Here is a 71,050-nt window from a genome sequence, read left to right as displayed (position 1 = left end):
ATGGGACAGACAGGATTGATATCAAAACAGGATATCGAAAATAAACAGGAGAAACTAGGGGGGGAACGAAAACTGGAGAAGATAATAAACAGGACAGAAATAGACGGAAACAAAACTGGAATCCGAAATTAAACAGGACAAAATAAACGGGAACAAGACCGGACAGGAAATACCAACAGGAACAGGACTGAGTTGAAACCCACGTCTTGCGGGGCAGAAGTTTGTTGACAGGCTGACAAGTGAAGCGTGAGCGCTCTGAGCTTAAAATGGACAGGAAGCCAATCTGTCAACGAGCGGGCGGGGCCAATTGGGCGCCATGGCAACCGTGACAGGAAAATGTAAAACTCGAAATATTTCGGAATGCTTTGAGGATTCAACTAAAAACGCATTCAAGGCAATCCTAACTTTATCACATGTGTTAGGTGGGGTGCGTAGTTTCAGGTGCACTTACAAATTTTAAAACGATACATTTTCTTGATTAAGTATATGTTAACGATGCCCAGCTGAGTTCAAAGAGTCTTTAGAGATGTTTTTTGCCTGTTTTCTTAAACGGTAAATGGACTGCATTTCTATAGCGATTTTACATGCCACTGAAGTGCTTTACAATGTACTTCACACACACACACACACACATCTATTTGCTTATCAGGGGCAATAAGGGGTTCAGTGTCGTGCTCAAGGACACTTTAAAATTAAACACGGAGGAGCCAGGTATCGAACCTGTCATGTTTGCTGCTGGTTCTGATTGGCTCCCTGTCACTATTTGAACCCAGTCCTGTCTGCCCCCCTTTGTCAGTCCGTCTGCGAACGTCAGCGTATACTAGGCAAGTCTTTTTTTGACCCTGACTCCAACCTGTCCCGTTTTTGCTCCCGTCTGTCTCCGGCTACGACCTGTTTTGATCCTGACCACGTCTGCTCTTATGACCTCTTTTTGTCCCAGACTATGTCTACTCTCCTGTTCTGGCTTACGAGTCGTTTCCGACCCCGACCACACTGTTTTCCCAGTCCCGCCCGGCTACTGACCTGTTTTTTTCCGTCCCTGACACCGCCATCGCTCGCTACGGAAAATCGACTTCTGTGTTCAGATTACAATCCGAGTACGAGAGCGACTTGCTTCCCGTGTCCAGCGAACACCGGATCGTGGGCGCAGCCCTTTCCTCTTTCCTTCAATAAAAATTGTGAGAAACGTCACGCGATTGGGTCCTGTTTCCGTTCTGGTCCTGACAGAACCTACCACCTCATGAGCTGGTATTTCGGCCACAGAGTCAATACGTTGGAGGAAAGGAGGCAGAGGGGACTGGGGGGAAAAGAGTGATTTCATACATATGCTTGCGGTTTTCTTTTCTTCTAGGATGAAAATGGTGAAAGTAAGAAAAGGGACTGTTTCAAAATCAGTCCAAATGCTAAGCAAAACCCCCAAAATGATGAAAAAGGAAGAGTTTTTTTGAGAACATCTAAGAATTTCCCATACAAAAGGAGCTTGACGCAGGCTGCAATGACGATTTTAGCCATTAGATGGCGTCAGTGAGTAGAATATTTTGAAATAACCATCTTTAACTACAAACAACAGTCTAACAATAAAAAGTGTCACTTCAGTCGTGTTTTCCAGGCCAGTAATAATGGCTAACACTGTAATGCTAACATGCTGCTAGACAAAAACAAATACTGTTTCCCGTGATCTACCGGTAGTACTTCTGGGGTCCACTGGTAGATCTCGATGAGCACCCCTGGATTAGATTAACCCTCGTTGTTTTGCTTACCGCTTGCGTTTAATTTCAAGTATTTTAAGAGCTTAAAAAAAACTATGATCGTTTGTTGCCGGGTTTCCATTTTCGGCACGATGCGTTCGGGTGCTTTTGGAGAACGCGGTGTCTTCGCTCAAAGGTCTGGAGTGATGTACGTGGTGTGTTCCCGCTGTCATTGTGTCTTGTTTATTGTGTCGGATTCTTACTAGCGTGCTCATACGATATATTAATAATGTCTTTTTTTTGGGGAAAAATTTTGGTGCAATGGATTATTCATGTAACAAATCTTTATTGACATGCGTTAACCTCGACATGTGCAGTGAAAACCAATAAAATCTGAAGAAAAAAATCAAAGGAAGTTGTCTTTATTCGAAAATCGTCAAATACCGTACTTTCTGGACTATAAGGCGCACCTGTCACGATTTCCGATATGCTTCCCCTGTGCCCGTTCCCTTGGCTGCCTAGGACTCTGATTGGCTCTCTGTCCCTATTTAAATCCACTCCCATCTGCCCCCTTTTGTCAGTCCGTCTGTGAACCTCAGTTAACCCTAGGCAAGCCTTTTTCGACCCTGACTCCCACCTGTTTTTTGCTCCCAGCTTCGACCTGTTTTTTGTCCCCCACCACATCTACTCTCCTTCCCGGGCTTTCGACCCGTTTTCGACCCCGACCACGTTTTTTTGCTCTCCTGTCCCGGCTACTGACCTGTTCTTCCGTTCCCGATACCGCCATCGCTCGCCACGGAAAATCCAATTCTGCGTCCAGCAATCACTGGATCTCTTTCTTCCAATAAAACTTGTGAGAAACACAACGCAAGTGGGTCCTATATTCAAATATTGTAGTTTCTGGACTGTAAGGCGCACCTGTCACGATTACCGATATGCTTCACCTGTGCCCGTTCCTTTGGCTGCCTAGGAGTCTGATTGGCTCTCTGTCCCTATTTAAATCCACTCCCATCTGCCCCCTTTTGTCAGTCCGTCTGTGAACCTCAGTTAACACTAGGCAAGCCTTTTTCGACCCTGACTCCCACCTGTTTTTTGCTCCCGTCTGTCTCCCGGCTTCGACCTGTTTTTTTATCCTGAGCACGTCTATTCTCCCGTCCAGGCTTTCGACCTCTTTTTATCCCTGACCACGTCTAGTCTCCTCCTGGCTTCCGACTCGTTTCCGACCACGTTTTTGCTCTCCTGTCCCGGCTACTGACCCGTTTTTTTCCGTTCCCGACAACGCCATGGCTTACCTCGGACGATCCACTTCCGCGTTCAGAGCGACCTGCTTCCCGCATCCAGCTATCACCGGATCATGGGCGCAACCCTTTCTCTTTCTTCCAATAAAACTTGTGAGAAACGCAACGCAAGTGGGTCCTGTCTCTGTTCTGGTCCTGACAGCACCTGAAAATCCCAAATTTCAGTTATTCCAAAATGCGCCTCATTATGCGGTTATCTTTACGAAAAAAAGATGAAATTGTCAAATACCGTACTTTCTGGACTATAAGGCGCACCTGTCATGATTACCGATATGCTTCACCTGTGCGCCAACTGCCTGGGACTCTGATTGGCTCTCTGTCCCTATTTAAATCCACTCCTATCTGTCCCCTTTTGTCAGTCCGTCTGCGAACCTCAGTTAACCCTAGGCAAGCCTTTTTCGAACCTGACTCCCACCTGTTTATGCTCCCGTTTGTCTCCCGGCTTCAACCTGTTTTTTGTCCCCCACCACCTCTACTCTCCTTCCCGGGCTTTCGACCCGTTTCCGACCCCGACCACGTTTTTGCTCTCCTGTCCCGGCTACTGCCCTGTTTTTCCGATACCGCCATCGCTCGCCACGGAAGATCCAATTCTGCGTCCAGCAATCACTGGATCTCTTTCTTCCAATAAAACTGTTTTTTGATCCTGACCACGTCTATTCTCCCATCCCGGCTGTCGACCTCTTTTTGTCCCCCACCACGTCTACTCTCCTTCCCTGGCTCTTTCTCTCTCTCCCTCTGTCTCTGTCTCCCCATCTTTCTCACCATCTCTCTTTGTGTCTCTCTTTTTCTTCCTCGCCAATTCTCTCTTTGTATCTTTCCCTCCCCTCAACTCTCTCTTCATCTCTTTTTCTCTCTCCCTAACTCACTCTCTCTCCATCTCTCTCTTTCCTCAACTCTCTCCTATTTCTTAATCCCTCACTCTCCCCCCCCCCCTTTCACCTCGTGCTCTCTCTCTCTCCCCAAAACACTCTCTCTCCCTTACCCTCCTCCTCCCTCTCACTCTCTCTGTCTCTCTTCCTGTCTCCTTAACTCTTTCTCCATCTCTCTTTCTTCCTCCCCAATTCTCTCTGCGTATCTGTCCCTCCCCTCAACTCTCTCTCCATCTCTCTTTCTTTCTCTCTTTCATCCTCCCCAATTCTCTCTCTGTATCTCTCCCTCCCCTCAACTCTCTCCTATCTCTTTATCCCTCACTGTTTTCCCACTCCCCCCTTCACCTCTTGCTCTCTCTCTCCCCAAAACACTCTATCTCCCTTACCCCCCTCCTCTCACTTTCCCTCTCCCTCTCTCCCTGTCAGTCTTGCTGTCTCCTTAACTCTCTCTCCATCTCTCTTTCTCTCCATCTCTTTCTTCTTCCCCAATTCTCTCTCTCTATCCCTCCCTCCCCTCAACTCTCTCATCTCTTTTTCTCTCTCCCTATTTCACTCTCTCTCCATATCTCTCTTTACTCAACTCTCTCTTATCTCTTTATCCCTCACTCTCTTCCTACTCCCCCCTTTCACCGCTTGCTCTTTCTCTCCCCATAACACTCTCTCTCCCTTACCTCCCTCCTTCCCATCTCTCTCTCTCTCTCTCTGTCCCTCTCGCTGTCTCCTCAACTCTCTCTCCATCTCTCTTTCTTTCTCTCTTTCGTTCTCCCAAATTCTCTCTCTGTATCTCTCCGTCCCCTCAACTCTCTCTTCATCTCTTTTTTCTTCAACTCTCTCTCTTTATCCCTCACTGTTTTCCCACTCCCCCATTCACATCTTGCTCTCTCTCTCCATAACACTCTCTCTCCCTCACCCCCCTCCTCCCACTTTCTCTCTCTCTCTCTCTCTTTCTCTCTCTCTCTCTCGCTGTCTCCCCAACTCTCTCTCTGTCGCTTTCTTTCTCTCTTTCATCCTCCCCTATTCTCTCTCTGTATCTGTCCCTCCCCTCTACTTTCTCTTCATCTTTCTCTCTCTCCCTAACTCACTCTCTCTCCATCTCTCTTTCGTCAACGCTCTCCTATCTCTTTATCCCTCACTCTCTTCCCACTCCCCCCCCGTTCACCTCTTGCTCTCTCTCTCCCCAAAACACTCTCTCCCTCACCCCCTTCCCCCCCCCCTCTCTCTCTCTCTCTCTCTCTCTCTCTCTCTCTCTTGATGTCTCCCCACCTCTCTCTATCTCTCTTTCTTTCTCTCTTTCATCCTCCCCAATTCTCTCTCCGTATCTCTCCCTCCCCTTAACTCTCTCTCTCTTCTCTTTTTCTCTCTCCCTGACTCGCTCTCTCTCCATCTCTCTTTCCTCAACTCTCTCCTATCTCTTTATCCCTCACTCTCTTCCCCCCCCCCGTTCACCTCTTGCTCTCTCTCCCCAAAACACTCTCTCCCTCACCCCCTTCTCCTCTCTCTCTCTCTCTCTCTCTCTCTCTCTCTCTCTCTCTCTCTCTTTCTCTCTCTCTCTTTCTCTCTCTTGATGTCTCCCCAACTCTCTCTCTCCATCTCTCTTTCTTTCTCTCTTTCATCCTTCCCAATTCTCTCTCTGTATCTCTCCCTCCCCTCAACTCTCTCTCCTATCTCTCTATCTCTCACTGTTTTCACACTCCCCCATTCACATCTTGCTCTCTCTCTCTCCCCAAAACACTCTCTCTCCCTCATCCCCCTCCTCCCACTTTCTCTCTCTCTCTTTCTCTCTCTCTCTTTCTCTCTCTCTCTGCATACCGACGGTTAATCACCATTGTCAACGGTGAAAAGAATTCCTAAGAATTTTGAGATTTTTGACCCGGGAGGTATTTTTTTCGGCGATGAATTATAAAAGCGAAGCCTTGAAATTGGCCAAATTTTCCAGGTCGGGGTGTGTCCCACAACGAGGTCCTTGTTCCTGTCGGGTGGGGCCGCTAATAGCGCCATTAGCGTAGCAACACTTTGTTCTCATGCCTGCGGGTTCAATTACTTTAAGTGGACTCTTGACGAAAGAAAAAAAAAGTGTGGTCGGGGTCAGAAACGAGTCAAGAACGGTAGAGTAGACGTAGTCGGGGACAAAAAGAAGTCGTAAGCCAGAACAGGAGAGTAGACGTAGTTAGGGACGAAAAGAAGTCGTGGGCCAGGATGGGAGAGCAGACGTGGTCAGGATCATAACAGGTCGTAGCTGAAAACAGACGGGAGCAAAAACAGGACAGGTGGAAGTCGGGTTCGAAAAAGGCTTGCCTAGTATACACTGAGGTTTGCAGACGGACTGACAACAGGGGACCGATAGGAGTGAGTTTATATAGTGACAGGGAGCCAATCGGAACCCGCGGCAATTGGTAAGTCATACTAGTAATCCAAGAAAATACTACACAAAATAAGATCTAGAAATAATAAATATCACAAATTGAAAATACATGAATTCGTAATAAATGTACTTACATTAAGGGGGCAGTGTTTGCTATTTGACCACTAGTGCTAAAAAGAAAGAAGACAAACGACAGTGACTTACCTTGACCAAACCACAACATTTGTTTTTTGCTAAGAAATAAATCAAAGGAAAATAGAAAAAGGAAAAAAAACGGGTCAGTAGCCAGGACAGGAGAGCAAAAATCGTGGTCGAGATCAGAAAATGGGTCCCAGACGGGGGCCAGAACGGGAGTGAGTCAGGGTCGAAAAGCTTGCCTAGCGTGAACCGAGGTTCACAGACGGACTGACAACAGGTCCCTATTTAAATCCACTCCTATTTGCCCCCTTTTGTCAGTCCGTCTGCAAACCTCAGTGAACCCTAGGCAAGCCTTTTTCGACCCTGACTCCCACCTGTTTATGCTCCTGTCTGTCTCCCGGCTTCGACCTGTTTTATGTCCCCCACCACGTCTATGAAATGAGCCTCTACCTCCTGAGCCACTGCCGCCGCAAAATTTTATAAGCGGCGTGCAGCCATGTAAGGCGCTAACCTGCTTATTGGGGGTATTAGGGGTTCAGTGTCTTACCCAAGGACACTTCGACATGTAACACAGACGAGCCGGGATTCGAACTGGGATCCCTTGATCCCAAGACGAGCGCTCTACCTCCTGAGCTACTGCCTACTCTCCTTCCCTGGCTTTCGACCCGTTTCCGACCCCGACCACGTTTTTTGCTCTCCTGTCCCGTCTACTGACCTGTTTTCCGTTCCCGATACCGCCGTCGCTCGCCACGGAAGATGGTGGTTTTCGATAGGGACAGTGAGCCAATCAGAGGCCGAGACAGTCGGCGCCAAAGGAGCGGGCGCAGGTGCCTTGCATCAGTAATCATGACGGATTGGAATAAAAGGAGAAGTGGAAAGATCTGATTGGATGTTTTCTTCTTCTCTAAAGGGCCCGGAATGACCTTCTGGTCCAGAAGAGCCAAATGAAGGTCAAACATCTCAAAGCAAAGAACAGCTTGCCCTTTAACGCAACTTCTTAATGAACCACCTCTAAACTCCAAGTATGTCATTTTCGAGCCAAGTACAATATTGCACTCTATTCATGAAGCAACTTCACAAGCGTCAAGCTGCTTCCCTTTAAATCAGAGGGTGGGAAAACTGTGGCCGGTGGGCCACCTGTGGCCCCTCAGTCTTTTTTATCAGGCCCGTCGAACAAAAAATGGTCAAAATAGAATGACACTATATATACCACAGTTGTCTGATTTGAGACTGTGATTCCTGAACAAGTCATCTTACTATCCACGTTGTGAAGGATATATTTTAGGTTCAGTTTCCAATGTCTACTTGACCAGTTGTCCCATGTTGTGAGAGATAGATTCAGAACCAGAACCAATGGTAGACCCAGTCGCGTAACGTTTCCTACTAAAGTTTATTGGGATCTCGAGGAAACAAACGCCAGCGATCTGGTGATCGCTGGACAGGAGGAGCAAGCAGCTCACGGGATCGGAGGATGATCGGGGGCAAAAACGGGTCGATAATCTAGGTAGATAACTATATTCAACATGGTAATATTTGATCATCTGTGAAATCTCCATCATTATTGTGTCTTTCTGAGGGATTTGGATTGTTTAAATAACTTCAGGAAAACAAATACTGTAACGCCTCCTCACTTCACACTGTGTACTACGTGGTCTGCGATCCATTATCCCCGATCCATTATCCCCAAAATGTATATTGCTACCAGCAAGGGCCAGCAGAGCGCATTTTATTTGGACCTGGTGGCTTTTTTCCTGTTCTGTCTGCCAAAAAGTAGACAGGGGGGTCGCAATCTATTATCCCTTATTGCATGCTGCTGCAAGTAGGGACCAGAAGAGCACGATTTTATTGAGCTTGGCGCGTTTTTTTGCCGTTACTGTATGTCAAGAACAGAAGTTGGAGTCAGGGTAAGAAAAAAAGGCTTGCCTAGTGTAAGCTGAGGTTTGCAGATGGACTGACAACAGGGGACAGATAGAGGTGGGTTTAAATAGTTGGGGGTCGGAAGCAAGTCGTGAGCCAGGAAAGGAGAGTAGACGTGGTTGCGGACAAAAAGGTCGAAAGCCGGGACGGGAGAGAAGACGTGGTCAGGATCAAAAACAGGTGACAGACAGGAGCAAAAAACAGGTTGGAGTCAGGGTCGAAAAAAGGCTTGCCTAGTGTAAACTGAGGTTCGCAGACGGACTGACAACAGGGGACAGATAGAGGTGGGTTTAAATAGTTGGGGGTCGGAAGCAAGTCGTGAGCCAGGAAAGGAGAGTAGACGTGGTCTTGGACAAAAAGGTCGAAAGCCGGGACGGGAGAGAAGACGTGGTCAGGTTCGAAAACAGGTCACAGATAGGAGCAAAAAACAGGTTGGAGTCAAGGTAAAAAAAAAAGGCTTGCCTAGTGTAAACTGAGGTTCGCAGACGGACTAACAACAGGGGACAGATAGAGTTGGGTTTAAATAGTTGGGGGTCGGAAGCAAGTCGTGAGCCAGGAAAGGAGAGTAGACGTGGTCTTGGACAAAAAGGTCGAAAGCCGGGACGGGAGAGAAGACGTGGTCAGGATCAAAAACAGGTGAGAAACAGGAGCAAAAAACAGGTTGGAGTCTAGGTAAAAAAAAAGGCTTGCCTAGTGTAAACTGAGGTTCGCAGACGGACTGACAACAGGGGACAGATAGAGGTGGGTTTAAATAGAAGGGGGCGGAAGCAAGTCGTGAGCAAGAAAAGGAGAGTAGACATGGTCGGGGACAAAAAGGTCGAAAGCTGGGACGGGAGAGAAGACGTGGTCAGGTTCAAAAACAGGTGACAGACAGGAGCATAATACAGGTGGAGTCAGGGTCGAAAAAAAGGCTTGCCTAGTGTAAACTGAGGTTCGCAGACGGACTGACAACACGGGACAGATAGAGGTGGGTTTAAATAGACGGGGGCGGAAGCAAGTCGTGAGCCAGGAAAGGAGAGTAGACGTGGTTGCGGACAAAAACGTCGAAAGCCGGGACGGGAGAGAAGACGTGGTCAGGATCAAAAACAGGTGAGAAACAGGAGCAAAAAACAGGTTGGAGTCTAGGTAAAAAAAAAGGCTTGCCTAGTGTAAACTGAGGTTCGCAGACGGACTGACAACAGGGGACAGATAGAGGTGGGTTTAAATAGAAGGGGGCGGAAGCAAGTCGTGAGCAAGAAAAGGAGAGTAGACATGGTCGGGGACAAAAAGGTCGAAAGCCGGGACGGGAGAGAAGACGTGGTCAAGATCAAAAACAGGAGACAGACAGGAGCAAAAAACAAGTTGGAGTCAGGGTCGAAAAAAAGGCTTGCCTAGTGTAAACTGAGGTTTGCAGACGGACTGACAACACGGGACAGATAGAGGTGGGTTTAAATAGTTGGGGGCGGAAGCAAGTCATGAGAAAGGAAAGGAGAGTAGACGTGGTCGGGGATATAAAAAGGTCGAAAGCCGGGACGGGAGAGAAGACGTGGTCAGGATCAACAACAGGAGACAGACAGGAGCAAAAAACAAGTTGAAGTCAGGGTCGAAAAAAAGGCTTGTCTAGTGTAAACTGAGGTTCGCAGACGGACTGACAACAGGGGACAGATAGAGGTGGGTTTAAATAGTTGGGGGCGGAAGCAAGTCATGAGAAAGGAAAGGAGAGTAGACGTGGTCGGGGATATAAAAAGGTCGAAAGCCGGGACGGGAGAGAAGACGTGGTCAGGATCAAAAACAGGTGACAGACAGGAGCAAAAAACAAGTTGGAGTCAGGGTCGAAAAAAAGGCTTGCCTAGTGTAAACTGAGGTTTGCAGACGGACTGACAACAGGTGACAGATAGAGGTGGGTTTAAATAGTCGGGGGTCGGAAGCAAGTCGTGAGCCAGGAAAGGAGAGTAGACGTGGTCGGGGACAAAAAGGTCGAAAGCCGGGACGGGAGAGAAGACGTGGTCAGGATCAAAAACAGGTGACAGACAGGAGCAAAAAACAAGTTGGAGTCAGGGTCGAAAAAAAGGCTTGTCTAGTGTAAACTGAGGTTCGCAGACGGACTGACAACAGGGGACAGATAGAGGTGGGTTTAAATAGTCGGGGGTCGGAAGCAAGTCGTGAGCCAGGAAAGGAGAGTAGACGTGGTCGGGGACATAAAAAGGTCGAAAGCCGGGACGGGAGAGAAGACGTGGTCAGGATCAAAAACAGGTGACAGACAGGAGCAAAAAAAGAGTTGGAGTCAGGGTCGAAAAAAAGGCTTGTCTAATGTAAACTGAGGTTTGCAGACGGACTGACAACACGGGACAGATAGAGGTGGGTTTAAATAGTCGGGGGTCGGAAGCAAGTCGTGAGCAAGAAAAGGAGAGTAGACGTGGTCGGGGAAAAAAAAGGTCGAAAGCCGGGACGGGAGAGAAGACGTGGTCAGGATCAAAAACAGGTGACAGACAGGAGCAAAAAACAAGTTGGAGTCAGGGTCGAAAAAAAGGCTTGTCTAGTGTAAACTGAGGTTCGCAGACGGACTGACAACAGGGGACAGATAGAGGTGGGTTTAAATAGTCGGGGGTCGGAAGCAAGTCGTGAGCCAGGAAAGGAGAGTAGACGTGGTCGGGGACATAAAAAGGTCGAAAGCCGGGACGGGAGAGAAGACGTGGTCAGGATCAAAAACAGGTGACAGACAGGAGCAAAAAAAGAGTTGGAGTCAGGGTCGAAAAAAAGGCTTGTCTAATGTAAACTGAGGTTTGCAGACGGACTGACAACACGGGACAGATAGAGGTGGGTTTAAATAGTCGGGGGTCGGAAGCAAGTCGTGAGCAAGAAAAGGAGAGTAGACGTGGTCGGGGAAAAAAAAGGTCGAAAGCCGGGACGGGAGAGAAGACGTGGTCAGGATCAAAAACAGGAGACAGACAGGAGCAAAAAACAAGTTGGAGTCAGGGTCGAAAAAAAGGCTTGCCTAGTGTAAACTGAGGTTCGCAGACGGACTGACAACAGCGATCACCGGATCGTGTGTGCAACCCTTTCTCTTCTTCCCAATAAAACTGAGAGAAACGTTACGCAAGTGGGTCCTGTCTCCGTTCTGGTCCTGACATTCACGCTGATTCATGAATGTGGTAGGCGTTCTGTTTTGACTGTGTTTTCCACCGTGGCCTCTGATTCATTTTTTTTTTTTCCTGTAGTGACGAAAACCAGTGTTGGCACACTGGTTTTGAGCTTATCTGCATGCTTGCGTCTATCCTTTTGTTTGTCTAGCGCACCTTCGGCCATAAATAACTCCACAATAACGTTTGTTTTGCTGCGAAAAGTGACGTTGATTGTGGCTCAGTCGCGAGGCGTTTGTTTGAATGTTACAGGAAACGTTACGATTTAAAACACAGGTGCGAAACAGGCGGCCCGCGGGCCAGATCAGGCCCGCTAAGGGATTGAATTCGGCTCGCGAGACAACGCTGAGAGAAGGGCAAGAGAAAAACGAGCTGCAGGTTGAAATAGGTCAACTTGATGTTGCCAGGTGCCTCAAACAAAGACACTGTACTTGTATTTATTTTTCTCTATCTCTCTCTCTTTCTTTTCCACCTCTTTTCTCCCACTCTGTCTCTGTCTCTTTTACTTTCGCTTTTTCTCTTCCTTTGTTGCTCTTTGTCTCTTTCTCTCTCTATGTCTTTTTAACTTCTTTTGCTCTAACTTCCTTTTTTTCTTTTCTCTCTTTTCTCTTTCTCTCTTTCTACCCTTTGCACTTTCTTTTCTCTTTTCTCTCCTTCTGTCTTTTCTATTTCTCTTTGGATTTCTTTCGTCCTCTCCCTTTCTTTCCCCCTCCCTCATGACTTATTCTTTTGTTTCTCTCTCTCACTCTCTCTCTTTCTTTTCCACCTCTTTTCTCCCACTCTGTCTCTGTCTCTTTTACTCTCGCTTTTTCTCTTCCTTTGTTGCTCTTTGTCTCTTTCTCTCTCTGTGTCTTTTTAACTTCTTTTGCTCTAACTTCCTTTTTTTCTTTTCTCTCTTTTCTCTTTCTCTCTTTCTACCCTTTGCGCTTTCTTTTCTCTTTTCTCTCCTTCTGTCTTTTCTATTTCTCTTTGGATTTCTTTCGTCCTCTCCCTTTCTTTCCCCCTCTCACACGACTTTTTATTTTTTGTTTCTCACGCTGTCTCCCTCTCTCTCTTTTTCTTTCTTTGTCCCACCCTCTCTCCTTTTCCCTCCCTCTTTCTTTTATTTCTTTATCTCTTTTTCTTTCTCTTTAATCTAGTAGTCCGGCCCCAGACAGAATGTTTGTTCTATGGTGTGGCCCTCGAGTTAAAATGAGTTTAACACCCCTGCTCTAATTCGTCTGCGTCGACTCAGCAAAATGAAAGGAAGCGAGTTTTGGAACCTATCCACATTCCTGAGCATCTTGCACAAAACACAGAAGGGGGGAGGAGAGTGAGCGCATAAGTCAGGAAGCTCAGTCAACAGTGACACATTGCCCCGATTCCGAAGCAGAGCGAGAGAAAGAAGCGTCCGACTGCTCGTCCAGGTAGGTTTTTAATACGCAACTTCCGAGAAATCGGGTCCAAGTGCAGTCTCTTATCTCTGGGCTTTAAAACAAGCGCTCCATAAAACGTAAATTCAATTGTTTTCATTTTCAACCACCCTATTTGTGCAGAGAGCTCCTTTTTTCTTCCAGATTATTAGTGTTTAAAAGGAAAAACAAAGAGGGAGAAAGTGAGAAAAAAAAAGAAAACAAGCAGGAGAAATGAAAGAGAGAGTGAGTCAAAGAGGGACGGAGAGAGAAAAAGAGTGAGTGTAAAAAAGAGAAAGAAAAAGAAAGAGGGAGAAAGTGAGAAAAAGAGAGAATAAACAATTTTAAAAAAATATGGAGAAACAAAAGTGAGGGTAAGAAAGAGAGAAAAAAAGAGGAGAAAAAAAGAGAAAGAACATGAGATAGAGAGTGACAAAAAGCGAGAGACAAAAAAGAAAACAAGCAGGAGGAATGAAAGAGAGAGAGAGAGAGAGAGAGAGTCAAAGAGGGACAGAGAGACAAAAAGAGTGAGTGGTTAAAAAGAGAAAGAAAATAAAGAGCGAGAAAGTGAGAAAAAGAGAGAATAAGAAATTTTAAAAAATATAGAGAAACAACAGTGAGGGTAAGGAAGAGAGAAAAGGGGAGAAGAAGAAAGAAAGAAAGATAAAGAACGTGAGATAGAGAGTAAACAAAAAGTGAGAGACAAAAAAGAAAACAACCAGGAGGAATGAAAGAGAGAGAGAAGAAGAGAGAGAGTCAAAGAGGGACAGAGAGAGAAAAAGAGTGAGTGTTAAAAAGAGAAAGAAAAAGAAAGAGAGAGAAAGTGAGAAAAAGAGAGAATAAAAAATTTAAAAAAATACGGAGAAACAACAGTGAGGGTAAGAAAGAGAGAAAAAAGGTGGAGGAGAAAGAAAGAGAAAGAACGAAAGATAGAGAGTGAAAAAAAGTGAGAGACAAAAAAGAAAACAAGCAGGATGAATCAAAGAGAGAGAAGAAGAGAGCGAGTCAAAGAGGGACAGAGAGATAAAAAGAGTGAGTGTTAAAAAGAAAGAAAGAGAAAAAAGTGAGAAAAAGAGAGAATAAAAAATTTAAAAAATATATGGAGAAACAACATTGAGGGTAAGAAAGAGAGAAAAAAGGTGGAGGAGAAAGAAAGAGAAAGAACGTAAGATAGAGAGTGACAAAAGGTGAGAGACAAAAAAGAAAACAACCAGGAGAAATGAAAGAGAGAGAGAGTCAAAGTGGGACAGAGAGAGAAAAAGAGTGAGTGTTAAAAAGAGAAAGAAAAAAAGAGGGGAAAAGAAAGAATGAGAAATTTAAAGAAATATAGAGAAACAACAGAGAGGGTAAGAAAGAGAGAAAAATGAGAGACAGAAAGAAAAAGATAGACAGAAAGAGACAGTGAAAAGGAGATTGTAAGAAAAAAAGGAGAGTGAGACAGAGAAACAAATTGAGAGAAAGAAGGAAAAAGAAATAGATGAGAGAGAGAGAGAAAGAAAGAGTGAGAGAGAGGTATATATATATATATATATACGTAGAGAGAGAGAGAGAGAGAGAGAGAGAGAGAGAGAGAGAGAGCAGGAAATAGATAATGAGTGAGTGAAAGAGAGTGAGGGAGAGAGAAAGAGCAATTAAGAGAGAGAGAGAAAAATGAACTGAAATACTCCATAGTAAAAGTAACTTCATTTCCAGTACTTTAAACAGAAGTTGTATGTCAAAGAATTGCAAATTTCCTGAGCGGTGTTTGAGTCGGTTGAATATAAACAATAGCCGTAAACGATATCAAGTGAGTTTAATACATTGAATCTATACCTCACAACCTGGGACAACTGGTCAAGTAGACATTGGAAACTGAACTTAAAATATGTCCTTCACAAAACACGTCGATAATAAGATGCCTTGTTTCAGGGTCGATCTTCTAGACCGGGGGTGTCAAACTCATTTTAAAGAGAAAGAAAGAAATTCACAGAGAATTAGAAAGTGAGAAGGAGAGAAAAGAGAAGGAGAGAAAGAGAGAAAGGGAAAGCAAGAGAAAGAGAGAGAAAGAGAGAAAATGAAAGAGAAAGAAAGAGAGCAAAATAAGGTAAAAAAAAAAAAAACACAGAGAAAGAGCCAAAAAGGAACAAATAAAGAGAGACAGAGAGTGGAAGAGAGAGATGGAGAGTGAGAGAAAACAGAGGAAGAGAAAGAGAGAGAGAGAGAGAAAGAAAGAGAGAAGGAAAGAGAAAAAGGAGAGAGAAAAAGAGAGAGAGAGAGAATGTGAGAAACAAAAGATATAAAAAGAGAAGTGAAAGAAGGGGGTTAAAGAGAAAGAAAGAAATCCACAGAGAATTAGAAAGCGAGAAGCAGAGAAAGAGAGAAAGGGAAAGCAAGAGAAAGAGAGAGAAAGAGAGAAGGGAGAGAGAAAAGAAAAGAGAAAGAAAGAGACCAACCAAAATAAGGTAAAAAGACACAGAGAAAGAGACAAAAAGGAACAAATAAAGAGAAAAAGAGAGACAGAGAGTGGAAGCGAGAGATGGAGAGTGAGAGAAAACGGAGGAAGAGAGCGAAAGAGAGAGAGAAAAAGAGAGAGAGAGGGGTAAATCGATCCCTAAACAGGCAGCTGGCTTTGGCAACATCAAGTGGACATATTTCAACCTGCAGCTTGTTTTTCTCTTGTGCTCCCCTCAGCATTGTCTTGCGGGCCGGATTCAATCCCTTACCGGGCCTGATCCGGCCCGCGGGCCGCCTCTTTGACACCCCTAGAATCTAGACAATAAACAGGTGTTATTTGCAGATAAATCACACAAATAAATCGTGCATTGTGATTTCTGGATTTTTCTTTTTAGTTTATCCCTCTCACAGTGGAGAGGATGAAAATTTCGGACCCCTTTGTGATTTCTAAGTGGGATAAATAGCAAAATATACTTATTTTTTTCACTGTATATACATATGTATAGATATATATACTGTATACCGCGGGTGTCAAACAGGCGGCCCGCGGGCCAGATCAGGCCCGCGAGACAACACTCAGAGAAGCACAAGAGAAAAACGAGCTGCAGGTTGAAATATGTCAACTTAAGGTTGCCAAAGCCAGGTGCCTCAAACAAAGACGCTGTACTTGTATTTCTTTCTCTCTCTCTCGCTCTCTCTCTGTCTCTCTGTCTCTCTCTCTCTCTCTCTCTTTCTTTTCCACCCCTTTGCTCCCATTCTCTGTCTCTGTCTCTTTCACTCTCTGTTTCTCTCTTTTTCTCTTCCTTTGTTCCTCTTTGTCTCTTTCTCTCTGTCTTTTTAACTTATCTTGCTCTCACTTCCTTTTTTCATTTTCTCTCTTTTCTCTTTCTCTCTTCCTACCCTTGGTACTTTCTTTTCTCTTTTCTCTCCTGTTTTTCTATTTCTCTTTGGATTTCTTTCTTCGTCTCCCTTTTTTTTCACGTTTTTTTTTAATCTCTTTTGTTTCTCACGCTCTCTCCCTCTCTCTCTTTCTCTTTCTTTGTCCTGCCCTCTCTCCTTTTCCCTCCCTCTTTCTCTTATTTCTCTATCTCTCTTTTTCTTTCTCTTCGATCTACTAGTCCGGCCCCCGACAGAATTTTTGTTCTATCGTGTGGCCCCCGAGTTAAAATGAGTTGGACCCCCCTGCTGTATACTGTTGCAAAATATATTCTTGACTACAATTTTGGATCTATTGCGTTTTTAAAGTGCGAACAATTGAACACCGAAAAGGAATGCGGAGAGAACGAGTAATAATGGTTCGATATTTTGTTGACATCAATTGATAATAATCTATTGTGTTAATGAATGAAATGAAATGTCAGTGTTCTGTACTCCGAGGTTTCTTAGCTAGATTGCTTAATCCTGAGTTAAGGAGCGCAGGAAAGGCCGTGACCGGTTGAGCCCGTCTCGGTTTATTTTTTTGCATGACGAGGTAAAATTTGGGTTGAGCAACTCGGGTTCACGGCCCCCAGCCTGAAAAAAAAACTCTAGGCGAAACGAGTCAGCCCTGGGGTTTCTGTGTCTTGTTTTTAAAATAGACAGACGGGGGCCAGAACAGGAGTGAGTCAGGGTCGAAAAGCTTGCCTAGCGTGAACCGAGGTTCACAGACGGACTGACAACAGGTCCCTATTTAAATCCACTCCTATTTGCCCCCTTTTGTCAGTCCGTCTGCAAACCTCAGTGAACCCTAGGCAAGCCTTTTTCGACCCTGACTCCCACCTGTTTATGCTCCTGTCTGTCTCCCGGCTTCGACCTGTTTTTTGTCCCCCACCACGTCTATGAAATGAAATGAAATGATCTGCATTTCTATAGCGCTTTTCAAGTCAATGACTTCCCAAAGCGCTTTACAATGTGCTCCACATTTCCCAATAGCGGCCGTGCAGCCATGTAAGGCGCTTACCTGCTTATTGGGGGTATTAGGGGTTCAGTGTCTTACCCAAGGACACTTCCACATGTCACACGGACGAGCCGGGATTCGAACTGGGATCCCTTGATCCCAAGACGAGCGCTCTACCTCCTGAGCTACTGCCGCCCAGCGTATAATTATTTTATATACATCTACTATAGGGCAGCACGGCGGTGCAGTGGTTAGCGCGAGTGCGGCACAGTTCTGAGGTCATGGGTTCTAATACAGAGACCAACCTTCCTGTGCGGAGTTTGCATGGTCTCCCCGTGCTTGCGTGGGTTTCCTCCGGATCCTCCGGTTTCATCCCACATTCCAAAAACATGCATGTCAGGTTGATTGGCCGGTCCAAATTGTCCCTAGAGCAAATTATTTTTAATTTTCTTTTGTCTTTTCTTAGCATATTTGGTATTGAAGTCATCCAAAAGTCATTGAAAGTAATCCAGTTAAAGTAACCCTACCCATCCCTGCATTTGATGTTAGTTTTGCAGGAGATCAAAGAGATCAAAGCCAGGAGAGAAAGCTTACCACGTGTTGTGAGTCATCGTTTTATTCATATTTATTTTCTTTTGTCTTTTATTAGCATATTTGGTATTGGAGTCATCCAAAAGTCATTGAAAGTAATCCAGTTAAAGTAACCCTACCCAACCCTGCATTTTATGTTAATTTTGCCAGAGATCAAAGCCAGGAGAGAAAGCTTACCACGTGTTGTGAGTCATCGTTTTATTCCTATTTAGTTTCTTTTGTCTTTTATTAGCATAATTGGTATTGGAGTCATCCAAAAGTCATTGAAAGTAATCCAGTTCAAGTAACCCTACCCAAATATAAAGTAAAAACATCGGAATACGGTGAAACTACAGAAAGAGTTAAAGAAAAATATAAAAATCCAGCAGATGTTTTTCATCGACAAAATCCCCCAAAATCCGAAAAGTACAAATCAAATTTCTATTTTCCATTTTTTTTTTTCATATTTTAACTTGTATAGTTTTGACAGAAGACATTTCTATGGAGTGCAAAATATTTAACGTTTATTTATTTGTTGAATCTGGAATAAAATTCCTGTCTTTATTTCATTCAAAAAATTTTTTTTTTTTTTTTAAGTTTCAGTTTCTTTTACATCCTAGTCAGCCAAAGGTGTGACAGAAGACTTTTCTATGGAGTGCAAAGTATTTAACGTTTATTTATTTGTTGAATCTGAAATAATATTCCTGTCTTTATTTCATTCCCCCCAATTTTTTTTTTAAAGTTTCAGTTTCTTTTACATCCTAGTCGGCCAAAAGTGTGATTTGAGTTTTGGCATACTTTGCAATCGAGTTTGACACCCAAATTTTAAACACAGTGTTGCAATTTTTTGAGAGATGGTGCTAAAGATATGAGCTAGCCAAAAAAAGCAACGGGAGAATTTTTTTGCGAACTCGTGCTGCTTTTGATGCTGAGTCACAGTTTCTTGCGCAAGACCAGCAAAACCTTGCATCGGTGGTCTCCGGTGTCGTGGACGTCAAAGACTAAGCTGTTAGAGTTACCACTTCTTCCCAAAAAGTAACCGAGTTAGTAACTGAATTACTACAAGTACCGTAAATTCTGGACTATAGAGCGCACCTGATTATAAGCCGCACCCACCACATTTTAAGAGGATAGTCGCTTTTGTACTTACACAAGCCGCACCTATATATAAGCCGCATGCGCCCAAATCAAAATATGCAACATCGTCATAAAATTAACCCAAACCCTACTTACAGTCCCGCGATTTTAACTGAACATAAAGTACACAGTTTATAAACCACAACCGGCAAAATGAACAGAAAATGATACCGGTAGTTAAGATTTGATGCAGACCTGCACAGTCCGGGTCCCGTTAAAAGTAATCCAAGGAAAAAAAGTGTATATTTCCAAAGGTAAGGGTGGGAAAAATATACATCCACTATTGTCTGCCGTGTCCACAAACACTCACCTTTACTGGTCCCCAGTTCCCATCATCCCCCGCGTCTGTTACGCCCCTGTGTGGGAGGCACCTGGCTTCGGCATCATCAAGTGGATATATTTCAACCTGCAGCTCGTTCTTCTCTTGCGCTTCTCTGAGCGTCGTCTCGCGGGCCCGATTTAACCCCTTAGCGCTTTGATCCGGCCCGCGGCCTGCCTGTTTCACACCTCTGTCCTAATTGTTTTCAAAAATTTGACAAAAAAATCTGCTAAAATAATACCCCAAAATGAAGTGAACACTCTAAACCAGGGGTGCCAAACTCATTTGAACTTGGGGGCCATACGATAGAACAAACATTAGTAGATTCATGAGAAAGAAAAAGAGATAAAGAAATAAGAGAAAGAGGGAGGGAAAAGGAAAGAGGGCGGGACAAAGAAAGAAAAGAGAGAGAGGGAGAGAGCGTGAGAAACAAAAGATAAAAAGTCGTGAGAGAGGGGGAAAAGAAAGGGAGAGGACGAAAGAAATCCAAAGAGAAATAGAAAGACAGAAGGAGAGAAAAGAGAAAAGAAAGCGCAAAGGGTAGGAAGAGAGAAAATAAAAAAAGGAAGTTAGAGCAAAAGAAGTTAAAAAGACATAAAGAGAGAAAGAGACAAAGAGCAACAAAGGAAGAGAAAAAGAGAGAGTAAAATAGACAAAGACAGAGTGGGAGAAAAGGGGTGGAAAAGAAAGAAAGAGAGAGAGAGAGAGAGAGAGAGAGAGAGAGAGAGAGAGAGAGAGAGAGAGAGAGAGAGAGAGAGAGAGAGAGAGAGAGAGAGAGAGAGAGAGACAAAAGATAAAACGTCATGAGAGAGGGGGAAAGAAAGGGAGAGGACAAAAGAAATCCAAAGAGAAATAGAAAAGACAGAAGGAGAGAAAAGAGAAAAGAAAGTGCAAAGGGTAGAAAGAGAGAAAGAGAAAAGAGAGAAAAGAAAAAAAAGAAGTTAGAGCAAAAGAAGTTAAAAAGACATAGAGAGAGAAAGAGACAAAGAGCAACAAAGGAAGAGAAAAAGAGAGAGTAACAGAGACAGAGTGGGAGAAAAGGGGTGGAAAAGAGAGAGAGAGAGAGAGAGAGAGAGAGAGAGAGAGAGAGAGAGAGAGAGAGAGAGAGAGAGAGAGAGAGAGAGAGAGAGAGAGAGAATCTAGATTTTAAACACACTTTTATTCTAGCGAATATGAATGACCTAGATTTCACGTTGGAAGCCTGTTTTCGACCCTGACTCACTCCTGTTTTGGATCTTCACTGCACTTCTGTCTCTTCCTTTTTGTCCATTTTTTCTCAGTCTCTCCCTTTCTTTTTATCTCACTCTTTTTTTTTATTTCTTTGTTTTTCTCTCCCCTTCTCTCTCTCTCTTTCTCTTTTTCCCTATATATATTTTTCCTCATTTTTCTGTCTTCATTTCTTTTTAGTTTTCTTTCTCTTTCTCTTTTTCTCAGTCTATTTCTTTTCACTGAATGTCTGTCTCTCTTTTTGTCTATTTTTTCTCAGTCCCTCCCTTTCTTTTTATCTTGCCATCTCACTCTTTTTCTTGATTTCTTTGTTTTTCTCTCCCCTTCTCTCTCTCTTTCTCTTTTTCTCTAGATTTATTTTCCTCATTTTTCTGTCTTGAGTTCTTTCTAGTTCTCTTTCTCTTTCACTTTTTCTCAGTCTCTTTCTCTTCACTGAATGTCTGTCTCTCTCTTTTTGTCTATTTTTTCTCAGTCTCTCCCTTTCTTTTTATCCTGCCATCTCACTCTTTTTCTTGATGTCTTTGTTTTTCTCTCCCCTTCTCTCTCTCTTTCTCTATTTTTCCCTCTTTATTTTTTCTCATTTTTTTGTCTTTCTTTCTTTCTAGTTTTCTCTTCTCCTTTTTCGTTTTCCCCGGCTTCGACCCATTTTCTGATCTCGACCAGGTTTTTTTGCTCTTTTTTTGAGACTCTTTGTGATTAAGGGTGTCACAAACAGGATTTGACCTGAGGTTTTTGAGTTTTTCCTTGCCCTCATGTAGGTTTTAGATCAGGGTATGGTGTCATAATAGTCTGTGGTTTGCAATAATCGGTGGTCTTTGCAGCCCTTTCAGACTCTTTGTGATTAAGGGCCAAACAAATAAACAGGACTTGACTTGAATTGAGGTTTTTGAGTTTTTCTTTGCCCTCATGTAGGATTTAGATCAGGGGATGGTGTCACAATAGTCTGTAGTTTGCAATAATCTGTGGTTTGTGCAGCCCTTTGAGACTCTTTGTGATTAAGGGCATCACAAATAAACATGACTTGACTTGAATTGAGGTTTTTGAGTTTTTCCTTGCCCTTATTTGGGTTTTAGATCAGGGGATGGTGTCATAATAGTCTGTTGTTTGCAATAATCTGTGGTCTGGTGCAGCCCTTTGAGACTCTTTGCGATTAAGGGCGTCACAAATAAACATGACTTGAGGTTTTTGAGTTTTTCCTTGCCCTCATGTAGGTTTGAGATCAGGGGATGGTGTCATAATAGTCTGTGGTTTGCAATAATTTATGGTCTCTGCAGCCCTTTGAGACTCCTTGATAACGAGGGCCAAAGAAATAAACATGACTTGACTTAATTTACACCAAGAAACCTGGATGAGTACAACGGAGGCCATCTTGAAACAGACAAGAGGCTAACTGACCTTTTTCCCGGAGTTGAAGATTTGGATGTGAATGGGCTTCCCCTAAAAAAAGGAGAGTGACGAGAAGAATCAGGTGTCATAGTAATCCGTGCAGCCTTTGAGACATTTTGGGATTAAAGGTTAGAGGAATAACTACTTCCTCCTTCCGATAATCCACAAAGGAAAGCTGGCTATTTCCTTTATGTTTGCCCGATACCAGTTAATAAAAAACCAGACCTTCTCTTGCGAAGCAACTGGAGCTGTATTTTTTCTCTCTCTCTCTCTCTCTATCTCTCTCTCTCTTTCATGCTCTCTCTCTCTCTATTACGTGCTCTTTCTCTCTTCCCCTATCTCTTTCACTCAGTAATTTTCTTTTTCTTTTTCCTGCTCTTTCTCTCTCTCTCTCTTTTTCTCTATCCCTCTCTCTCTTTCATGCTCTCTCTCTCTATTACCTGCTCATTCTCTCTTCCTCTCTCTCTTTCACTCACTAATTTTCTATTTCTTTTTCCTGCTCTTTCTTTCTTTCTCTCTCTCTTTTTCTCTATCTCTCTCTCTCTTTCATGCTCTCTCTCTCTATTACCTGCTCATTCTCTCTTCCTCTCTCTCTTTCACTCACTAATTTTCTATTTCTTTTTCCTGCTCTTTCTCTCTCTCTATCTCTATAACTCTTTCTCTCTCTCTCTATGTATATATATATATATATATATATATATATATATATATATATATATATATATATATATATATATATACCTCTCTTTCATTCTTTCTCTCTCGCTCTTTCATGCTCTCTCTCTATTACGTGCTCTTTCTCTCTCCCTCTCTCCCTTTCACTCACTCATTATATATTTTTGTTCCCTGCTCTTTCTCTCTCTCTCTCTTTCTCTCTCACTGTTTCTCTCTCCCTCTCTCTCTCTTTCAATCACTCATTATCTATTTCTCTTTCCTGCTCTCTCTCTCTCTCTCTCTCACTCTCTCACTCTCTCTCTCTCTCTCTCTCTCTCTCAATCTCTCTCTCTCTCTCTATGTATATATATATATATATATATATATATATATATACTTCTCTCTCACTCTTTCTTTCTCTCTTTTAAAGTACTGGAAATAGTTACTTTCCCTGGTAACTAGTTACTTTTACTATATAGTAATTCAGTTACTTTTTCTCTCTTGCTCTTTCATGCTCTCTCTCTCTCTCTCTCTCTCTTTCTCTCTGTTTTACCTGCTCTTTCTCTCTCCCTCTCTCTCTTTCACTCACTCATTATCTATTTCTCTTTCCTGCTCCTTCTGTCTCTCTCTATGTATGTATATATACCTCTCTCTCACTCTTTCTCTCTCTCTTTTAAATTACTGGCAATAGTGGCTTTCCCTGGTAACTAGTTACTTTTATTATAGAGTAATTCAGTTACTTTTTCTCTCTCGCTCTTTCATGTTGTCTCTCTCTCTCTCTCTTACCTGCTCTTTCTCTCTGCCTCTCTCTCTTTCACTCATTCATTATCTAATTCTCTTTCCTGCTCTCTCTCTCTCTCTCACTCTTTTTCTCTCCCCTCTCCCTTTCACTTACTCATTATCTATTTCTCTTTTCTGCTCTCTCTCTCTCTCTCTCTCTCGCATCTATTTCTTTTTCTTTCTTTCTCTCAATCTGTTTCTCTTTCTCACTCTCCTTTTTTTTCTTACAATCTCTTTCTCACTGTCTCTTTCTGTCTTTTTCTTTCTGTCTCTCCCTTTTCTCTCTTTCTTACCCTCACTGTATTTTTTCTCTCTTTTTCTCACTTTCTTCCTCTTTCTTTTTCTTTCTCTTTTTACCTCTCTCTCTCTCTCTCTCATCTATTTCTTTTTTCTCTCTCTCTCAATCTGTTTATCTTTCTCACTCTCCTTTTTTTCCCTACAATATCATTCTCACTGCCTCTTTCTTTCCATCTTCTTTCTGTTTCTCCTTTTTCTCTCTTTCTTAACCTCACTGTCGTTTTTCTATATTTTTTAAATGTCTTATTCTCTCTTTTTCTCACTTTCTTCCTCTTTCTTTTTCTTTCTCTTTTTACCACTCACTCCTTTTCTCTTTCTGTCACTCTTTGACTCTCTCACTCCCTCTCTCTCTCTCTTTCATTCTTCTTGTTTGTTTTCTTTCTTTGTCTCTCACTTGTCGCTCTCTATCTCACGTTCTTTCTCTTTCTTTCTCCTCCTCTCTCCTTGTTTGCCCCTTTTGTGCTTTCTCTTTCTCTCTTTCACCCTTTCCTCTCGCTATTGTCCTGTGTCTCCGTTTCTATTTTTATTTTTCTCCCTCTCTCTCTTTCCCGTCTCTCTCTCCCTCATTATCTTTTTCTCTCCTTCTCCTTTTTTCTCCTACTCTCCCTTACTTTCTCTCTTTCTCTTAAATCCATAATAATCATATTATATAAAAGCAGTTTACCAATTTGAATTTCAGTCCCTTGAAATACAAAACACCGAAAGAAGTCGAGTGAAAAAAGCTCAAATACAGCCCAGGGCCTTGTGCAAAGCATGCAGGTTACCATGGCAACTTCAGATGCTTCAAATCAACTGAAGAAAAAAAAAAAACAATAAAACTTTAATGAAACCGACAGAGAGTAGTTCAAATTTCACGATCCAATTATTTTCATTTTCCAGACCGGGATAACCAACCTTTTTGAAACTGAGAGCTCATTTTTTTTGTTACTGATTAGCGCAAATGCTACTAACTCGATGTATTTCTAATATGACGAGTGATCATGTTATTAGTATGTTATTATAGTATATTATTGAAATTACTCTAATCCATTGTTTATCGCAGATATTGTGGACCAGAATCCCGCGTGAAATGCGAAAAGTAGCCCCCTCTGACCCCTTTTGGCAAAACCCGAACAGACAATGGACCCAGACGCGTGACGTTTTCACACAAGCTTTATTTTACGGGAACGGGGCAGTCATGTGCGGGTACACAAACGCCAGCGATTCGGCGAAACCGGACAGGACAGACGGGATCGTTACCAGAAACGAGAACAGAATACCAGACAGGACGGGATAGATACTAGATACACGAGCAAGATAACACACAGGACGGGACCGACCGGATCGATACCGTATACTGGATGCAACAGCAAGATACCGGACCGACGGGACAGACAGGATTGATAGCCGATACTGGTTACACGAGCAGGATACTGGACAGGACAGGACGGACGGCATTGATACTGGATAATGGTTACACGAGCAGGATACCGGACAGGACGGGATAGATACTAGATACACGAGTAAGATAACACAAAGGACGGGACAGACCGGATCGATACCGTATACTGGATGCAACAGCAAGATACCGGACCGACGGGACAGACGGGATTTATACCCGAAACTGGTTACACGAGCAGGATACTGGACAGGACAGGACGGACGGAATGGATACCGGATAATGGTTACACGAGCAGGATACCGGACAGGACAGGATGGATACTAGATACACGAGCAAGATAACACACAGGACGGGACCGACCGGATCGATACTGTATACTGGATGCAACAGCAAGATACCGGACCGACGGGACAGACGGGATTGATAGCTGATACTGGTTATATGAGCAGGATACTGGACAGGACAGGACGGCATTGGTACCGGATAATGGTTACACGAGCAGGATATTGGACAGGACAAGACAGACGGGATCGACACCGAATACACGAGCAAGATATTGGACAGGACGGGACAGACTGGATCGATACCGGATACTGGGGCAAGACGGCATTGATACCGGGTACTGGAGACTGGAGCAAGATAGCGGACAGGACGAGACAGATGGGATCGATACTAGATACTGGAGACTGAAGCAAGATACCGAACAGGACCAGACAGACGGGTTCGATATTAGATACTGGAGACTGGAGCAAGATACCAGACAGGACGAGACAGGCGGGATCGATACTAGATACTGGAGACTGAAGCAAGATACCGAACAGGACGAGACAGACGAGATCGATACCAGATACTGGAGACTGGAGGAAGATACCAGACAGGACGAGACAGGCGGGATCGATACCAGATACTGGAGACTGGAGCAAGATACCGGACAGGACGAGACAGGCGGGATTGATCCTAGATACTGGAGACTGAAGCAAGATACCAGACAGGACCAGACAGATGGGATCGATATTAGATACTGGAGACTGAAGCAAGATACCGAACAGGACGAGACAGACGAGATCGATACCAGATACTGGAGACTGGAGGAAGATACCAGACAGGACGAGACAGGCGGGATTGATCCTAGATACTGGAGACTGAAGCAAGATACCAGACAGGACCAGACAGACGGGATCGATATTAGATACTGGAGACTGAAGCAAGATACCGAACAGGACGAGACAGACGAGATCGATACCAGATACTGGAGACTGGAGAAAGATTACGGACAGGACGAGACAGGCGGGATCGGTACTGGATACTGGAGACTGGAGCAAGATACCAGACAAGACGAAACAGGCGGGATCGATACCAAATACTGTAGACTGGAGAAAGATACCGGACAGGACGAGACAGGCGGGATCGATACCTGATACTGGATACACAAGCAGGATACTGGACAAAGTCAGAATACAAGTCTTGCAAGTGCAAAGGTTCGTTGACGGACTGACACGGAATGAATGAGAGAACTGAGTTTAAATAGGAGGGAAGCCAATCAGGCAACGAGTAGCAGCTGGGGAGTATCCAATGCATGCGTGCAGTTTGCCAGCCGCTCTCTAAATCGCTTTCTTACGCCTGAAAGGAAATAACCCTCCATAACAGTGGAGACCGCTCGTTCAACTGCGATTCTGTGTTTATTTTTTAGTTATGTTGTTGCAGTCGTATACTCTCAGCCTGTGGTTTTGATCCCGATATATACTGGACTATAGAGCGCACCTGATTATAAGCCGCACCCACCACATTTTAAGAGGTACACCGATTTTGTACATACACAAGCCGCGCCTGTATATAAGCCGCATGCGCCCACATTTAAACATGTAACACAAAATGAACCCAAACCCGACTTCAAGTCCCGCGATTGAAACTAAATGTCCTTCATTAAAGTCCACACTCCAAAAATCACAGCCGGCAAAATGAACGGAAAATGATACCAATACTTTGATGCAAACCTGCAGAGTCCGGGTCCCGTTGAAAATAATCCAAGGAAAAAAGTGTATATTCCCAAAGGTAAGGGTGGGAAAAATATATCGGATGAACACATTTACTCACGCACCTCTTTTTTCTTTAACCAACTTTTTACCCCCTCTTCTTTCCTTGTCCGTCCCTCACCTTTAGCGGTCCCCACTTAAACTCGGCACCCCGCGTTTGTTCCGCCCCTCCTTTTTCATTCACCCGTGCAAAACATATCAGAATAAGTTTCTAAAATAAATACATTACAAAAATATACAGTTGCAAATACATATTATACATGGATTACACATATTTACAAAGACGGTACACCGAGAGAGTTTTCAAAGCTTTAATAATAATAATATAGCTTTGACAGGTCAGTTAATGGTAGCAGCACTCGAGCGCCGCTAGCGGCCGTTAGAAAAATGACATCAATTGGCCGCATCACTATATAAGCCGCAGGGTTGAAATTTAGGGGAAAAAGTAGCGGCTTATAGTCCGGAATTTACGGTAACCGGGATAACCGATAACCGAGGGTGCCTCGAACAAAGACACTGGACTTGTATTTGTTTCTCTTTCTCTTTTCCTCGCTTTTTTTCCTCACTCTCTTTCTCTTTCACTCTTTTTCTTTCTTTCTCTCTCTCTCTCTCTTTCTCTCTCTCTCTCTGTCTTTTTACCTTATTTTTCTCTCTTTTCCTTGTTTCCTTTTCTCTCCTCTCTCTCTCTTTTGCTTTCCCCTTCTATCCTTTTCTCTTTCTAATTCCCGTTGGATTTCTATCTGTCCCTTTCTTTCCCCCTCTCTCGCTATTTCTCCCTTTCTCTCTCTCCCCTTCTCTTTTCCACCCCTTTTCTCCCACTCTGTCTCTGTCACTTTCACTCTCTGTGTATTTATTTTTCTCTTCCTCTGTTGCTCTTTGTCTCTTTCTCTCTCTGTGTCTTTTAACCTCTTTTGCTCTAACTTCCTTTTTTTCTTTTCTCTTTCTCTCTTCCTACCCTTCCTTCGCGCTTTCTTTTCTTTACCTCTTTTGTTTCTCTCTCTCTCTCTCTCTCTCTTCCACCCCTTTTCTCCCACTCTCTGTCTCTGCCTCTTTCACTCTCTGTGTCTTTCTTTTTCTCTTCCTTTGTTGCTCTTTGTCTCTTTCTCTCTCTGTGTCTTTTTAATCTCTTTTGCTCTAACTTCCCTTTTTCCTTTTCTCTCTTTTCCCTTTCTCTCTTCCTACCCTTTGCGCTTTCTTTTCTCTTTTCTCTCCTTCTATCTTTCTGTTTCTCTTTGGATTTCTTTCTTCCTCTCCCTTTCTTTTCCCCTCTCTCATGACTTAATATCTTTTGTTTCTCTCTCTCTCTCTCTCTCTCTCTCTCTCTCTCTCTCTCTCTCTCTCTCTCTCTCTCTCTCTCTCTCTCTCTCTCTCTTTCTTTTCCACACCTTTTCTCCCACTCTGTCTCTGTCTCTTTTACTCTCTCTTTTTCTCTTCCTTTGTTGCTCTTTGTCTCTTTCGCTCTCTGTGTCTTTTTAATCTCTTTTGCTCTAACTTCCCTTTTTCCTTTTCTCTCTTTTCTCTTTCTCTCTTCCTACCCTTTGCGCTTTCTTTTCTCTTTTCTCTCCTTCTGTCTTTTCTATTTCTCTTTGGATTTATTTTGTCCTCACCCTTTCTTTCCCCCTCTCTCATGACTTTTTATCTTTTGTTTCTCTCTCTCTCTCTCTCTCTCTCTCTCTCTCTCTCTCTCTTTCTTTTCCACCCCTTTTCTCCCACTCTGTCTCTGTCTCTTTTACTCTCTCTTTTTCTCTTCCTTTGTTGCTCTTTGTCTCTTTCTCTCTCTGTGTCTTTTTAACTTCTTTTGCTCTAACTTCCTTTTTTTCTTTTCTCTCTTTTCTCTTTATCTCTTCTTACCCTTTGTGCTTTCTTTTCTCTTTTCTCTCCTGTCTTTCTATTTCTCTTTGGATTTCTTTTCCCCCTCTCTCACGACTTTTTACCTCTTTTGTTTCTCGCGCTCTCTCCCTCTCACTCTTTTTCTTTCTTTGTCCCTCCCTCTTTCTCTTATTTCTTTATCCCTCTTTTTCTTTCTCTTGAATCTACTCGTCCGGCCCCCGACAGAATGTTTCTTCTATCGTGTGGCCCCCCAGTTCAAATGAGTTGGAGACCCCTGTTCTACATCAGGATCTTAGCAACCGAGCTGTACCGGGAAATAAAATCGATGGCATTTTTAGCGAAGTGAGCAATTTTCCCCACCACGCGGCAAACACAGACACGCATAAAGTCGTAAAAAGCTCTCGCACGTGCATTCCGCCCACAGGCAGACGGGAACGGAACAGGGTATAAAACCAAAGTATGAGGAAAGGCTTTTTAGAATATAGCTGGACGCTGTGGAAGAAGGAACAAGAGGTATGTGTGGATGCTATTTTCAATGGAAAGCTCTTTGAGGGGCACTGTGTTTTTTTACTAAAACATGAAATTACCGTAAATTCCGGACTATAAGCCGCTACTTTTTTCCCAAATGCGGCTTATTCAGTGATGCGGCTAATTTGTGTCATTTTTCTAACGGCCGCCAGCGGCGCCCGAGTACAAAAGGTAAGATTGAGACCGGTGGAATATATGCGCAGAGGAAGACTGCAACTTCTTGGCTTGTGCATGAATTTAATTAGCGTAGACATATCCTCATCATGCAAAATGCAAAAAGAAAGGCACACGACGTAGCTTTCAAGCTAAAAGCAATCGAGCCGTCCGATAAAGAAGGAGCGAGCGTGTTGCTAGCGTGTTTTGGAATATGGGAGCGTGGGACGACGTCTATATGTGTCTTTCCGATACTGAGGAAGACGACCTTGATGGCGTCAGTTGTAAGAAGGAAGATGAGGACGGTTTACCGTGATTTTTACAAGTACGGTATATTTTTTTAACAGACCCGTTTACTGTTTTGCCAGCGTGTTGCTAGATAGATAGATAGATAGATGTCTAGATAGATAGATGTCTAGATAGATAGATAGATAGATAGATAGATAGATGTCTAGATAGATGTCTAGACGGATATATGTCTAGATAGAAGTCTAGCTAGATAGAAGTCTAGATAAATGTTTATATAGATAGATGTCTGTCTAGATAGATAGATGTCTAGACGTCTAGATAGATAGATAGATAGATAGATAGATAGATAGATAGATAGATGTCTAGATAGATAGATAGATGTCTAGATAGATGGATGTCTAGATAGATGTCTAGACGGATATATGTCTAGATAGATGTCTAGATAGATAGATGTCTAGATAGATGTCTAGACGGATATATGTCTAGATAGATGTCTAGATAGATAGATGTCTAGATAGATGTTTATATAGATAGATGTTTGATAGATGTCTGTCTAGATAGATAGATGTCTAGATTGATGTCTAGATAGATGTCTAGATGTCTAGATAGATAGATAGATAGATGTCTAGATAGATAGATGTCTAGATGTCTAGATAGATAGATAGATGTCTAGATAGATTTCTAGATAGATAGATAGATAGATAGATAGATAGATAGATAGATAGATAGATAGATAGATAGATAGATAGATGTCTAGACAGATGTCTAGCTATATAGATGTTTGATAGATGTCTAGATAGATGGATAGATGTCTAGATAGATAGATGTCTAGATAGATGTCTAGACAGATGTCTAGCTATATAGATGTTTGATAGATGTCTAGATAGATGGATAGATGTCTAGATAGGTAGATGTCTAGATAGATGGATGTCTAGATGGATGTCTAGATAGATGTCTAGATAGATGTCTAGCTATATAGATGTTTGATAGATGTCTAGATAGATGGATAGATGTCTAGATAGGTAGATGTCTAGATAGATGGATGTCTAGATGGATGTCTAGATAGATGTCTAGATAGTTAGATGTCTAGATAGATAGATGTCTAGATAGATAGATGTCTAGATAGATAGATGTCTAGATAGATGGATGTCTAGATAGATGTCTAGACGGATATATGTCTAGATAGATGTCTAGATAGATGGATGTCTAGATAGATGTCTAGATAGATAGATGTTGGATAGATATCTAGATAGATAGTTAGATGTCTAGATAGATGTCAAGATAGATGTCTAGATAGATGTCTAGATAGATAGATGTTTGATAGATGTTTAGATAGATGTCTAGATAGATAGATAGATAGACAGATGTCTGGACAGATGTCTAGACAGATGTCTAGACAGATGTCTAGATAGATGTCTAGATAGATAGATGGATAAATGTTACTGCTGAGATTGTAAATATGTATCAGATGGTTTACTATTTAAAGGGCGCCTTATTATATTTTATGCGGTGAGATGGTTTTTGTGAGCTTTTTAATCGATGGCGGGTGAGAAGAGTGATATTGACAAAGCCTGGAGAGAAAAATAAATTGAAGGAAAAGTTGAGGGGCAAAAGCAATCCAAAACAAATGAAAAACAACAAATAATGAAATGACGCAAAGCCCAAAGGCCATACGGCACACTCATTCATTATTCGAGCGAGTTGAAGAAAAACAAATAACACATATCAAAAGTAGACTTCTTAAACATCACACAAAGTCGGATGTTTTGAGGACAGACAGGGAAAAAGAGTTCTTGTGTCAGGACCAGAACAGAGACAGGACCCACTTGCGTATGTTTCTCTCAGTTTTATTGGGAAGCAGGGAAAGGATTGCACACATGATCCGGTGATCGCTGGTCGCAGGGAGCAGGTCGCTCTGATACTCGGAAGTGGGAAGTGTCAGGAAACAAAAAAAAAAGGTCAGTAGCCGGGACAGGAGAGCAAAAACGTGGTCGTGGTCGTAAGCGAGTCGTAAGCCAGGGATGGCGGTGTCGGGAAAAACAGGTCAGTAGCCGGGACAGGAGAGCAAAAACGTGGTCGTGGTCGTAAGCGAGTCGTAAGCCGGGGATGGCGGTGTCGGGAAAAACAGGTCAGTAGCCGGGACAGGAGAACAAAAACTTGGTCGTGGTCGTAAGCGAGTCGTAAGCCAGGGATGGCCGTGTCGGGAAAAACAGGTCAGTAGCCGGGACAGGAGAGCAAAAACGTGGTCGTGGTCGTAAGCGAGTCGTAAGCCAGGGATGGCGGTGTCGGGAAAAACAGGTCAGTAGCTGGGACAGGAGAGCAAAAACGTGGTCGTGGTCGTAAGCGAGTCGTAAGCCAGGGATAGCGGTGTCGGGAAAAACAGGTCAGTAGCCGGGACAGGAGAGCAAAAACGTGGTCCGGGTCGTAAGCGAGTCATAAGCCAGGGATGGCGATGTCGGGAAAAACAGGTCAGTAGCCGGGACAGGAGAGCAAAAACGTGGTCCGGGTCGTAAGCGAGTCGTAAGCCGGGGATGGCGGTGTCGGGAAAAACAGGTCAGTAGCCGGGACAGGAGAGCAAAAACGTGGTCAAGATCAAAAAACGGGTCTAAGCCAGGAAAAAGACAGGAGCCAAAACAGGAGTGAGTCAGGGTCGATAAGCTTGCCTAGAGTAAACTGAGGTTTGCAGACGGACTGACAACCGGTGACAGATAGACGTGGGTCCAAATAGTGACAGGGAGCCAATCAGAGTCCGGGGCAGTCTGGAAATTCAAGAGTCCAACCTGCCCCAGTTTCCATTTAATGGTCTTAACAAAATCTTTCTTAGTAATGAAGTTGTGTCAAAAGTCGTCAAGAATCAATGGTTACCGGGGAACGGCAAGAATCGAGACTAGGTATCAGTTGCATAGTCGATAAAACCCATTTTACGGTATGGGTTACGGTACCAGACACTAGTTTCAGCCAGGAAGCTAAAATTCAAAGTATTGTCTATGAACATAAAATACATACCTGTCGCACTCCAGGGCTCCATGCTCTTAGAAATTGTCATATTTCCCCTTGCAAAATACAAAATAATCTTACACCATTTTTTTTTCAAATGTGTTCATTTATGTAGTTTAACATATTATATTGTACATGTGTTTCGTTATATCATATATATTGTTAATGAACATTTTGTTGTGAGATCCTGAGTTGCTCGACATGAATGAGGTTTATTTTTTTAAAAGTTCAAAAATGAAGTAGCTTGGACGTTCACTGTAGAAGGAAAAAATACATGCAAATAGAATTAAGTAGGATTTTCTTATTCAAATGATGAATTCATTTTCTGCATTCAATTATTCTTGGTAATATACTGATTAAAAGGATCACTTTTTTTCATTTTCTCCTTTTATACTTATAAGAAGTAAGAGAGGAAGAAATAAAGAAGTAATAAGATGTAAAAAAAAAAAAGAAGGGAGGAAAAAAGAGACGAAAAGAGCAAGAGATGAAGACAGGACAAAAGGAAGAGAGAAAGACAGGACCATAGAAAGAGAGAATGAAAGAAAGGACAAAAGGGGAGAGAAAGAAAGAAGGAAGAAAGAGAGAAGAAAAAAGGTAGCAAGAAAAATCAAAAGAAGAGAGAAAAACAGAAAGAAGTAAGAGAGAAAGAAACAAAGAAGGAATAAGAGAAAAAAGAAGAGAGGGAAAAAGAGACAAAAAGAGCAAGAAATGAAGACAGGACAAAAGGAAGAGAGAAAGACAGGACCATAGTAAGAGAGAATGAAAGAAAGGACAAAAGGGGGAGAGAAAGAAAGAAAGAAAGAAAGAAGGAAGGAAGAAAGAAGAAAAAAGGTAACAAGAAAAATTAAAAGAAGAGAGAAAAACAGAAAGAACTAAGAGAGGTAGAAATAAAGAAGGAATAAGATGAAAAAGAAGAGAGGAAAAAGAGCAAGAGATGAAGACAGAACAAAAGGAAGAGAGAAAGACAGGACCATAGGAAGAGAGAAAGGACAAAAGGGGGAGAAAAAGAAAAAAGGAAGGAAGAAAGAAGGAATAGGAGGAAAAAAATGAGAGAGGAAAAAGATCAAGAGATGAAGACAGGACAAAAGGAAGAGAGAAAGACAGGGCCATAGGAAGAGAGAATGAAAGAAAGGACAAAAGGGGGAGAAAAAGGGATAACCACAAACTGTCCTTTTTTCATTTTCTCCTTTTATACTTCCTTTTTTTCTCAACTTCTTTTTACAACATCATCATTCGTAATATAATGCATCAAAGCAAGTGAGCCGTTGGAGAGCCGGCTCTCTTGAATGAGTTGAGCCGAAAAAGCCGGTTCTCTAAAAAGAAACGGACTTCCTTTCACTACATAACTACCACATGTAATCCGAGGAGGCGGACGAATGCGCACAGTAGCATCAAACGCTCACTTCGTTTGCAACGAAAAAAAAACGATACAGAGATAGAGGCTACCGCGGCAAACTCGTTTGACCTGATTGATTTGCCGTTTCGTGATAGTCGGTGTATACCGGATGGTACCCATCATTGACAAATTTGGGTTTTTCTATACAGATTTTCCTGTACGTCGTACACGTCTTAAAATGCATCATAAACGTACTTTGTACGGCAAAAACTTACAGCTTGACAGGTATGAAAATAAATCTTAAATTTAATGTACGGATGGTATCATTATTGATGATAATTTAAGATTTGGATATCAGCATCAGTCTGGTATCGAGTATCTCTTGTGGGTATTTTTTTTCAGAAGGAAAGAACGGTCTTTTGGTAGCCTGACTGACGAATGATTGTATGCATGTAGATGTTTCTAAAATGTTATATATTTCAGTTGTTCTTTACAGCTTTCCAGATTTCGACGATTGTACTGAAACACAAATCCCGAGTGACCCATGTACTAAAAGAGTATTGCATCCAGAAGATTAAATGGGTGGCATTAGCTCAGGAGGGAGAGTGCTCGTCTTGGGACCAAGAGATCGCAGTTCGAATCCCGGCTCATCCGTGTTACATGTTGAAGTGTCCTTGGGTAAGACACTGAACCCCTAATACCACCAATAAACAGGTTAGCGCCTTACATGGCTGCAAGGCCGCTATTGGGAAATGTGAAGCACACTGTAAAGCGCTTTGGGAAGTCATTGACTTGAAAAGCGCTATAGAAATGCAGATCAAATGATCTGCATCTTTGATGGGTGAATGACAGAAGACCTAAACCTTACAGAGAGTCATCAACACGGCCCAGAAAATCATCGGTTGCTCTCTGTCGAGTCTTGCCTGCCCTCTCTGCCAATGCAATTTCCCTACTTTGAATTGAATTGAATTGAATTGAATGCCTTTAGGCAGCATGGTGGGACAGTGGTTAGTGCGTCTGCAGCACAGTTCTGAAGTTATGAGATTGAATCTCCTGTGTGGAGTTTGCATGTTCTCCCCATGCTTGCGTTGGTTTCCTTTGGTTTCTTCCCACATTCCAAAAACAGGCATGTCAGGTGAACTGGCCGGTTCAAATTGTCCCTAGGTGTGAATGAGCGAGAATGGCTGGCAAGCAGTTCAGGATGTCCCCTGCCCACTGCCCGAAGATAACTGGGATGGCTCCAGCACCCCTGCGGCCCTACTGAGGATAAGCGGTGCAGATAAGGGATGGATGGATGAATACCTTTATTGTCATGATACTCGTATAACTAAATTTGAGCTCCATCGCAAGTGCACGCATCAATAGGAAGTGAAAAATATGTGCAATAAAAAAAGAAGGTAATAATATTTGTTACGAAGCACTTACAACTTCAAGTTACAACTACAATGAAGTCCTTGTAAAAATTGCACATTTATCCTAACTTTCTTTTTTATCATTTTTTATTTTATTTTAAGTCCTTTATTACATGTTTATCCCGGAGTGCCACTCGTAATCTTGTTGTAAACTGTCAGAACCAGAACAGGATCAGGACCCAATCGCGTGACGTTCTCACACAAGCCATTTATTTTACGGGAAATGGGGAGTCATGCACGTTAGGAAGCCGGTCTGGCGTGGAAGGACAGGGAGGCCAGAGACCGACGAGACCGATTCCGATTGCCCGAGTTGATATCAGACAGATGGGGTCGATACCGGACAGGACGGGACAGACAGGATTGACAACGAATCGGATATCTATAATCAACAGGAGAAACTAAACGAGAGTGAAAACTGGAGAAAATAATAAAATATATAAAAACAAAACTGGAACCCGAAATTAAACAGGACAAAAAAAAAAACGGGAACAATACCGGGCCGGAGATATCAACAGGAAAACAGGACCGAGTCAGTCAGTCACCGTGGCAACCATGATAGTAAACAACGCACGATAAGATTAAAGACAATTGTCTTCTATTCCAGGTGAGTCGCAATGTTGTGGACACTCCTCGCTCTCAGCGCGGTCTTCAGCAGAGTCCAAGCGCTGCCGACCCAAAGTCCAGCAACCCCAAACAGCACGTTGCCAGTGGTACCCTGTCAGTTCTCCAACGGGGGCCGCACAGCAAACTGCCTCGGTGGACTGCTAGAGAGCGTCCCATGGAGACACTTCCCGTCCACGCTGGAGGACATCGACCTGTCCTACAACAAACTCCAAGAGATCGGTCCGGAGGACTTCCTCCGTCTCCCTCGTCTCCGCGTACTCAAGCTGCAGTACAACAACATCTCGCGCATCCACCGTGACGCCTTCCGGAGGAACGATCTTCTGGAACATCTCAACATTTTCAACAACTCGCTGCCAGAGATCCCTGCCTCGATTCTGACGTCTCTATCGAATTTAAAGTACCTTTACATGTCCAACAATCTCTACAGACGTGCTACGTTATCCAAAGGGTTCTCAAGGCTCAGCAAGTTACAGGTTCTGTCTGTGGGTGGTCCTCTGGTGGAAGGTCTGAAAAGAGAAGACTTCCAACCGCTGAAGAACATCAAGTTACAAGCTTTCGCTATCAAATGCTCCTCCAATTTGACCTACTACGAACCCGGAAGTCTACGGATTATCCAGACCCATCAGATGGGCTTCGACATGGCCGTGGACCAGCGACCGGGAGCCCTCCTGGACATGCTGCGAGACCTCGCCAACAAGACCTTCACTGCCATCCAGTTCCGCAACGTTTTCGAGTTTATGTACTACGTGGGAGACGTGGACATCTTCCAGGGTTTAGCTGACATTTCCGCCTACCAATTAGTTTTCCACAGAGGAAAGTTCAATGAAAACCTTCTAAGAATGGCCCTGACCAACCTCCAGACCGCCCACGTGAAGAGGGTCAGGTTCCAATACATCGATTTCGCGCGTTCCCCGACATTCATCGATAGCGGTGCCAGATCCAGTATCACGGACCTCAAGCTGGAAAAACTGGATCTCTGGTAAGGCTTCTTGGGCGCTTTAGAAGTACCGTGCAAAAAAGTAACCATCATGCTCTCGATTCTTCTCAGGTACATCAGCAATCCCGACATATTACGTTTCGACTGGCGCTTCACCTGGTTTAACAAAGTGAGGCAGCTTTCCATCGGATACGTCTACTTCAATTCTGTCCCTTGCGACGCCTGGGTGGAGATGAACGGCGTGGAGATCCTGGACGTCTCCAACAACCGTCTGCAGAATGACTACATCTTCAACCAGATATGTGACTATCGTGGCTCGGTGTCCAACCTTCACACGTTCAACGTAAGCAACAATGAGCTGACGAGCCTGAGGGACCTGTCGGCGCTGACCAGGCAGTTCAGCCGGCTGCAGGTGTTGGACCTGAGCCACAATCAGCTAGGTTCTGCTGAAAGCAGTCGAGGCTGCATCTGGCAGAAGAACATCACCAGGATTATCGCTCACCACAATCAGTTCACCACAGAAGCCCTGGCTTGCCTTCCCATCACCGTGAGGTACTTGGACCTGTCTTCGTGCAACTTGGACCAGCTTAACATTACCTATTTCGAGAACGCCGTGAACCTGGAGGTGCTGCTTCTAAGTGACAACAAAATCAAATTCATCCCGTCCAAGTGGATAAGTCCATCGCTGGTTCGACTGACTTTGGACGGGAACTCTTTCGGTCTCATCAGCAAGGAATCCTTCCAGCACATGCCCGGACTCTCTTACCTGAGAGCCGGGAACAACCCCTACCACTGTACCTGCGACCTTCACGCCTTTATCGAGGACACCACCAACAAAGGCCGGATCAACCTCACGGATTGGCCCGCCAACTACAGATGCTACCACCCCGAGCCCTTCCTCAACACCGTTATCTCCAAGTACTTCCCGAGCAAGGTCGCCTGCGACGTCCGGTTGGTCGTCGTCATCAGCGTGGCCACCACCACGGCAGTCATCCTGATCCTGATGCTCCTCTGCTACCTTTTTGACCTTCCCTGGTACACCAAGGCCACTTACCAGATCCTCAGGGCCAAATACAGAGCACACAAGGAGCGAGCTGCCGGAGAAGCCGGACCTTTCGCCTATCACGCCTTCATCTCTTACAGCCACTGGGATGCCGACTGGGTGAGGGATCAACTCCTGCCCTGCCTGGAGGACAACCGCAATCCTTACAGACTGTGCATACACGAGAGGGATTTCATGCCGGGGCGCTGGATCATCGACAACATCATCGAGAACATCGAGAGCAGTCACAAGGTAAGGCGGAGAAGTTGCGCAAGCTAACTTGTGATGCCCTGCCAGTGTGGAAAATGTGTAATATCGAAACTATTTTAGAGGAAGTGGCTTATTTTGGCTTTACCAGCTTTGAGGTCTGAGATGACGAAAGAGGCACGTTTCAGTAAATGTGGAATTTTAGCTAGCATTAGATTAGCCTATCGTACTTTTGGGAATTAGCAATTGCTTGCACATTCTCAGCGCACAAGAAAATCTAGCTAGCTCACAAAAATCAGGGCTCAAAGTTGCTAATTAAGAAGCGACTTAAGTCAAAGTTACAGTGCGTGGAGGTAAAAATACACGGGTTCCCCTGACGTTGTGTCCTAAATGCGGTATTTTGAAGTCGAAGTAGAACAAAGTTGAGTAAAGTTAGTAGAGTTTGTCGAGAACCGGCTTCTTCGGCTCGGCTCACTGAAAGGAACCGGCTCTTTTGGGTCCTAAACGGCTCTTCAGGTTGTTTTTGCTTCTTTCATCCCAACATGACCAAATACTATGTCAAATGATGCACAAAATGACTTAAAGGAAGGGGGGAAAAGAACAAAAAAGAAAAAAATACCAAAATGAAAAAGTTGTATAAGGCTGAGGAAAAAAAGAAACAAGAGGAAGAGAAAAAAAGAAGGAAAAATGTAGAAAAAAAGCCAGAAAAAAAGAAAAGAAAGAAATGTAGGGAAAAGGTAAATAGAGAAAAAAAAAGAAAAAAGTAACAGCTCCGAAAAAATAAACACAATGAAATTTTTTTTAAAGGAATTTAAAATAAAGTAGAAAAAAACACAGAAAAAGAAGAAAAAGTTTGTGTTGCATTCAAATAATTTCCAATGATATCAAGCGTTAGGGTTAGGGTTAGGGTTAGGGTTAGGGTTAGGGTTAGGGTTAGGGTTAGGGTTAGGGTTAGTCAATCTAGTTGATGTCAAGTTTTGGACATGTTTGATAATTAATTATCTTGCCACACTTGGGATTATGGTTGCTCACTGTTGTTTCAAGCATTGCTCACCGACTAAGGAAAATGACAGGGAACATTGCCGTTTACCAAATTGTTCGAACGAGTTATCTGACTCCATTAACCAAACACGACCTACGTTCACCCAACAATGTATGCGCGCTCGTTTCTCGACGGAAAAGATGAACAGGAAGCCGACATTTTCCCACGGGGCAGATTTAATTTCACTCACAAATCAACAAAGTGTACTCCATCGAAAACGGCCGAATTAGTGTCGTTGGAGTCTCTGGGAAGCCCTCTTCTGAAGTCCTTTAGCTCTCTCCTATTCACCATCTTCTCCCCGCATGATGGCGTTCCGATTCCTCCCATGGGCGTGCCAAGGAAGCCCCCCCTGGGCTTGCTTCACCACCTCAGAGGAGAGCGTTGCGATGTCTGGAATGTTCAAAACAACACCGAGCGTTTTTATGTCATCGGGGCCTTTCTGCGGCAACAGCATCCGGATGTGCTGATTATCTTATCCGCCGTACGTCCCGTTCCCGCCGTTCCTTTAAAGAACATTTTCTACTAGGGTGCCCTGACCACAGCCCAGCCAGTGAATATCTTGCATTAAACTCAATAAATGTAACTTGTATTCAATCGTATAAAATCCTTTATAGTCAAATGTATAAAACCCTTCAGGACCCAAAAAGGTCCAAGGGGAAAATGAATGAATGAACAATCAAGTATTATAGTCAAAGCCAAAAAACATTGTAGTTCTGGCTGAAAAATGTGGAAAATATAAGAACCTACTGCAAAACAATGTAACTTAAAGTAAAAATACTAGGAGGGGGTGTACCAATTGTGTTGATTCAAGTACTGTTGTTCTTACTGTACTATAATCAAACTTAGTTCTGAGTTTAAAAAACAGACAAACCTAAAACCATAATAATAATAATAATAATAATAATAATAATAATAATAATCCATACCTAAGGTCGTCGCCATGTTTGTTCCATGTCTTGTGTCATGGTTGCCATGGCGCCCAATTGGCCCCACACGTGTGTCACGGTTGCCGTGGCGCCCAATTGGCTCTGCTCGTGTGGCGCCAGCTGCAGCTTGTTGACATTTTGGCTCCCTGTCAGTATCTAAACTCTGTCCTGTCAGTCCCCTTTTGTCAGTCCGTCTGCAAATCTCTGTTTTTACACAGCAAGTCCTTTTTCGCCTGTTTTTACTTCTACTTTGTCTCCCTTTACGACCTGTTTTGTTCTCGACCTGGCCTTCGACTTTGATTTGATTGGCTCTCTGTCCCTATTTAAACCCTCTCCTATCTGTCCCCTTTTGTCAGTCCGTCTGCGAACCTCAGTTAACCCTAGGCAAGCCTGTTTTTTGCTCCTGTCTGTCGACCCATTTTTTTATCCTGACCACATCTATTCTTCCGTCCTGGCTTTCGACCTCTTTTTGTCACCTAATACGTCTACTCTCCTTCCCTGGCGTTTTTGCTCTCCTGTCCCGGCTACTGACCTGTTTTTTTACGTTCCCGACACCGCCATCGCTCGCCACGGAAGTCCCACTTCCACGTCCGAGCAACCTACTCCCCGCAATCTCCGGATCGTGTGTGCAATCCTTTCCCTTCTTCCCAATAAAACTGTGAGAAACGTTACGCGAATGGGTCCTGTCCCCGTTCTGGTTCGGACATCTTGCCTTTTACGTTGGCACCGGTTTTCGTTCGCATTAGGCAACAGTGCCATCTAGTGGTCAAATATTAAACACATATTTTAACAACATTTGTTGCCACATTCGATAGCTCAGGGGTTATCAAAATCAATTTACTTTTCAAAATAAAACATCTAATAAAAGATTTCACTGTTCGAATATCTTTTTGAAAATATTCTACACAAATAAGATCTCAGAATAAAAACAATAATAGTATTTGTGTGAATAAATGAATCCGTAGTAAATGAATTACATCAAACTTTCATTTTAAGACAAAGTGATTTTTAATAATTTACGTTGTTGTTGTTTTTTCCTTAAATGATATTATTGATTATTTTAAACGTTATTTACTTATTTAAGTACTTAAAACGTATCTAAATATTTAAATAAGACAAATGACGCTCTTATTTTAAAGAAAGAATACATGTAACAGTTTTTCTTTTTTAGGATTTATTTGAATAATTGCGTTAAAATTAACTCTTGAAAATAAAATAAAAATTACTTAAAATATACGCCAGCGGATTAAAAAAATTACTTTACATTTTACTATATTTTTAATTTATTTTACTATATTCTGTGTTAACGTCAGAGATGTGTGTGCTACTGTGGTCAGTTTCTTCTTCACTTCAAACAAATGGCTGCAGCAATGCTGCCACCTAGTGGAGAGTTTTATTGCATGTTTTGTGAGAAGATTGTTTTTTAGGATTGGAAGGCGATTTCTTAAAGTGAAAGTGTGAATTATTTAGCGAATCCTAGTAGTAAAATGAAATAGTATTAAATAGTAGTACTGTAGTTTTATTTTTGTAGTATGTTTGTCGTGTTTCCACAGAACTGTAGCATTTTTAAAGTATTTTTGTAATATTTATGGAGTATTTTTGAAGGATTACTGTAGTTCTATTTTCTAGTAATTATGTATTTGGATTTTTTGTAGTATTCCCGTTTATCGTTTTTCTGTACTTTTTTATTAGCATTTTTTTCTGCAGTAGTGATTTTGTAGTATTTCTGTAGTTTTTTTGTACTGTGGCTGTCTTACTCTAGTATTTCTGTCGTAATATTTTTGTAAGAGGTTTTTGTAGTACTTATGTAATAATATTTATGGAGAAGTATTTTCATATAATAGAATGACTGAAGTGGTATGTTTGTGATATTTGTGTTGAAGTACCGTCATTTTGTAGTATTTGTATAGAAGTATATTTTTAGGATTTCTTTAGTATTTTTAATATTAGGCACTTGTAGTATTTTTTGAGTAATACTTAGGAGTATTTCTATATTACTTATTCTTTTCGGAATTAAGGCAAAATAATAAATTAGGACCCTGTTTATAAGCACTAAATATGATATTTTGTTTTGTAGTAATTTTATAATTGTCAAGACCAGAACGGAGACAGGACCCACTTGAGTGACGTTTCTCTCAGGTTTTATTGGGAAGAAAGGAAAGGGATCCGGTGCTCGCTGGGCGCAGGAAGCAGGTCGCTCTGAACGCGGAAGTGGGAAGTGTCAGGAACCGAAAAAAACGGGTCAGTAGCCGGGACAGGAGAGCAAAAACGTGGTCGTAAGCATGTCGTAAGCCGGGAAAGGAGAGTAGACGTGGTCGGGGACAAAAAGGGTCAGAAGCCGGGACGGGAGAGTAGACGTGGTCAGGATCAATAACGGGTCGAAGCCGGGGGACGGACAGGAGCAAAAACAGGTTGGAGTCAGGGTCGAAAAAAGGGCTTTCCTAGTCTAAACTGAGGTTCGCAGACGGACTGACAACCAGGGACGGATAATAGTGGGTTTAAATAGGGACAGAGAGCCAATCAGAGTCAGTTGGCGCCAAAGGAGTGGGCACAGGTGAAGCATATCGGTAATCATGACGATAATATTGTTCTTGTATTTGTATTGTGGACACAGAAAAGGACAATGGGGACACTTTTTGAATAGTAGTACTTTATTTACTATTATTGTCATAACCTGTGCCAGCTCATTTGGCGTCCACTGCTGTGGGTTCTGATTGGCTCCCTGTCACTATTTGAACCCAGTCCTGTCTGTCCCCTATGGTCAGTCCATCTGCAAACCTCAGTGTATACTAGGCAAGCCTTTCTCAACCCTGACTTCAACCTGTCCCGTTTTTGCTCCCGTCTGTCTCCGGCTACGACCTGTCTTGCTCCCGACCACGTCCGTTTTCCTTTCCCGGCATAAGCACCTCCATCAAAGCTGCCCAGCTGTTAAATTTACCTCGACATGACGTGAACACAGACTGAGAGTATACGACTGCGACAAAATAACAATTATAGATCTCGAAATAATAACACACAACACATCATTGAAATTGAATAAATGGTTTCATTGCCATTATAGAAAAGTCAAATAAAATTAGACAGCTTCCCCCTTCAGTGTAAGAAAGCAATTTAGAGAGTGGCCGGCTAGCTGCCAGCTAGCATTAGGTGTTCTCGAATTGAGGCAGATTAAAAGACAGAAGGGGTTTCCCCACTTCGACGCTGAACCTCACCGTATACTAGGCAAGCCTTTCTCGACCCTGTCCGGTTTTTGCTACCGTCTGTCTCCGGCTACAACCTGTTTTGCTCCTGACCACGTCTATTATTCCGTCCCGGCTTACGACCTCTTTCTGTCCCCGACTATGTCTACTCTCCCGTTCTGGCTTACGACTCGTTTCCGACCCCGACCACGCTGCGGGCTACCTGATTGGTTCCCTGTCCTTTTTTAAGCCAAGTCCTGTCACTCTCCCGTTGTCAGTCCGACAGTGAACCTCTGTTGTTACAAGGCAAACATTTTGACCCTGACTCCCGCCTCTCCCATTTTTGCACCCGTCTTTCCACCCGTCCATTCCTGATTTCCCTGTTTGTCTCCGGCTCCGACCTGTTTTTGATTCCAACCACGTTTGCTCTCTCGTCCCGGCTTGCGACCCGTTTTTGATCCCGACAACGTTTTTGCTCTTCCAGTCTCGGCTACCGACCGTTTTTTTTTTCATCCCTGACACCGCTACGACCTGTTTTGCTCCTGACCACGTCTATTCTCCTGTCCCGGCTTACGACCTCTTTCTGTCCCCGACAACGTCTACTCTCCCGTTCTGGCTTACGACTCGTTTCCGACCCCGACCACGCTGCGGGCTACCTGATTGGTTACCTGTCCTTTTTTAAGCCCAGTCCTGTCACTCTCCCGTTTTCAGTCTGTCAGTGAAACTTTGTTGTTACAAGGCAAACATTTTGACCCTGACTCTCGCCTTTCCGTTTTTGCACCCGTTTTTCCACTCATCTGTATCTGATCTCCCTGTTTGTCTCCAACTCCGACCTGTTTTTGATTCCAACCACGTTTGCTCTCCTGTCCCGGCCTGCGACCCGTTTTTGATCCCGACCAAGGTTTTGCTCTCCCAGTCTCGGCTACCGACCCGTTTTTTTCCATCCCTGACACCGCCATCGCTCGCTACGGTAGATCCACTTCCGTGTTCCGATCACAATCCAAGGACGAGAGTGACTTGCTTCCCGCGTCCAGCGAACACCCTAGGTGCAGCCCCTTATCTTTCCTTCAATAAAACTTGTGGTAAACGTTACGTGAGTGGGTCCTGTTTCCGTTCTGGTCCTATATTCCCATAATATTTTGAGCATTTTCCTTTTGTGGGCCGGATGAAAAAGCCTGACTCCGCCTACCCCTGGTAGAGACACAAAATGAACAGAACTTAAAGCAACTCCATAACATATTTTAGGCTTCATAAGAAATGTCACGAAGCGGGTCGGGAAGCAGGGAGTTGGAACTCATTTGCGTCACACAAACGGACCAAAAACAAAACAAAGCAGGCTCAAATGCAGGCAAAACTACAGACTAGGCCTTTAACGGGATTAAACAGGTATCAAACAGGCATGAACAGGTTTCCAACAAGGGTAAACAACGATCTGGCCAAGGGCAGTTCCAAAAAGAGTAATCAGGAAATGCAGGTCAGCCGGTGTTAAAGGGCGGGGCCAGTTGGGCGCCATGACAACCGTGCAGGACATGACAGGAAATCCTTTTTGTTCACCGAAGATCTGAAGATCTTTTGTTTTCTTGCAGGTGATATTCGTCCTATCGCGGCATTTCGTCAACAGCGATTGGTGCAACTACGAACTCTACTTCGCCCAGCAACGCGCCATGGGCAAAAACTTCAGCGACGTCATCCTGGTGGTCAAGGAACCCATCGACCCGGGTTCCTTGCCCAGCAAGTACTGCAAGCTGAAGAAGATGCTGAGCACCAAGACCTACCTGGAGTGGCCTCAGCAGCCCAACCAGCAGGCCTTCTTCTGGGCCCAGCTGAGGAGCGTCTTGGGCAGACCCACCAGGGACAGCGTCGGGAGCAGGAACTCCTCGGCGGGGGACCGCCGACCCGCGGAGACCGGAGGAGCCGTCCGACCCCGTGGAGATGCGGAGAAGGTCTCCAAAGGGAGAAAAATACCTGAGGTGGCTTAAGGTAAAACGAAACTTCTGGACACAAAAGGAGAACCGGGGAACGCGATACCCGGACGGTGACAGAATCGGACCCCTGCCGGGTGTGGAAGCCGGCAGCGTGAATAGCCCGAAGGTGGCCCTTCAGGTTCTTTTACTCGAGACAATGCTGAGAGAAGCACAAGAGAAAAATGAGCCATTATGTCCACTGGATGTCGCCAGAAGCAGGCGCCACTCTCAAAGCACCCACTGCAGCTGTATTTGCTGACTACCATTGAGCAACCAGAGAACATTGAGGAAACCCATTCCAAGGTTATTTCACATAAAAAAATTCTCAGTTGCGCGGATTTTTGAGACGAAAATACAACATGGACGAAGTTTTAAGAAGCTACAGCTATTTTTTAATAGATCCAAAAAGTAGAGTCAAGATTTTGCCTTTCCAGCCTAAGCCTGACCTACGAACCTGATTTTGCAGGACCGAGCCCGAAAAACCCCAAATGTCCTATTTTATTTGTGAGGACTCGGGAGGAGGAAATGTGATATATGATTACAAATGTTGTAACAAAATCCAACAAAACTGTAGAAACATTTACATGTTTTAGATTTCTGTGTCTTTACATGAAACGGGTGTTTTTCATTAATTTTTGTACTTTATGTATCTATGTATTGTTAGGAATGAATATCTTGAAAAATGTATCGTTTACCAAATTGTTCGAATGAGTAATCTGACTCCATTAACCAAACACAACCGACGTTCTCCGGCATTTCCACACGGGGGCAGATTTAATTTCTTAAAGTATTTAACTAAGTGAACTCCATTGAATTAGCCGAATTAGCCAAATTAGTGTCGCTCTTCGTCGAGCCTCCTTTCTCATTTGTCCCTCTCGTTCTCCGATCTTCTCCCTTATTCGATCTTCTGAAGTTTTTGCTCTGCCCACGTCTCTCTCCCAAGCTGGTGCGTCGGCTTCTCCCATGGGCAGAGAAAAAAAACCCCACGTGGGCTCCACGGCTCCTTAATGTCTAAAGGAACTCAAAACAACACATATCGTAGAAAAAATAAAATCCTTCAGTATGTATGTTTATGCCGGAGCCATATCTCCCAAGTTGACTAGAGTCAAGAACACACTACACATTATTATTATTGACTCTTTCTGGGAGATTGATACAAAGGATTCCCCTTGGCACGCCCATGGGAGGAGATTCCCAGCCCCCTCGCTTAACCCAACCAATGCAACGTCGGGAGTCATTAAGTGACTGTCACGACCAGGACAGAATCAGGGCCCAAATGTGTAGCGTTAACCACAAGTTTATTGATAAAAAGAGGAAGGGCAGAGACCGCGATCCGGTCTCGCTGGAAGCGGGAAGCAAGCCGCTCACGTAATCAGATCGTGATCCGAATACGGAAGTGGATCTTCCGGAGCGGGCGATGGCGGTGTCAGGGACGGGAACAACAGGTCGTGTTGTGGATTATTGAAGTCGAGCTTGACATAAGCAGAACGCATTAGTTTGAAACGGGAAATTCCAGGCTTGTTTCTCCCGGGTGTAAATGTCAGCGAACGTTATTATTAATCACCTCGGGCTGCCAAGGAATAACATTCTTCTTGGAGTGGAACATGCGGTCAAGCCGACCCCAACGAGTTCTTGGAAATTGTGTAACTGTGGAAAATCGAAAGAGGACGAAAACATTCTGTCTGGTAGCGTGCATTTCGTGTCAGGGACGGAAAAAAAACGGGTCAGTAGCTGAGACTGGGAGAGCAAAAACGTGGTCGGGATCAAAAACGGGTCGCAAGCCGGGACGGGGGAGCAAACGTGGTCAGAATCAAAAACAGGTCGGAGTCGGAGACAAACAGGGAGATCGGGAACGAACGGATGGAAAAACGGGTGCAAAAACGGGACAGACGGAAGTCAGGGTTAAAATGTTTGCCTTGTAACAACAGAGGTTCGTTGACGGACTGACAACGGGAGAGTGACAGTGACGAACTGTGTTGTGGGGAATGATCTGATTTATGTAGCCTAGCGAAAGCTAGCTTTCCAATGATTCTACCGGAAATGTAACGCACCATGACGGGTGGATAATTTATTTTTAAAAAAGGCAGCGAGAGAGAAACCGGGACATAATAATTGAAGTTTTGACCCTGACCCGGCCCGAAATTCACGACAGGCACGTTCCTTTAATCCTGTAAATATTTTAATGATAAAATAAAAACCAGAAAGACGTTTAAATCATTGAATAAATCATTTAAATTAAGTTGTTCTGCTATATGGAAATGAATCCAATAAGATATTTATGAAGAAATTTAAATGGGAAAAGATTGGACCGAGGCACTCATTAAATGTTTGTGATTGAGTCCATAATATTACTTTTTATATCGGGAAACTATTGTCCTGCTTGCCATGGCGCCCAATTGGCCCCGCCCGTGTGGCAACAGCGGAGCTTGATGTCATTAACAGATTGGCTTTCTGTCTATTTAAACTCAGTGCTCTCATTCTTCCTTTGTCAGTCCGTCAACGAACTTCTGCCCCGCAAGATGTGGGTTTCGACTCGGTCCTGTTCCTGTTGGTATTTCCTGTCCGGTATTGTTCCTGTTTATTTTGTCCTGTTTAATTTCAGTTTCCATTTTCGTTTCTGTCTATTTTTGTCCTGTTTATTGTTTACTCCAGTTTACGTTCCTGTCTAGTTTGTCCTGTTTATTTTCGATATCCTGTTACATTATCTATCCTGTCTGTCCCATCCTGTCCGGTATCGACCCCATATATCCGATATCAACTCGGGCAATTGGTATCGATCTCGTCTGCCTCTGGTTTCTCATTATTTCACGTCAGACTGCTGTCTCACGTCCATGACTCCCATTTCCTGGTGGAAAAACGGGTGCAAAAACGGGACAGGCGGGAGTCAGGGTCAAAATGTTTGCCTCGTAACAACAGAGGTTCGCTGACGGACTGACAACGGGAGAATGACAGTGACGAACTGTGTCGTGGGGACTGATCCGATTTGTGTGCCTGTGTAGCCTAGCGAAAGTATTTCCTGTCCAATATTGTTCCTGTTTATTTTGTCCTGTTTAATTTAGGTTTCCAGTTTCGTTCCTGTCTAGTTTGTCCTGTTTATTTTCGATATCCTGTTACATTATCTATCCTGTCTGTCCCACCCTGTCCGGTATCGACCCCATAGATCCGATATCAACTCGGGCGATTGGTATCGATCTCGTCTGCCTCTGGTTTCTCATTATTTCACGTCAGACTGCTGTCTTACGTCCATGACTCCCATTTCCTGGTGGAAAAACGGGTGCAAAAACGGGACAGGCGGGAGTCAGGGTCAAAATGTTTGCCTCGTAACAACAGAGGTTCGCTGACGGACTGACAACGGGAGAATGACAGTGACGAACTGTGTCGTGGGGACTGATCCGATTTGTGTGCCTGTGTAGCCTAGCGAAAGTATTTCCTGTCCAATATTGTTCCTGTTTATTTTGTCCTGTTTAATTTAGGTTTCCAGTTTCGTTCCTGTCTAGTTTGTCCTGTTTATTTTCGATATCCTGTTACATTATCTATCCTGTCTGTCCTATCCTGTCCGGTATCGACCCCATAGATCCGATATCAACTCGGGCGATTGGTATCGATCTCGTCGGCCTCTGGTTTCTCATTATTTCACGTCAGACTGCTGCCTAATTTTGCATGACTCCCCATTTCCTGTAAAATAAAAGGCTTGTGTGAGAAACGTCACGCGTTTGGGTCCTGATCCTGTTCTGGTTCTTGACAGAAAAAGCAATAAAATTTGATTTTTATGTATAGCAAAAGTGTAAACCTGTTTTTGAATTTTGTCAGTGGATTATTTTTCTTTTTTTTGGGATTGAATCTTTGAGTTTGATGAACACTCAAAGAGTCCGAGAGATTTATATGATACTTAAAAAATCTCCTCCTGGTATTGATTCAAACATTATTTTTATTTTTTATTTATTTTTATTTTTATTTTTTATTTTTTCCCCCTCTGTATTTCTGCAGCACCTTATGTTCTCATGAAATTTTTTTTTAACTTGACCATGCCAATTTTGTTTTCGTGCAATGTTTAATAAAAATCTTGAAAAATAAATACATGATAAATCTTCTTTTTCTGATGATTTAAAGCAGGGGTGTCAAACTCATTTTAAGTCGGGGGCCACACGATAGAACAAACATTATGTCGGGGGCCGGACTAGTAGATTAAAGATAAAGAAAAAGAGAGCTAAAGAAATAAGAGAAAGAGGGAGGGAAAAGGAGAGAGGGTGGGACAAAGAAAGAGAGAGAGGGAGAGAGAGAGGGAGAGAGCGTGAGAAACAAAAGAGGTAAAAAGTCATGAGAGAGGGGAAAAAGAAAGGGAGAGGAAAATGAAATCCAAAGAGAAATAGAGAGACAGAAGGAGAGAAAAGAGAAAAGAAAATGCGAAGGGTAGGAAGAGAGAAAGAGAAAAGAGACAAAGAGCAACAAAGGAAGAGAAAAAGAGAGACACATAGAGCGAAAGAGACAGAGACAAAGAGTTGGAGCAAAGAGGTGGAAAAATAAAGAGAGAGAGAGAGAGAGAGAGAGGGAGAGAGAGAGAGAGGGAGAGAGCGTGAGAAACAAAAGAGGTAAAAAGTCGTGAGAGAGGGGAAAAAGAGAGGGAGAGGAAGAATGAAATCCAAAGAGAAATAGAAAGACAGAAGGAGAGAAGAGAGAAAAGAAAACGCGAAGGGTAGGAAGAGAGAAGAGAAAAGAGAGGAAAAAAGGAAGTTAGAGCAAAAGAAGTTAAAAGACACAGACAGAGAAACAGACAAAGAGCAACAAAGGAAGAGAAAAGGAGAGAGACAGAGTGACAGAGATGGAGACAGAGAGTGGGAGAAAAGGGGTGGAAAAGAGAGAGTGAGAGAGAGAGAGAGAGAGAGAGAGAGAGAGAGAGAGAGAGAGAGAGAGAGAGAGAGAGAGAGAGAGAGAGAAAGGGAGAAAAAGCGAGAGAGGGGGGAAGAAATAGACAGAAAGAAACCCAAAGAGAATTAGAAAGAGAGAAGGATAGAACGGGAAAGCAAAAGAGAGACAGGGAGGAGAGAAAAGGAAACAAGGAAAAGAGAGAAAAAAAAGGTAAAAAGACAGAGAGAGAGAGAGAGAGAGAGAGAGAGAGAAACAAAGAAAAAGAGAGTGAAAGAGAAACAGAGTGAGAAAAAAAGGGAGGAAAAGAGAGAGAGAAATAATACACAAGTTTAGTATCTTTGTGAGAGGCACCTGGCTTTGGCAACATCAAGTTGACATATTTCAACCTGCAGCTCGTTTTTCTCTTGCGCTTCTCTGAGTGTTGTCTCGAGGGGGCAGATTCAATCCCTTAGCAAGCCTAATCTGGCCCGCGGGCCGCCTGTTTGTGGTTTAAAGGCAGATGGCATCCAGGATCTCTTTGGTGCATTACCGCCCCCTATCGCTCCATCCTCGTCACTGTTCCGCTTCTTAAATACTGGAAATCTCTGAAAAGTGGAATGACGCATTGCAATGAAGAACGGTGACCAGATGATGAATGTGCTGGATCAGAGTCAGATTAGGAGGTTTCTCCTGCTACAGGTAAACATGGACACCCGTGTTATAGATTTCATGTGGGGGAGCAAACGCTTACCCCAAAAATCAGCCTGGAAAGGGATGGGCACCAGCAGGTTGTACTTGCCCAAGACACAACACAGGAAGTGGTGCCCCTACGACCCAAGTTATATTTGACTCCCCCGCTTTTAACACGCGTTCTCTCTTTCTTCATTCTTCTATTTCTTCCTTCTTTCATCTCTTCTTTGTTTCTTTCTCTCTCTCTTTGTCTCTATTTTTCTCTCTTCTTTTTTTCCTCCTATTCCTTCTTAATTTCTTTCTCTCTTACTTCTTTCTGTTTTACTCCAAAGAGATCCTGGATGCCATCTTCTTTTTTTCCTATAATTCCTTCTTTATTTCTTCCTCTCTTACTTCTTTTGATTTTTCTTGCTACCTTTCTTTCTTCTCTTTTCCTTCCTTCTTTCTCTCCCCCTTTTGTCCTTTCTTTCATTCTATCTTCCTATGCTTACGGCTTTCTCTCTTCCTTTTGTCCTGTCTTCATCTCCTGCTCTTTTTTCCTCTCTTCTTTTTTTTCCTCTTATTCCTTATTTTTTTCTTCCTCTCTTACTTTTTTTGATTTTTTCTTGCTACCTTTCTTTCTTCCCTTTTTCTTCCTTCTTTCTCTCCCCTTTTGTCCTTTCTTTCATTCTCTCTTCCTATGGTCCTGTCTTTCTTTCTTCCTTTTGTCCTGTCTTCATCTCTTGCTATTTTTTGTCTCTTTTTTCCTCTTAGTCCTTCTTTATTTCTACCTCTCTTACTTCTTTCTATTTTTCTCTCTTCTTTTGAATTTTCTTGCTACTTTCTTTTCTCTCTCTTCCTTCCTTCTTTCTTTCTCTCCCCTTTTGTCCTTTCCTCCATTCTCTCTTCCTGTGGTCCCGTCTTTCGCTCTTCCTTTTGCCCTGTCTTCATCTTTTACTCTTCTTGTCACTTTTTTCCTCTCTTCTTTTTTCTCTTATTCCTTCTTTATTTCTTTCTATCTTACTTCTTTCTGTTTTTCTCTCTTCTTTTGATTTTTCTTGCTACCTTTTTTTTCTTCTCTCTTCCTTCCTTCTTTTTTTCTCTCCCCTTTTGTCCTTTCCTCCATTCTCTCTTCCTATGGTCCTGTCTTTCTCTCTTCCTTTTGTCCTGTCTTCATTTCTTGCTCTTTTTGTCTCTTTTTCCCTCTCTTCTTTTTTCTCTTATTCCTTCTTTATTTCTACCTCTCTTACTTCTTTCTGTTTTTCTCTCTTCTTTTGATTTTTCTTGCTACCTTCTTTTCTTCTCTCTTCCTCCCTTTTTTTTCTCTCCCCCTTTTGTCCTTTCTTTCATTCTCTCTTCCTATGCTCCTCTCTTTCTCTCTTCCTTTTCTCCTGTCTTCATCTCTTGCTCTTTTTCCTCTCTTCTTTTTTTTCCTCTTATTCCTTCTTTATTTCTTCCTCTCGTAAATCTTTATGTCTCTCTCTCTTCTTTTTATTTTTTCTTGTTGCCTTTTTTTCTTCTTTTTATTTTTTCTTGTTGCCTTTTTTTCTTCTTTGCTTCTTTCATTCTCTCTTCCTTTTGTCCTGTCTTCATTCTCTCCCTTTTGTCCTTTCTTTTTCTCTTTGACAGGCCTGTTTCTCTTCGCCGCATTACCACCAACGGCCAAAGGGGTCGCTGTGGTCAAAGAGACGATGGATCGAGCGCAGGTGAGAAGAAGGCACGATTGATGAGTCGCCAGCTGAATTCACTCGAGCTTGATGACGGCGACGTCGGGTGAGTTTTGGGGCTCATTTGATTCATAAAAAGAAACAAAATGGTTTTAAAATGTGTCCGTTTTAGAAGGTGTACTGTTAAGGCGTCAAATGAAGTGGCAGCTTCTTCCTGTATGAGGTAAGAAACGAAATTTACAATGTTTCACTTTGTTTTAGTAGAACTGGCTGGCTTTGACTCATATATACATATATATATATATATATATACATACATACATATGTTATATTTTTCTTTTTATATTATATAATATGTTATATTTTTCTTTTTATATTATATAATGTTATGTTATATTTTTATTATGTGAATAATAACGGACCATTATTATGCCACTTTAATATTGTCGCGCCATTGAAATGTTACAATCAGGGTTAGGTAGGATTACTTTCAATGACTTTTGGATTACTCCGATACCAAATATGCTAATAAAAAAACAAACTAAATATGAATCAAATGATGACTCACAACACGTGGTAAGCTTTCTCTCCTGGCTTTGGTCCCTTTGATCTCTGGCAAAACGAATATCAAATGCAGGGTTGGGTAGGGTTACTTTAACTGGATTACTTTCAATGACTTTTGGATGACTCCAATACCAAATATGCTAAGAGGGGCGGCAGTAGCTCAGGAGGTAGAGCGATCGTTTTAGGATTAAGGGATCCCAGTTCGAATCCCGGCTTGTCCGTGTTACATGTCGAAGTGTCCTTGGGTAAGACATTGAACCCCCAATTACCCCCAATAAGCAGGTTAGTGCCTTACATGGCTGCACAGATCACGGCCGCTATTGGGAAATGTGAAGCACAATGTAAAGCGCTTTGGGAAGTCATTGACTTGAAAAGCGCTATATAAATGCAGATCATTTCAGAAAAGACAAAAGAAACTAAATAGGAATAAAATGATGACTCGCAACACGTGGTAAGCTTTCTCTCCTGGCTTTGATCCCTTTGATCTCCGGCAAAACGAACATCAAATGTGACAGAAACAAAATGAAAATCAATCCAAACAGCTTTTTGCCGTTCCATGTATTCCGTTACTCCCCTAGCCTGCACAAAATGGAGTCATTTTATTCCTATTTAGTTTCTTTTGTCTTTTATTAGCATATTTGGAATTGGAGTCATCCAAAAGTCATTGAAAGTAATCCAGTTAAAATAACCCCACCCAACCCTAGTTACAATATAATAATATATTGTCAGTTTTAAAGGGTCAATGAGTGAAAAAAATATGTATGTATATGCAAAGGCGCTGAAATGAAATATTTAAAACTAAATCGCACAATCTGATATTTCACCATACCTAATACCGTAATGTTTATAATGTATTTTATATACGTTTCTATAACATATTTCATTTGTTTTAAGAGGTGTATTTTAACAAAATGGCAAAAGTGATGTTAAAGTTTGAACCACTAGCTTGAAATGCTTTAGACCAGGGGGCCGGACTAGTAGATTAAAGAGAAAGAAAAAGAGACAAAGAAATAAGAGAGAGGGCGGGACAAAGAGAGGGAGAGAGCATGAGAAACAAGAGATAAAGTCATGAGAGAGGGGGAAAAGAAAGGGAGAGGAAGAAATCCAAAGAGAAATAGAAAGACAGAAGGAGAGAAAAGAGAAAGCACAAAGGGTAGGAAGAGGGAGAGAAAGGAAGTTGGAGCAAAAGAGGTTAAAAGACAGAGAGAGGAAGAGAAAAAGAGTCAGGGTGGGAGAGAGAGAGAACTAAATATAAGTACAGTGTCTTTGTTGGAGGCACCTGGCTTTGGCAACTTCAAGTGGACATATTTCAACCTGCAGCTCGTTTTTCTCTTGCGCTTCTCTGAGTGTTGTCTCGCGGGCCACCTCTTTGACACCTGTGCCTTAGACCAGGCCTGCAGGTAGGATTAAGCCGACCATAAATTGAAGTCTATCATTTCTATGGACGTTATTTTTAAAAATAAGCCAAATTCTTTCCAAGGATCCTTTTTTTTTTCTCAATAATAACTGTTACCAAGAGGTGATTAAAAAAATTGGTGTTATTTTTGAAACAGAAGAGAAACAAATGACGGTACTAATAGCCGTGTCTGTATTTCTCTTTATATTATACAGTAGAATAAAAACCTTCTCTACAAAGGTACGTTTTAGTCGAAAAAGAATAAAAAAGGGCAGTGTTGCAGTTTGTATGGCGTGGTGAATTGGTCGAGGTGTAAAACTGCAATCACTCGACTAATCTCATCCATCCATTATTTGCACCGCTTATCCTCAGTAGGGTCGTGGGGGTGCTGGAGCCCATTTCCGGGCAGTGGGCAGGGGACACCCTGAACCGGTTGCCAGCCAATCACAGGGACAGAAAATTAGCTCACTGATTTACACCTAGGGACAATTTGGACCGGCCAATCCACCTGAAATGCATGTCTTCGGAATGTGGGAGAAAACCGGAGTGCCCGGAGGAAACCCACGCAAGCACGGGGAGAACATGCAAACTCCGCACAGGAAGTTTCAATCTCATGACCTCAGAACTGTGCCGCACACGCGCTAACCACTGCGCCGCTGTGCTACCCACTAGTTACTAATGTAGGCTAAATGCAGGGTTAGGTAGGGTTACTTTAACTGGATTACCTTCAATTTTTTGGGGATTACTCCAATAGCAAATATGCTAATAAAAGACAAAAAAAACTAAATAGGAATAAAATGACTACATTTTGTGCAGGCTTGGAGTAATGGAACAGTAAAAATTATGTTGGCAAGCTGTTTGGATTGATTTTCATTTTGTTTCTGTCGCATTTGATGTTAGTTTTGCCGGAGATCAAAGCCAGGAGAGAAAGCTTACCACGTGTTGTGAGTCATCATTTTGTCCATATTTAGTTTCTTTTGTCTTTTATTAGCATATTTGGTATTGGAGTCATCCAAAAGTCATTGAAAGTAATCCAGTTAAAGTAACCCTACCCAACCCTGCATTTTATGTTCGTTTTGCCGGAGATCAAAGCCAGGAGAGAAAGCTTACCACGTGTTGTGAGTCATCATTTTACAGTGGGACCTCGGTTATCACGCTTAATGGGGACCAAAACCATCCGCAAAGTAGCGGCGCACCTTAAAAATGTTTTTCTTTTTTTTTTAATTTATTATTATATTTTATTTTTTTAAACCTGGTTAATCGGGACCAAAACCACCCACGAAAAGTGAAAATTTCAATATAGCGACGCCCCTTCAAAAATGCTTTAAAAAAAAAAATATATATATATATAATATATATATATATATATATAATTTTATTTAAGTTTATTTTATTATTTTTTTTTTAGGGCTGCAAAGTAGCGAGGTCCCACTGTATTCATAATTCGTTTCTTTTGTCTTTTATTGGCATATTTGGTATTGGAGTTATCCAAAAGTCATTGAAAGTAACCCTAACCAACCCTGGCTAAATGTTGTATTGGTTAAAAAAAAATAAATAAATAAAAAAAAAAATGGCGTCGACGTACTTTAACTGATCCAGCCTTCCTCACAAACAGTCCATATCCAGTTCGACATCCGTGCCTTAGACAAATTTGGGTGAAGATTCTGAAAGTGTAGCGATTACTAGATAAATGAAGTACTGAAATTAGGAGATCCAGAGTATATATTTGTGAGAGCCGATTGAAATCTTCAGGTGGTGTCCAGGTAGCTCGCTACAGGGGGGGGGTCACCTGCCGCTTTTTCCATTCTTTTATTCCGAGGTGATACGACTCCTCGTTTCCGACACTGCCCCCCTACGTCGCCGCTTCTCGGGTGTCCCTTACCGGTGCCAACCTGTGGACAAAACGTCTCGTAGGAGACCTGCTGCCTTCGGAGGGAGATTCACACTTCCGGCAGTATCCTTGTGTTGAAAAATAAAAATATAAAGATATAGAATACAAAAATATCCAATATGTTTTGCTATGGAGTATTTGAATAGTGCTACATAAAATACACACTGTCATAAAAACAGGGTAATAGGCAAATGTGGGGTTTAATATGGGCTTTTGCTCCCCCCGGATGGAGTTAAAGAGCCTCATGGCATGAGCAAGAAATTTTCACTAAACCATAAAATTGACGCCGGCCAATGTCGATTGTTGCTATTGGAGCTAACTCGGTGTGGTCATGTGATTGCAGGATGCTGTGTTGCTGCTTGAAAGCATGCAGTGGCGGTAATATTCTATTTTATTGGATTTTGTGTGAATAAAAACACTCGGGAGCAATGTTCCCTGTCATTTTCCTTACGGGTCTGAGCGTTCACGCAAAGTCGGTGAGCAACGCTTGAAACAACAGTGAGCAACGGCAATCCCAAGTGTGGCAATGTAACTTGATGTCCAAAACTTGACATCAAGTTACATTTTGCTGAGTTTCCGGCAATGCAAAAAAAAAAAAAAAATCACTTTTAAATTATTGAGTAATGTATTATTGCAAAGGTTGTACGGCCTACAAACGTCTAAATTCTTTTACAAGATTACCATTTATTTTTTTTCCTGGTATCTTTAGTCGCATAATACTAACATTTTGGGAGGCTTATTGAGTCAGTTGCAAGATACAGAACTTTATTTAATCACATTTTTGAGTGGAAGTACAAAGTTGGCAACAAGATCGACTTTTTCTTCTTTTTTCCCTGTTTTTTTCTTAATTCCTTTAAAAGTATCTGTATTCCTAGCTGTTACTCTATTCTTTTTGTTCTCTATTTACTTTTTTTACTTTTTCTCTTCTCAGCATTTGACTTTTTCATTTTTGTATTTTTTTCTGTTTTGTTCTATTCCCCCTTCCTTTAAGTCATTTTGTCCATAATCTTGCATAATATTTGGTCATGTAGGGATGAAAGAAGCAAAAACATGAAGAGCTGGTTCATTTTAGTGAGCCGAGCCGAAGAAGCCGGTTCTCGAAAAATTCTACTGACTTTACTCGACTTCCTTCTACTTCGACCTTGACTTCCAAATACCGCATTTAGAACACCGCGTCAGGGGAACCCTTGTATTTTGACCTTCATGCACTGTAACTTTGACTCAATTAGCAATTTCGAGCCCTGATTTTTGTGAGCTGGCTAGATTTTCTTGTGCGCGGAAAAGCTCTGGGTAGTGCTCAGCTTAGAGGGAACGTTGCTCAGGAGTGAATGGTGGCCTGACAATTCCAGTTTGAGGCCTGTGTGAAAGTGTCATTTGTGACGGGCAAAAATCTCCAATATTCATTTAAATGTATAGATATTACATGGTTGTATTCAGGGTTGGGTAGGGTTACTTTAACTTGATGACTTTTGGATGACTCCGATACCAAATATGCTAATAAAAGACAAAAGAAACTCAATATGAATCAAATGATGACTCACAACACATGGTAAGCTTTCTCTTCTGGCTTTGATCTCTTTGATCTCCGGCAAAACGAACATCAAATGCGACAGAAACAAAATCCAAACAGCTTGCCAACATTATTTTTGCCGTTCCATGTATTCAGTTACTTCCCAAGCCTGCACAAAGGTGAGTCATTTTATTCCTATTTAGTTTTTGTCTTTTATTAGCATATTTGGTATTAGTCATCCAAAAGTAACCCTACCCAGCCCTGGTTGTATTCCCCCTCGCACCCCCCAAAAAAAACTCAAATAGTAACTGTTTTTAAACTCGGGCTGTGAAATTATAACTTCGATTTAACAAAAGGCATTGAGGATTATCCAGCTATTTGTCACCTACCACATAAGTTTCTTAAACACTTGGTAATTATTAACCCTTGGATGCATGAACTAGCAGTACAAACCCTTTCCCATTGGGGTGGGGAAAATGGCATGTTGTAAACATATTAATAGGTGACACTATAATAACGCATAGTCATTTTTGAGCCCACTTGTGCAGCCGAGGAATATTTGGTTTAGAAAAAAAAAAACACAAGCACAGAAATTATTATTGTGTTGAATTATTAAACTATACCGTTTTACCAAAATGTTGGCGTTTCGGCTCCTCCCATGGGCGTGCCAAGCAGTTTTGCGCCCAACATTCTCCATGAGTCCTGTTATCAAAATTCCCTTGACAAAGTATTATGCATTTCGGACAGCCTGACCTTGTACATTGAACTTAAGCCCACTCAGTGAGAATCTTCATTGCATTAAACTGAGTCAATCATCCTTTTATAGTGAAATGTATAAAATCCTTTAGTTGCTTATTTTTTTGTGTAAAATACCGTATTTTCCGCACTATAAGGCGCACCTTATTTATGGAACAAAATTAATTTGCAAATTCTTTCAACTAACTTGCAGCCGCCGACTCGATTTTCCCCTGAACGCCAAGTAGTCCGCCGTGTATGCTGGGATTTATTTACCGGAGTTTCATTGGCTAACCAATGTGTCCATCATTTGAATCGATCACTATTGGCTAAAGTTATTCGGAGGTCAAGGGGCGGATCCTTTTTATCATTTCCAGGCTGGCATTGGCTTAAACGGCAAAACAAAGCCTGCAATTGGCCGAAAAAGATGACTGTTTATAGCACGTGGCTGACGGCATACAGAAAGCATTTTTTACTATACTGTATTTGTAAACATTTTATTCTCCTGGATTTACTAAACTCACGGATATGAGGACCACGGCTGCACATTATTATGATCACAACGACTTCGGTGAGCTACTCCGGCTATATATTTTCCCAGTATCTTGTTTCAGACTGAACTCGATGTTTCTGTGATAAGCGGTGCAGATAATGGATGGAATGGAGTGTCTATTTTTAAATTCAACTCAATTCTAAGTGTTTATTGTCATATGCACAAGTTGCGAGCGGAAAAGGAAATAGAAACTAAGGAATGGTTGGCATTTCTTGAATCCCAAGACTTTAACCTTCCGAAGGATGCATTTGAGTGACATCGTACGGACACCGCATCCGACACGTATTTGCTTCTTTGCAAGCTTTGGGAATGTTAAGGGGGTAATCAGTTGGACTGAACTATCTGACTGTTTTGTCGACGTTCCCATTGTAGCGCCTTATAATCCGGTGCGCCTTATGTATGTCAAAAATAGGACCAAAAACTATTTTTTCGGGGTGCGCCCTATAACCCGGTGCGGAAAATACGGTAGATGTAATTAACGTATTTACTGGGCCAATTTTCCCCTACAAAATATCTATTTGCACCATTTCTAGTCAAACAAATGATTGAACAAGCGACTTTTCAGCGTATACCGTACTAAATGTTACCCTTTTGCGTTGTACTTTAACTCCGACTTGCATTAACCTCGTCCAAAAACTGCAATGACATGAATATTCGTGCCTTCTCGGACTAAAATAAGGAAGATTCTTTTTGGTAACTGTGTCGTGTTTGTAAAACTCGACAATTGAGCGCTCAGATTTCAAAACTCGTTTTTCTAGTTGGTGGTCCAAGTCTGAATACATTTTTCCAATAAGAAATAATGGTAAAGTCATTAATCCGTTCTGTGCCATCTAAACGGTCCATGATTTTTCAATAAAACATTTCCTAGCAATTTAGTCCCATTTGTATATTATGGTACATTATTTATTTATACTTTATTAGAGTGATCGATACTTTATTCATCCCCTGTAGGGAAATTCAGACTTCCAGCAGTATCCTTGTTGAAAATAAAAGAAATGGATACATAAAAACACTATATAACGTGTTGCTATAGATCAGGGGTGTCCAACTCTTTTGAACTCTGGGGGCCACACGATAGAACAAACATTCTGTAGGGGGCCGGACGAGTAGATTAAAGAGAAAGAAAGAGAGATCAAGAAATAAGAGAAAGAGGGAGGGAAAAGGAGAGAGGGCGGGACAAATAAAGAAAAAGAGAGAGGGAGAGAGCGTGAGAAACAAAAGAAAAACTCGTGAGGGGGGGGAAAGAAAGGGAGAGGAAGAAAAAAATCCAAAGAGAAATGGAAAGACAGAAGGAAAGTGTGAAGGGTATGAAGAGAGAATAGGGAAAAAGGAAGTTAGAGCAAAAGAGGTTAAAAGACACAGAGAGAAAGAGACAAAGGGCAATAAAGGAAGAGAAAAAGAGAGAGAGAAAAATACAAGTATAGTGTCTTTGTTCGAGGCACCTGGCTTTGGCAACATCAAGTTGACATATTTCAACCTGCAGCTTGTTTTTTTTCTTGTGCTTCTCTGGGTCTTATCTCGCGGGCCAGATTTAATCCCTTAGCGGGCCTGATCTGGCCCGCGGGCCGCCTGTTTGACACCTGTGATATAGAGTATTTAAATAGTGCTACATTAATACAAATAGGGTGATGTTCAAATATGGGCTTTTACTTTGTGAGTTTTTCCTTGCCCTCATGTTGGTTCCAGATCAGGGGATGATGAAATAAGTCTGAAAATTAACCTGTGCAGCCCTTTTGAGACTCTTTGTGATTAAGGGCGTCACAAATAAAAATGAAATAATGATCTGCATATCTATAACGCTTTTCAAGTCAATGACTTCCCAAAGCGCTTTACAATGTGCTCCACATTTCCCAATAGCGGCCATGTAAGACTCTAACCTGCTTATTGGGGGTATGAGGGGTTCAGTGTCTTACCCAAGGACACTTCGACATGTAACCGGGATTCGAACTGGGATCCCTTGATCCCAAAACAAGCGCTCTGCCGCCCAAATGACTTGACTGACTCCCCCGGGTGGAGTTCAAGAGCCTCATGGCATGAGAGAAATGATTTTTCAAATTAAGATACCTTTTGAAGTGGCGTGCCAGACTAACCAGGTAATCTTGCTGCAAAATGTCATCTGTAATCTCATCACGCGCTTGTAAACCAATGCTCTTGATGTTTCCTGTGATTCTAATTAGCGATACTGCAGTGTGGTTGTAATGGATTACAAATTCTTTCCTGTTTTTCACTCCCGTCTGGCAGACACAGAACAAGTGGAGAAAATGAGCCGTCGGCTGGAGAAGGCCATCCAGGGTCTCATCACCATCTTCCACTCGTACTCGGCCAAAGAGGGCGACAAGCACAAGTTGAGCAAAGCCGAGCTCAAGACGCTCCTTCAGGAGGAACTCTCCGATATCATGGCGGTGAGACGCTCGTATTCCGGTCTGGTTTTCCAAATCCTGGTCCTGAACGCGAGCCCTTTTCAGTGTTTATTTGAACTTTGAAAAGTGATGGGACTCGCATGCTCAAATCTATGGGTCCCAACCAGTGTTCCCTCGAAGCTGCACATTCTCTGCGCACAAGAAAATCTAGCTGGCGCACAAAAATCAGGGCTCAAAATTGTTAATTAAGAAGCCAATTAAGTCAAAGTTACAGTGCATGAAGGTCAAAATACACGGGTTCCCCCGAAAATGCGGTATTTTGAAGTCGAGTCGAAGTAGAACGAAGTTGAGTAAAGTTAGTAGAGTTGGTCGAGAACCGGCTTCTTCGGCTCGGCTCCCGAAAAGGAACCGACTCTTTTGGGTCCTAAACGGCTCTTCGGGTTGTTTTTGCTTCTTTCATCCCAACATGACAAAATATGATGTAAAACTATGCACAAAATGACTTAAAAGAAGGGGGGGAATAGAACAAAAAGAAAAAAAATACCAACATGAAAAAGTAGTGAGAAGCTGAGGAAAAAAAGAAGGAAAAATTTAGAAAAAAAGCCAAAAGAAATGTAGGAACAAAGAAAAATAACAGCTCGTGAAAAAATAAACCCAATGAGATTTTTTTTAAAGTATTTTTTTAAAAAGTAGAAAAAAAAAAAACACGGAAAAAAGATGTCTTGAAGGAAGTGTTTTGACTCCCAGAATGCACTCTGCGGAACTAACTAGGACATGACATGGGGAGGGTTGCTTTCAAATTATTTGTGCCCAAACCACAGGTTACTGTAATTTCTGCACTATAAGGCTCACCAAGTCTTTAGTCATATCATTTTCATACATAAGGCACACTGGACTATAAGACGCGGGATTCTTTGTGTTTATTAGTTGGGTTGTCCATTCAGTCACGGTATAAATCAGTGCAATGGTTGATTAAAATCCCTGTTTGTAACTGGAATCGACCCCGGTTCGCAGCTTTGAGGGTGCTGATTCTTTCCTACTAAACCACCGGTGATAAGTACTTGGCACAGCAGCTGAAAAGAAAGTTTGTGTTGCATTCAAATCATTTCCAATGATATCAAGTGAATCTTGTTGCCAACGTTGTACTTCCACTCAAAAATGTGATTAAGTACAGTTCTGTATCTTGCAACCGACTCAATAAGCCCCCAAAAATGTTAATATTATGCGACAAAAGATATCAGGAAATAAAAAGAAATGGATATTTTGTGAAAGAATTGTAAGACCAAACGACGTTTGTAGGCCATCGTACATGAGTCAATTCATTCAAAAGTGAAACATTTTTTTGCATTGCCGGAAACTCAACAAAATGTAACTTGATGTCAAGTTTTGGACATGTTTGCTCATGACTTAGTTGCCACACTTGGGATTACGGTTGCTCACTGTTGTTTCAAGCGTCGCTCACCGACTTTGTGTGAACGCTCAGACCCCTAAGGAAAATGACAGGGAACATTGGTCCCAACAGATCTATGGCTCCCCAAAATTGAGTCTTGTCCAGGTTAAAATTGTAAATCGGCGACAAATATATCATATAAATCTATATATTCATTCAGTTTTAATAATCGGCTAATTGGTAATACAAAGCAGTTATCACTTCAGATTTTTCAGTTCACAATATTGTACATTCTATTCGACATTGGCAGCGCGGTGGTTAGTGCGTGTGCGGCACAGTTCTGAGATTAAGAGTTCAAATCCAGCTACCAACTTTCCTGTGCGGAGTTTGCATGTTCTCCCCGTGCTTGCGTGGGTTTCTTCTTCCGGGTTTCCTCCCACATTCCAAAAACATGCATGTCAGGATAATTGTCCGGTCCAAATTGTCTCTAGGTGTGAATGAGCGAATGAGTTGTCTGTCCCTGTGTGCCCTGCGACTGGCTTGCAACCAGTTCAGGGTGTCCCTTGCCCACTGCCCTAAAATGGCTGGGATGGGCTCCAGCGACCCTACTGAGGACAAGCGGTGTATATAATGGATGGATCATGGAATATTGTACATTATACAAAATAATATTGCTGAAATAATTATATATTATATATATTATATATGTATATTTTCATTCAGTTTTAATCATCAGATTATTGGTAATGCAAAGCAGTTATCACTTCAGATTTTTCAGTTCATATATTCTTCATGGTTTGCTGTCCTGCCTCAGTTGTAATGCCTTCTCAAGGTCCAATCCATTATCATCCTCCTCATAGCGTCACCAGGAATATCATTGAGTCCATTTTGGCAGAAAAGTCCTTTTCTTGCTCGTATTCTTTTGTTTATTTTCTTTCATCGAATCGTTCGCTTCAACACACGTGTTTTCCTTTCTTCCGAAGAATTTCTCCATTTTTGTCGTACCGGAATTATTGCCCTTGTTATCACTTTCTGCATTAAGTTTCGACTTATTACTGACACTGAAGAAATTACCTATTTTATTTTATTTATTTATTTATTTATTTTTTAAACCTTCCTTCAACAACCACAACAATAACGTGATCTCAATTGCCGATCGCGGCGTGCAGATAAAAACTTTGAACCGCGAGACCAAAACAACAATGGCGGATCTGCCTGGCTGGCCAAAGTTTGGAGTACGGTAAATCTTTGTTTAAAAAAAAAAAAAAAAAAAGGAATCTGGTAATGACAATTTTGTGTCCAAAAAGTTGCGTCCCAGGGATGCTTGATTTGAGACTATGCGTCCCCAGCAAAAAAAACATAACACTTTTTTTTTTGTTTTGTTTTTTTGTGACCAGGGCTGCAGCGACGCGGCCGCCGTGGACAAAATCATGACAGACCTGGATGAGAACGGAGACCAGCAACTGGACTTTCAGGAATTTGTGGTTCTGGTGGCGGCGCTCACGGTTGCCTGTAATGAATTCTTTGAAGGATCCAGCAAAAAATAAGCTTGGGAATCGTTTTTTCTGCATTGCAATAAATGTGTTAAGCGTTTAAAGTCCGTTTTCTGCACTTATTCGAGTGGCAACTGAATTCCAAATACTGATGTCTAGGGTTTGCATTTCATTGCATTTTTAAAGACTTCTAAACCCAATTTTCCAGTATCTCCAGTACCATTAAAAGAAATGATGGAATAGTTCATTATTGCTCCAACACTAAATGTAAATTGTCTGCATTTATATAGCGCCTCACACTCTGTCTTTAAACGCATTTTGGACTTAAGACCTTTTAAAAATATAAAGCTTTTTTTTTCCTCTTTTTTTTCACTTTTCTCCCTTTTTTTCCTCTTTTTTCCTTTTTTTTCACTTTTTTTCCTTTTTTTTTTTTTTTTTTTTTTTTTTTAAGAATAATGAATTCAATGCCTTTGACTTTTCAAGGATCTGCTGGAATGACTGAACCTGTGTCCCAGATTAGTACAAATCAACTTAATGTCAATAACCCCCGGTGATGGAAATGATTGGTTAGTACCCGGAGTAAAAACTACAAAATTGAAAGAAAATACTACTTGGGTGTCTTGGCAGAGATACAAAGAAGCTTTTATATCCGTATTTTTGTAGTTTTATTATACAGTATTTATGCAAAAGTAATTTTGTTTTTCCATCGTAGAAATTTGTTTTTGTAGTTGTATTTCTGGAGTCATAAATTTGTAGTATTACTGTAGTTTTATAGTATATCTATAGTCATAATTTATGTAGCATTTCTGTAGTATTTTTGCAATAACTTATAGTAATTTTTATTTTGTGGTATTTCTACAGTATTTATTTTTTTCCATAGTATGATTTTTGAAGTTGTAAATATTGAGTATTTCCCTCTTAATACTCCTGTAGCAGAATTTTTGTATTGTAGTATTCCTATAATTTTATTTTATAGTAAAAGCAAAAGTATATTTATAGTGGACATTTTGTAGTTTCTGTATTGCTGTAGTCATAAATTTGTAGTAACTTGTAGTGTTTTTTTTTTTTTTTTTTTTTTTTTTTCCCCCCAATAGCATTTTGTAGTATTGTTAGTATTTTCGTCGGAATACTTCAGAAGTATTTTTGGTAGCATTCCTGTGTAATATTTATGTAGCAGTATTGTAATATTACTGTATTTGGGATAGTTTCTGTAGAAGTGTTTTGCAGAATTTCTAATTGAGTAACTTATGTTGTATTTTACATTACTTTTCTTTTTTCAGTGACAGTATTTTGTATCCTAGTATTACTGTAATAGTATGTTGATGGTATTTAGTTTTTGATCAAAATAAATAAAAAAAAAATGATATGTACTTGTTTTTAAGCACTAAATATAATATAGTTTTGTAGTATTTGTTGTAATATTTTTGTTGCATAACAAGAAAGGGACCATAGGGAAATGGTAGGCATCCAAAAACAGTTCTTAGTAAGATATTATGATACGTAGTTTATATCTCGAGCCATTTTGTTTGGCAGGCCGGATGAAAAAGCCAGCTGGGTCACGTGTGACCCATGGGCCTTAGCTTGCGCACCCCAAAGCACTCAAACTAAAATGGCCCTTGCTACAAGATGGTAAATATGAGTAAAGGAAAGAAAATTGAGACATTTAAATAAACTAGTCTAGTCTGGTACCGTGAGTTTTCTACCAAGCGGCCCCCGAGTCAAAATGTATTTGCCACTCCATGTAAATATAGAAGTAACAGTTTAAGTTTTGACCACAAGATGTCGACAAAGACAACAGTAGAAGGATAGGTTGCAAAACTAGTTCTTGTTACCCACCATGAAATTTTGATTTTATTTTTTACGTAAACATTTTATTTACCAAATCAACAAAATTCAGCAGTTTTCTTGTTTCTTCACTTGCAGTAAAATTTTAGCGTTGCTTATTATACTCAGCAGGTGAGAGACTAACCAGACCAGGGGTGTCAAACTCATTTGAACTGGGGGGGCACACGATAGAACAAACATTCTGTCGGGGGCCGAACGAGTAGATTAAAGAGAAAGAAAAAGAGATAAAGAAATAAGAGAAAGAGGGAGGGAAAAGGAGAGAGGGCGGGACAAAGAAAGAAGAAGAGAGGAGAGAGGGTGGGACAAAGAAAGAAAGAAAGAGAGGGAGAGAGGGTGGGACAAAGAAAGAAAAAGAGGGTGGGACAAAGAAAGAAAAAGAGAGAGGGTGGGACAAAGAAAGAAAAAGAGAGAGGGTGGGACAAAAAGAAAAAGAGAGAGGGTGGGACAAAAAGAAAAAGAGAGAGGGTGGGACAAAGAAAGAAAAAGAGGGTGGGACAAAGAAAGAAAAAGAGGGTGGGACAAAGAAAGAAAAAGAGGGTGGGACAAAGAAAGAAAAAGAGGGTGGGACAAAGAAAGAAAAAGAGGGGGAGTGGGACAAAGAAAGAAAAAGAGGGGGAGTGGGACAAAGAAAGAAAAAGAGGGGGAGTGGGACAAAGAAAGAAAAAGAGGGGGAGTGGGACAAAGAAAGAAAAAGAGGGGGAGTGGGACAAAGAAAGAAAAAGAGGGGGAGTGGGACAAAGAAAGAAAAAGAGGGGGAGTGGGACAAAGAAAGAAAAAGAGGGGGGGAGAGGGAGTGGGACAAAAGATAAAAAGTCGTGAGAGAGGGAAAAGAAAGGGAGAGGAAGAAAGAAGTCCAAAGAGCAATAGAAAGACAGAAGGAGAGAAAATGAAAAAGGGAAGTTAGAGCAAAAGAGGTTAAAATACACAGAGAGACAAAGAGCAACAAAGGAAGAGGAAAAAGATGGGCATAGAGAGTGAAAGAGACAGAGAGTGGGAGAAAAATGGGTGGGTGGAAAAGAAAGGGAGAGAGAGAACTAAATACAAGTACAGTGTCTTTGTTGGAGGCACCTGGCTTTGGCAACATCAAGTGGACATATTTCAACCTGCAGCTTGTTTTTCTCTTGCGCTTCTCTGAGTGTTGTCTTGCGGGCTGGATTCAATCCCTTAGCGGGCCTGATCTAACCCTAACCCTCTCTTCTTTTCCCCTCCCTCTTCCTCTTATTTCTTGATCTCTCTCTCTTTTTCTTTCTCTTTCATCTACTAGTCCGGCCCTCGACAGAATGTTTGTTCTATTTTGTGGCCCCCAACTTAAAATGAGTTTAGCTGCACCGCTTATCCTCATTAGGGTCGCGGGGGGGCTGGAGCCCATCCCAGCCATCATCGGGCAGTGGGCAGGGGACACCCTGAACTGGTTGCCAGCCAATCGCAGGGCACACGGGGACAGACAACTCACTCGCTCATTCCCACCTAGGGACAATTTGGACCGGCCAATTCACCTGACATGCATGTTTTTGGAATGTGGGAGGAAACCGGAGTGCCCGGAGGAAACCCACGCAAGCACGGGGAGAACATACAAACTCCGCACAGGAAGTCCGGTAGCTGGATTTAAACCCACACAGGAGGTTCCCATGACCTTAGAACTGTGCCACACACGTGCTAACCACTGCGCCGCCGTGCTGCCCCATACCTAAGATCATAAGATGTAAATACTGGTTTGGACTAAAGTGCCCAAATGTTTTTTTGTAAAATATCACAAAAAATTCCAGCTTTACAGTATTTCTCTTCAGCGTAGTGAGCATTTTGTGAGCGGAGGAAGCGTGCGAGGAATCGAATGGACAAAAGGATTTCGAGGAAGTCGAGTATTACAGAAGCTGCATTTTTTTCGTTTTACTTTTTTTTTTTTTTTTTTCATCTTGTTTTCATATTTTTCAACATATTTAAGACCGTCCCTTATTAAGGAAAATCAAGTTTTATACTTGGGCAGCACGGCGGGGCAGTGGTTAGCGCGTGTGCGGCACAGTTCTGTGGTCGTGGGTTCAAATCCAGCTGCTGGCCTTACTGTGCAGAGTTTGTATGTTCTCCCCGTGCTTGCGTGGGTTTCCTCCGGGCACTCCGGTTTCCTCCCACATTCCAAAAACATGCATTTCAGGTGAATTGGCCGGTCCGAATTGTCCCTAGGTGTGAATGAGCGAGGGAGTTGTCTGTCCCCATGTGCCCTGCGATTGGCTGGCAACCGGTTCAGGGTGTCCCCTGCCCACTGCCCGGAGATGGCTGGGATGGTCTCCAGCACCCCCGCGACCCTACTGAGGATAAGCGGTGTAGCTAATGAGATGAGATTAAGTTTTATACATGCTATCATTTCGGGAGGTGTTTGGGTTGATTTTTGGGCTAGTTCTGCCCATGATTTTAGCACTTGTGTCCAGGGTTGGGTAGAGTTACTTTAACTGGCTTACTTTCAATGACTTTTGGATTACTCCGATACCATATATGCTAATAAAAGACAAAATAAACTAAAAATGAATGCAATGATGACTCACAACACGTGGTAAGCTTTCTCTCCTGGCTTTGATCTCTTTGATCTCCGGCAAAACGAACATAAAATGCAGGGTTGCGTAGGGTTACTTTAATTGGATTACTTTCAATGACTTTTGGATTACTCCAATACCAAATATGCTAATAAAAGACAAAAGAAAGTAAATATGAATAAAATAATGACTCACAACACGTGGTAAGCTTTCTCTCCTGTCTTTGATCTCCAGCAAAACGAACATAAAATGCAGGGTTGGGTAGGGTTACTTGAACTGGATTACTTTCATTTACTTTTGGATGACTCCAATACTAAATATGCTAATAAAAGACAAAAGAAACTAAATATGAATGAAATGATGACCCACAACACGTGGTAAGCCTTCTCTTCTGGCTTTGATCTCTTTGATCTCCGGCAAAACGAACATGAAATGCAGGGTTGGTTAGGGTTACTTTAACTGGATTACTTTCAATGACTTTTGGATTACTCCAATACCAAATATGCTAATAAAAGACAAAAGAAAGTAAATATGAATAAAATAATGACTCACAACACGTGGTAAGCTTTCTCTCCTGGCTTTGATCTCTTTGATCTCCGGCAAAACTATCATGAAATGCAGGGTTGGGTAGGGTTACTTTAACTGGATTACTTTCAATGACTTTTGGATGACTCCAATACCAAATTAGCTAATAAAAGACAAAAGAAACTAAATATGAATAAAATGATGACTCACAACACGTGGTAAGCTTTCTCTTCTGGCTTTGATCTTTTTGATCTCCGGCAAAACGAACATAAATTGTAGGGTTACTTTAACATGATTACTTTTAATGACTTTTGGAATACTCTAATAGCAAATATGCTAATAAAAGACAAAAGAAACTAAATAGGAATAAAATAATGACTCACAACACGTGGTAAGCTTTCTCTCCTGGCTTTGATCTCTTTGATCTCCGGAAAAACGAACATCAAATGCGACAGAAACAAAATGAAAATCAATCCAAACAGCTTGCCAACATCATTTTTGCCGTTCCGTGTATTCCGTTACTCCCCAAGCCTGCACAAAATGGAGTCATTTTATTCCTATTTAGTTTCTTTTGTCTTTTCTTAGCATATTTGGTAATGGAGTAATCCAAAAGTAATTGAAAGTAATCCAGTTAAAGTAACCCTACCCAACCCTGCCCGCGTCAAGAAAATAAGTCTCAGTGAATGTTATCAGTCGATGCCCCCGAGTGAAAGAGAGTTATCAAGGCATCTGTTTGCATACTTTTCCCCTCGCCGTAAAAGATGGGACGCGCACAAGCTAGCGATAGCGCGCGGGGGTCAATGTTTACCTCGCGCCTTCCTTATCCGAAAGTACCGTTTACTCTCGGGGCGAATGCCAATCCCCCTGGCGAGTGGCGAAAAAAGCCTCCAAACACAGGTGAGGCGGCGACAAAGTCCGCCTGGTAAGAATGCGGACGAGCGGCGCGGATTGTTAACCTACTCCGGAAGGGGGAACGCTAATCCCCCACGCGAGACAACATTGACTCCTTATCGCGTACGTCAAACTCTTTCCTGTTTCCTCAGCCGGCAGCTGGAGGGTTTCACCCAGAGAACTGCAAAAAAGGATTCGGCCTTTATTTAATATATACTTCTGTCTCATTACCGTATTATACCACAAGGGGGCGGGACCTTATTGACCCAAACAGACATAAAACCATGAATATTTTGAGACAGAATACCAGAAAACTGCCAAAAGCTAACTCTTCAGCACATTTTCTTTCACTGTGGCATTTGATTATCTCATCTCATCTCATTATCTGCACCACTTATCCTCAGTAGGGTGGCGGGGGTGCTGGAGCCCATCCCAGCAATCATCGGGCAGTAGACATGGGACACCCTGAACTGGTTGCCAGCCAATCGCAGGGCACACAGGGACAGACAACTCGCTCATTCACACCTAGGGACAATTTGGACCGGCCAATCCACCTGAAATGCATGTCTTTGGAATGTGGGAGGAAACCGGAGTGCCCGGAGAAAACCCACGCAAGCACGGGGAGAACATGCAAACTCCGCACAGGAAGTCGGGTAGCTGGATTTGAACCCTCACTGGAGGTTCCTTAGAACTGTGCCGCACATGCGCTAACCGCTGCGCCGCCATGCTGCCCGATGATTGCTGGGATGGGCTCCAGCACCCCCGGGACCCTACTGAGGATAAGCGGTGCAGCTAAAGAGAGAGCATTTGATTATATCTACATATAATAATAATAATGCCAGAGACTGTATCCCACATAATTTACTTCAAATTGAGGCTCATTTTTGTCG

General features: G+C 42.4%; 2 protein-coding genes across 3 annotated transcripts; both read left to right on the top strand.

The window, feature by feature from the left end:
• The first annotated feature begins 12,722 nt into the window (after positions 1-12,722).
• tlr18 (toll-like receptor 18) lies at positions 12,723-49,314 on the top strand. The gene is made up of 4 exons (XM_088327584.1): positions 12,723-12,797; positions 35,985-36,983; positions 37,053-38,235; positions 44,924-49,314. Exons 2-4 carry the CDS (start codon positions 35,995-35,997, stop codon positions 45,314-45,316), a joined length of 2,565 nt encoding a protein of 854 aa, XP_088183710.1. The 5' UTR covers positions 12,723-12,797; positions 35,985-35,994; the 3' UTR covers positions 45,317-49,314.
• A 3,191-nt stretch (positions 49,315-52,505) lies between these two features.
• s100a1 (S100 calcium binding protein A1) lies at positions 52,506-64,478 on the top strand. 2 transcript variants are annotated; one of them, XM_088328152.1, is made up of 5 exons: positions 52,513-52,588; positions 52,655-52,705; positions 56,677-56,711; positions 61,373-61,533; positions 64,279-64,478. In XM_088328152.1, exons 1-5 carry the CDS (start codon positions 52,542-52,544, stop codon positions 64,426-64,428), a joined length of 444 nt encoding a protein of 147 aa, XP_088184278.1. In that variant the 5' UTR covers positions 52,513-52,541; the 3' UTR covers positions 64,429-64,478. The 2 variants fall into 2 exon arrangements, with proteins under 2 accessions (XP_088184279.1, XP_088184278.1); XM_088328153.1 differs by lacking the exon at positions 56,677-56,711 and having other exon boundaries at positions 52,506-52,588.
• The last annotated feature ends 6,572 nt before the right edge of the window (positions 64,479-71,050 follow it).

This window comes from Urocampus carinirostris, chromosome 2, assembly GCF_059441175.1.
Source record: "Urocampus carinirostris isolate Australia breed hairy pipefish chromosome 2, RoL_Ucar_1.0, whole genome shotgun sequence".
NCBI lineage: Eukaryota > Metazoa > Chordata > Actinopteri > Syngnathiformes > Syngnathidae > Urocampus > Urocampus carinirostris.
The sequence above is the reverse complement of the archived record's forward strand: the minus strand, read 5'-3'. Positions and strand labels throughout refer to the sequence as shown.

What these genes read in the sequence shown, in the direction of transcription:
- s100a1 (XM_088328152.1), top strand. Translation starts at nt 52,542, where the DNA reads ATGAGTCGCCAGCTGAATTCACTCGAGCTTGATGACGGCGACGTCGG. An exon ending in CTTGATGACGGCGACGTCGG is followed by an intron (nt 52,589 to 52,654) that starts GTGAGTTTTGGG and finishes TGTCCGTTTTAG; the next exon opens with AAGGTGTACTGTTAAGGCGT. An exon ending in AACTCTCCGATATCATGGCG is followed by an intron (nt 61,534 to 64,278) that starts GTGAGACGCTCG and finishes TTTTGTGACCAG; the next exon opens with GGCTGCAGCGACGCGGCCGC.
- tlr18 (XM_088327584.1), top strand. Translation starts at nt 35,995, where the DNA reads ATGTTGTGGACACTCCTCGCTCTCAGCGCGGTCTTCAGCAGAGTCCAA. An exon ending in CTGGAAAAACTGGATCTCTG is followed by an intron (nt 36,984 to 37,052) that starts GTAAGGCTTCTT and finishes GATTCTTCTCAG; the next exon opens with GTACATCAGCAATCCCGACA. An exon ending in ACATCGAGAGCAGTCACAAG is followed by an intron (nt 38,236 to 44,923) that starts GTAAGGCGGAGA and finishes GTTTTCTTGCAG; the next exon opens with GTGATATTCGTCCTATCGCG.